At 50.9% G+C, this 72,089-nt stretch overlaps 2 long non-coding RNA genes across 2 annotated transcripts; both read right to left on the bottom strand.

Annotated features, from left to right (window-relative positions):
* Positions 1–41,713: 41,713 nt before the first annotated feature.
* Positions 41,714–43,273, bottom strand: LOC310891930. The gene is made up of 2 exons (XR_014577786.1): positions 42,139–43,273; positions 41,714–42,024 (listed from the first exon to the last, which is right to left on the bottom strand). It is a non-coding gene; the product is annotated as an uncharacterized lncRNA (long non-coding RNA).
* Positions 43,274–62,612: 19,339 nt separating this feature from the next.
* LOC310891925 lies at positions 62,613–64,805 on the bottom strand. Its single transcript, XR_014577783.1, has 2 exons — positions 63,036–64,805; positions 62,613–62,921 (listed from the first exon to the last, which is right to left on the bottom strand). It is a non-coding gene; the product is annotated as an uncharacterized lncRNA (long non-coding RNA).
* Positions 64,806–72,089: the final 7,284 nt, after the last annotated feature.

Raw genomic sequence — 72,089 nt, 5'->3', positions numbered from 1 at the left:
CAGCCCTAACCCGATAAAATTTACCACACTAAACCCCTGAAGACTGTTCTGGGGGGTCCACATTCAATTCTGGAATTTCACACTTCCATTTAAGTCTTCTTCCCCCCCAATATGGGGGTTCGCCCACCCAATTTTGGGGGTTCCTCCCCTAATTGGGGGGGACACAACCAATTTTGGGGGGGACACAACCAATTTTGGGGGGGACACAACCAATTTTAGAGTCCCCCACCCTCCTTTTTTGGGTTTCCCCCAATATTAAGAGCTCTTCCGCTCAATTTTGGGGGACCCCACAATTTTGACGTTCCTTCCCCTAACTTTGGGCTTCAACCCTTCAATTTTGGGTGGGCTCCTCCCCTCTTATTTTGGCCTTCCGCCCTAATATTAGGCCTAACCCCTAAGAACCTTGACCCCTAAGCCTATGGCAACCACGGATCTAACCCTAACCCCTACCCCAACAAACCCTAGAAACCCTAACCCTAAAAACCCTTGCAGCCCTAACCCGATAAAATTTACCACACTAAACCCCTGAAGACTGTTCTGGGGGGTCCACATCCAATTCTGGAATTTCACACTTCCATTTAAGTCTTCTTCCCCCCAATTTGGGGGTTCACCCACCCAATTTTGGGGGTTCCTCCCCTAATTTGGGGGGGACACAACCGATTTTAGAGTCCCCCACCCTCCTTTTTTGGGTTCCCCCCTAATATTAAAAGTTCTTCCGCCCAATTTTGGGGGACCCCACAATTTTGACGTTCCTTCCCCTAACTTGGGGCTTCAACCCTTCAATTTTGGGGGGGACTCCCACCCTCTTATTTTGGCCTTCCGCCCTAATATTAGGCCTAACCCCTAAGAACCTTGACCCCTAACGCTATGGCAACCACGGATCTAACCCTAACCCCTACCCCAACAAACCCTAGAAACCCTAACCCTAAAAACCCTTACAGCCCTAACCCGATAAAATTTACCACACTAAACCCCCGAAGACTGTTCTGGGGGGTCCACATTCAATTCTGGAATTTCACACTTCCATTTAAGTGTTCTGCCCCCCCAATATGGGGTTTCGCCCACCCAATTTTGGGGGTTCCTCCCCTAATTGGGGGGACACAACCAATTTTGGGGGGGACACAACCAATTTGGGGGGGACACAACCAATTTGGGGGGGTCCCCCCAATTTTAGAGTCCCCCACCCTCCTTTTTTGGGTTTCCCCCAATATTAAGAGCTCTTCCGCCCAATTTTTGGGGACCCCACAATTTTGACGTTTCTTCCCCTAAATTGGGGCTTCGACCCTTCAATTTTCGGGGGGGCTCCCCCCTTAGTTTGGCCTTCCACCCTAATATTGGGCCTTACCCCTAAGAACCCTGACCCCTAACACTACGGCTCCCACGGATCTAACCCTAACCCCTACCCCAAAAAACCCTAGAAACCCTAACCCTAAAAACCCTTACAGTCCTAACCCGATAAAATTTACCACACTAGACCTACGCCTAAAAGCCCTAACCCTAAAAATTAAGACCCTCTAAACCCTAACCCAAAACGTAAAGATTCTCAAAGCCCTAACGCTGGAGACCCTAACCTTAAAAAAAAAAAAAATAAGACCTTAAAACCCTAACCCTAAATACCTGACCATAACTAAAACCCTAAGACCCTAACCCTAAAAACCCTATCAACACTAAAACCACAAAATACTTTAAAACCTTAACACAGTAACCCCCAAACCCTAACCCTTATAACTCCAACCCTAACAACCTTAAAATCCTAACCCTAAACCCTGGAAACCCTAACCCTGAAACCCAACCCTAGTGCCTTAGCCCTGAAACCTTAAAACCCTAACACCTTATTAGAAACACTCTGTAACCAATACCATAGGCTCAGGCAAGTATCTCAGTGAGGTAGCATTTTTATTCACGATTGCAATGGCAGGCGTCCCACAAGCCACCTACTAGTTCCATAACACAGTTTATATAATTTTTTTTTTCCTCTCGGTGACCAGGACCCTCCCCAGTTTCCCCATTGACTGGGTAATCCATGTTCACAATCTATCCAGTGCTTCACAGAAAATACACAGCTGCTGGCCTGTTACTAGTCAATTTTATTTTTTTCTTGACTGTTTTCCTCTTTGAGGTGGTAATGTTTCTTACACCGTGATTTCCACCCAATTGCTCTAAGGATTCTGGTTGTCTGCATTTTACAAGGTTGTCTGTTAAGCTTTCTTATCACTGCAAGCATATATCAATACCACCTTCCTTCCCTCTAAACGATGTAACTCTGTGCAAAAACATTTTTATTCCCACAACCTTGATCCCCTTACCCTAAAATCCTTATTCTCTTTAACCCTAACAACTCTAACCACAACCCTAACCCTTCATATCAACCCCCCGACGCTAATGACACTGACTAATGATCCAAACCCCAAACCCCAGGCAACCAACAAAGAAACAGACACAAAGCTGAAAACTACAAAAAAGGCAAAACCCTGGATACAGACCCCAAATCACAAACACGCTACCAAAATGCTACAGAAAAGCCCCAGACGCAGGCCCCAAGCACTACAGCTAGGCCCCAGAAGCTCTAGACACATCCCAAAGCCAAAATGCGATCCCCAAACACTACAGAAAAGCCCCCAAACACCAGACACAGGCTGCAGAAGTCTACAAGCAGGCCCCAGCCACACCCGGATGCAGACCCCAACTGTCCACAAGCAGCTCCCAACCCACCCCCCCCATGAACTGGACCCCCCACCACCACCACCCAGATGCATGCCCCAGGCCCCAGGCCTCAGCCCCAGCCCCCACACCCCAGACTCAGGCCCCAAAGGTGTACAACCAGCTCCCAACTGCCCCCCTCAAAGGGAGGCCCCAAAGCCTGCCAGAGGACCCTAGAGCGTACAAGCAGCTCCCAACACCCCCGGCACAGGCCCCAACCCCCCCCCAGACACAGGCCCCAAAGGTGTACAAGCAACTCCCCATCCTCCCCAGAGGCACGCCCCAAAGGTGTACAAACAGCCCCAACCCCCCAAGACCCAGACCCCTACAGCGTAGAAGCAGCTCCCAACCCCATGCCCCCAAGGCACATGCCCCAACCCCTCCCCCAAGGCAGGCGCTAACAGTGTACAAGCAGCTCCCACCCCCCCCCAGACGCAGGCCCCAAAGGTGTACAAGCAGGCCCCTACAGTATACAAGCAGCTCACAACCACCCCCCCAAAGGCAGGCCCCAACCCCCTCCAGATGCAAGCCCGAAAGGTTAAAACCAACTCCAACCCCCCAACCCCCCCCGCCCCGCGCAGACGCAGGCCCCAAAGGTGTACAAGCAGTTCCCAACCCCTCCAAGGCAGGCCCCAAAAGTGTACAGGCAGGCCCCTACAGTGTAGAAACGCTCCAACCCCCCCCGCTTCCACCTCGAGGGAGGCCCTCCCCCCCCAGTATACACGAAGCTCCCAACCCCCTCTCAGAGGAATGCCTAAAAAAGTATACAAGCAGCTCCTAACACCCCCCCCCCCCCCCCAAAAGAGGCAGTCCCCAAAGGTGTACAAGCAGGCCCTCAAATCCCTTAGGTGTACAAGCAGGCCCTTCAAATCCCTTAGCCCCTGCGCCAGCTTTATTGGCGAGCAGCGAGGCTGGGGGGGGAGGGGGGCAAGACAGCCTTAAATAAAATACAAATATAAAAAGTGTTATAAATGGCTGTTATAAATCCAAATAGGATTACAATCAAAGTTTACAATTTATTAAACGAATAGAGGCAAGCAAGCAGCGCTGGGTGCGCCGGGAGTCTCTGCTCCCCCAGGACGCACGCCTGTTACGTAAGGCGGCTGGTTTTGATGCTCCCAGGCTAATACATATTCATTACTACTTCGAGAAGAGGCAGGGTTATTAGAATTGGTTTCCGGAATCCGAAACCCCTCCCAGGGGCGCCTGCGTACCAGTCTCTGGTGGTCTCTCGGGGCTTGCTCGGGCTGAATGCTGGTTGTCTTCCTCTCAGGCTTTTGTCCTTCAATTGTCCTTCAGCTCCCCCTTCCTCCTCGTTTGGGAGCCTCTGCGCCGGATTTCAGAAACTCTAGCAACATCCCCTGCAGTAGTCAGCACTTTTCCCTAAAAACCCCTTTGTTCTCTTATCACCTAGACCCGGGCCTCGATGTTAACCCTTCAAATCCCTTAGTGACACGAATTGCTGGACCATTCCTTACAAAAGGAAGGATAAAATATGTAGAGGAGCAATGGCACACGCGAAAGCCCAGTGCCGCGGGCAGAGGCAGCGAAGGTTGACGGCAGAACAGTGCTCGGTTTGAACACGGAGAGGGAAAGCGAGGGGAAGGTGGCCGAAGCCGGCCGCAGTCTCTGAGCTCTCCTCCTCCTGATTGTTTTCTCTCAAAGCCATTTCTGTGTGTGTGCGGGCACCCGGAGCCGGCAGAAGTCCCCGTGAAGTCCTTCGGCAGGACGGAGGGCTGCGTGGGCTCCAGTGAGAGAGGGAGTTAGGAGAATCTTATCAAGTAGAGATAGAGCGCTGACAGCGTTAAACTAGGATGCTACTTAGCGTCTTTGCTAACTATGGTGCATTGTGCCAATTAACTAAAGCAAGAAGCCTTGGGCCCCTTACCAAGGTCAGTCTCCTAATAAGAGAGTGAGCCTGTCTTAAGAAACTGGGAGAAACTGGTCCTGCAGATGGACAAGAGCCAAGGAGCAACTGAGTCTGTGCAAAGACAAGAGGTCAACTAGCGGTGACGAGGAAGAGTCATCAATCTTCATGCCCACGACCTCCCGTGCTGCCCAGCGCTGAATAAACATACCTACTTTACAATCTCACTGATTGTGGAGTCCCTTTTCCGCAAGTCACTAGCAGCGGTTTCTTCCGCAGAGGTTTTCCCAGAGCCGCTTCAAAGCTTCCCTCGCGGAGCTGGGGCGTCGCAGGGGGTCGTCAAAGCACGCACACACACACACACACACACACACACACACACAGGCGTTGTTGTCCAAACAGAAAGTATTTACAACAAATTCGACAAGCGGTTTTCCTCTGCCAGCAGCAAATGCCTGAGGGCCCCTACAGCTTCACAAATCATAGCACAAAGAGCCTAAAGTTCCTCTAAAATTTAGGGAAATGATTCAAAATAGATCTGCTAGGGGAAAACGATCACTGGCGGCAGGGTACACAATACATGCGAGTCTCAGCTCTCCTCCGCAGGGTCAGTGCCCACGCCCAAGTGCGACGCTGATGGCACCCGAACATTTGCTGTAGCAGGCAGCAGAGCCAGCAGCTCAGGGGAGCAATTTTAAAAACCAGGAGGCACTTAAACCAACCCTTAATTGACCCAGTTACTGCAGGAGAGTCCCGACTACTCGCCCTGGAGTCCTACTGTCACCAGCAAAAAGCACCAACCAAAGCTTGGGGGAACTTTGGTACAGCACAAGAGAAGGGAGTGGGGGTAGCGTAGCCGTATCGCAGAGCTGCTGCTTTTCACACCATTTTATCATCCCTGATAATTGAAAGTAAGGCCGGGTGGGCTGACCCCACCACCACCACTCCTGGCAGCATGTTTGGTCCACAACGCTAGAATAATTATTTTGCTCCCTCCCGCCCTTACAGCTTCATCATCTGAAAAGATTACAGTCAAAACAATGGCATACACAAATAAAAGTCAAGAGTTGACATAGTAACTCCGGGATTTGGGTATCAACTGTCCGAGAAATCAGAACACCCAGGCTTCACAATGTGCCCAACATCGAGCTGTGCCAAGGGGGGGCGGAAGGAAGAAGCTTTCCGTTTAAGCCTTCAGAGCATCGCTCCATCACTACGTCAATTCACAGCCACCACAGCGTGCCGATGGACATCTTTCTGTGCCAAAAGAAACAAGTGTTTTGTCCTCTTGATATCAAAGGTAGCCACCTCTACTTACGGAACCATGCACAAGACCTTAACTCTGACCAGCAGGGAAACTTAGGACAACTGAGTGCAGATCCTGCCAATTTCTACCAGTTCCAACTGTGCTTTAAGTCTCATTGCAAAGCCTCAGTTAGAAAAAGGATCACCTCAGGGTATCCAACAAGAAGAAGAGTTGGTTTTTTTTTTTGTTTTTTTTTTTGTTTTTTTTTTTTAATATACCATAGGACTATGCAGTTCAATCATCAATCATCTTGGAAAGCTCAAGGAGGAGGTCATCCTCATCCTTCCCTGGGTCCAAGTCGAGCTCGGCTTCCAGTATGCCGTCTGAGAGTTCCCAAAGTAGCATCTCTAAATCCTCGTCTACAGATACGGGCGCGTTGCCTGTGGAACTCAGCCGGCGTGTCCTTGCTTCTTCTAGCTGGGAAGAAGCTGAAGTCGAGCTTGAGAACTCCATTGGCTCCACGGATTCTGCCTGGCTTCCAAGATGTGCTTCAGGTCTTGGCAGAGCAAGGAAGAGAACAATCAGTATATGCCATTTCTTAACGGGAAATCCCTTTTCTGCAAACCGGCTCTTAAAACCGTAGCCAACCCCTCCTGCACTTCAATCTTACCCAGGGATTGTTATTCAATTAACCCAGGGCTACATTTAGAGCCCAATATATTAGCAGGTACATTTTTCAGTTTGGGGGTTTCTCTGTGAAGCCAGAGCACCCGGAGTCTAGCAAAGATGGGAAACCAACATGGCCTCCCGGAAGCCCAGTGTCCGAGAACTACATCTCCCAGCATGCTCTGGGAAAACAATATGGACTCCCGGAAACCCGGTGGCCAAGAACTACATTTCCCAGCACTCCCCAGAAAATTGAGCCTCGCACCTTGCCGTAGGACGCCATTTTTTGCTCTGTTACATTACCGGTTTCGTGTTTATGGAGGGTTTTCCCGCCGTTTTGGGGGGTTTCCCCTCAATTTCGGGTTTTCAGCTCTCCATTTCAGAGTTCTTCCCCGCAATTTTGGGGTTCCTTCCCCTAATTTGGTGCTTCGCCCCCCCCCACACTTTTGGGGTTCCCCCTCCATTTTGGGGATTCCCCCCAATTCCAAGCCCCCCACAATTTTGGAGGCCCCCACCATCCTTTCTTGGCCTGCCACCCTAATATTAAGGTTCTTTCCCCCAATGTTGGGGTTCTCACCACATGTTTGAGGTTCCTTCCCTTAATTTGGGGCTTAGCTCCCCGGGATCTGGGGCTTTAACCCCAATTTTGGGGGTCCCCCCCAAGTTTGGGGATTCCTCCCCAGGTCTGGGGGGGGTCCACATTCAATTCTGGAATTTCACACTTCCATTTAAGTCTTCTTCCCCCCAATTTGGGGGTTCACCCACCCAATTTTGGGGGTTCCTCCCCTAATGTGGGGGGACCCGACCAATTTTGGGGGTCCCCCCCAATTGTAGAGTCCCCCACCCTCCTTTTTTGGGTTCCCCCCTAATATTAAAGAGTTCTTCCGCCCAATTTTGGGGGACCCCACAATTTGGCCGTTCCTTCCCCTAACTTTGGGCTTCAACCCTTCGATTTTGGGGGGGGCTCCCCCCCTCTTATTTTGGCCTTCCGCCCTAATATTAGGCCTAACCCCTAAGAACCTTGACCCCTAAGCCTATGGCAACCACGGATCTAACCCTAACCCCTACCCCAACAAACCCTAGAAACCCTAACCCTAAAAACCCTTGCAGCCCTAACCCGATAAAATTTACCACACTAAACCCCTGAAGACTGTTCTGGGGGGTCCACATTCAATTCTGGAATTTCACACTTCCATTTAAGTGTCCTTCCCCCCCAATATGGGGGTTCGCCCACCCAATTTTGGGGGTTCCTCCCCTAATTGGGGGGGACACAACCAATTTTGGGGGGGACACAACCAATTTTGGGGGGGACACAACCAATTTTAGAGTCCCCCACCCTCCTTTTTTGGGTTTCCCCCAATATTAAGAGCTCTTCCGCTCAATTTTAGGGGACCCCACAATTTTGACGTTCCTTCCCCTAACTTTGGGCTTCAACCCTTCAATTTTGGGTGGGCTCCTCCCCTCTTATTTTGGCCTTCCGCCCTAATATTGGGCCTAACCCCTAAGAACCTTGACCCCTAAGCCTATGGCAACCACGGATCTAACCCTAACCCCTACCCCAACAAACCCTAGAAACCCTAACCCTAAAAACCCTTACAGTCCTAACCCAATAAAATTTACCACACTAAACCCCTGAAGACTGTTCTGGGGGGTCCACATCCAATTCTGGAATTTCACACTTCCACTTAAGTCTTCTTCCCCCCAATTTGGGGGTTCGCCCACCCAATTTTGGGGGTTCCTCCCCTAATTTGGGGGGGACACAACCGATTTGGGGGGGGACACAACCAATTTGGGGGGGTCCCCCCAATTTTAGAGTCCCCCACCCTCCTTTTTTGGGTTTCCCCCAATATTAAGAGCTCTTCCGCCCAATTTTGGGGGACCCCACAATTTTGACGTTTCTTCCCCTAAATTGGGGCTTCGACCCTTCAATTTTCGGGGGGGCTCCCCCCTTAGTTTGGCCTTCCACCCTAATATTGGGCCTTACCCCTAAGAACCCTGACCCCTAACACTACGGCTCCCACGGATCTAACCCTAACCCCTACCCCAAAAAACCCTAGAAACCCTAACCCTAAAAACCCTTACAGTCCTAACCCGATAAAATTTACCACACTAGACCTACGCCTAAAAGCCCTAACCCTAAAAATTAAGACCCTCTAAACCCTAACCCAAAACGTAAAGATTCTCAAAGCCCTAACGCTGGAGACCCTAACCTTAAAAAAAAAAAAATAAGACCTTAAAACCCTAACCCTAAATACCTGACCATAACTAAAACCCTAAGACCCTAACCCTAAAAACCCTAGCAACACTAAAACCACAAAATACTTTAAAACCTTAACACAGTAACCCCCAAACCCTAACCCTTATAACTCCAACCCTAACAACCTTAAAATCCTAACCCTAAACCCTGGAAACCCTAACCCTGAAACCCAACCCTAGTGCCTTAGCCCTGAAACCTTAAAACCCTAACACCTTATTAGAAACACTCTGTAACCAATACCATAGGCTCAGGCAAGTATCTCAGTGAGGTAGCATTTTTATTCACGATTGCAATGGCAGGCGTCCCACAAGCCACCTACTAGTTCCATAACACAGTTTATATAATTTTTTTTTTCCTCTCGGTGACCAGGACCCTCCCCAGTTTCCCCATTGACTGGGTAATCCATGTTCACAATCTATCCAGTGCTTCACAGAAAATACACAGCTGCTGGCCTGTTACTAGTCAATTTTATTTTTTTCTTGACTGTTTTCCTCTTTGAGGTGGTAATGTTTCTTACACCGTGATTTCCACCCAATTGCTCTAAGGATTCTGGTTGTCTGCATTTTACAAGGTTGTCTGTTAAGCTTTCTTATCACTGCAAGCATATATCAATACCACCTTCCTTCCCTCTAAACGATGTAACTCTGTGCAAAAACATTTTTATTCCCACAACCTTGATCCCCTTACCCTAAAATCCTTATTCTCTTTAACCCTAACAACTCTAACCACAACCCTAACCCTTCATATCAACCCCCCGACGCTAATGACACTGACTAATGATCCAAACCCCAAACCCCAGGCAACCAACAAAGAAACAGACACAAAGCTGAAAACTACAAAAAAGGCAAAACCCTGGATACAGACCCCAAATCACAAACACGCTACCAAAATGCTACAGAAAAGCCCCAGACGCAGGCCCCAAGCACTACAGCTAGGCCCCAGAAGCTCTAGACACATCCCAAAGCCAAAATGCGATCCCCAAACACTACAGAAAAGCCCCCAAACACCAGACACAGGCTGCAGAAGTCTACAAGCAGGCCCCAGCCACACCCGGATGCAGACCCCAACTGTCCACAAGCAGCTCCCAACCCACCCCCCCCATGAACTGGACCCCCCACCACCACCACCCAGATGCATGCCCCAGGCCCCAGGCCTCAGCCCCAGCCCCCACACCCCAGACTCAGGCCCCAAAGGTGTACAACCAGCTCCCAACTGCCCCCCTCAAAGGGAGGCCCCAAAGCCTGCCAGAGGACCCTAGAGCGTACAAGCAGCTCCCAACCCCCCCGGCACAGGCCCCAACCCCCCCCCGGACACAGGCCCCAAAGGTGTACAAGCAACTCCCCATCCTCCCCAGAGGCACGCCCCAAAGGTGTACAAACAGCCCCAACCCCCCAAGACCCAGACCCCTACAGCGTAGAAGCAGCTCCCAACCCCATGCCCCCAAGGCACATGCCCCAACCCCTCCCACAAGGCAGGCCCTAACAGTGTACAAGCAGCTCCCACCCCCCCCCAGACGCAGGCCCCAAAGGTGTACAAGCAGGCCCCTACAGTATACAAGCAGCTCACAACCACCCCCCCAAAGGCAGGCCCCAACCCCCTCCAGATGCAAGCCCGAAAGGTTAAAACCAACTCCAACCCCCCAACCCCCCCCGCCCCGCGCAGACGCAGGCCCCAAAGGTGTACAAGCAGTTCCCAACCCCTCCAAGGCAGGCCCCAAAAGTGTACAGGCAGGCCCCTACAGTGTAGAAACGCTCCAACCCCCCCCGCTTCCACCTCGAGGGAGGCCCTCCCCCCCCAGTATACACGAAGCTCCCAACCCCCTCTCAGAGGAATGCCTAAAAAAGTATACAAGCAGCTCCTAACACCCCCCCCCCCCCCCCCCCAAAAGAGGCAGTCCCCAAAGGTGTACAAGCAGGCCCTCAAATCCCTTAGGTGTACAAGCAGGCCCTTCAAATCCCTTAGCCCCTGCGCCAGCTTTATTGGCGAGCAGCGAGGCTGGGGGGGGAGGGGGGCAAGACAGCCTTAAATAAAATACAAATATAAAAAGTGTTATAAATGGCTGTTATAAATCCAAATAGGATTACAATCAAAGTTTACAATTTATTAAACGAATAGAGGCAAGCAAGCAGCGCTGGGTGCGCCGGGAGTCTCTGCTCCCCCAGGACGCACGCCTGTTACGTAAGGCGGCTGGTTTTGATGCTCCCAGGCTAATACATATTCATTACTACTTCGAGAAGAGGCAGGGTTATTAGAATTGGTTTCCGGAATCCGAAACCCCTCCCAGGGGCGCCTGCGTACCAGTCTCTGGTGGTCTCTCGGGGCTTGCTCGGGCTGAATGCTGGTTGTCTTCCTCTCAGGCTTTTGTCCTTCAATTGTCCTTCAGCTCCCCCTTCCTCCTCGTTTGGGAGCCTCTGCGCCGGATTTCAGAAACTCTAGCAACATCCCCTGCAGTAGTCAGCACTTTTCCCTAAAAACCCCTTTGTTCTCTTATCACCTAGACCCGGGCCTCGACGTTAACCCTTCAAATCCCTTAGTGACACGAATTGCTGGACCATTCCTTACAAAAGGAAGGATAAAATATGTAGAGGAGCAATGGCACACGCGAAAGCCCAGCGCCGCGGGCAGAGGCAGCGAAGGTTGACGGCAGAACAGTGCTCGGTTTGAACACGGAGAGGGAAAGCGAGGGGAAGGTGGCCGAAGCCGGCCGCAGTCTCTGAGCTCTCCTCCTCCTGATTGTTTTCTCTCAAAGCCATTTCTGTGTGTGTGCGGGCACCCGGAGCCGGCAGAAGTCCCCGTGAAGTCCTTCGGCAGGACGGAGGGCTGCGTGGGCTCCAGTGAGAGAGGGAGTTAGGAGAATCTTATCAAGTAGAGATAGAGCGCTGACGGCGTTAAACTAGGATGCTACTTAGCGTCTTTGCTAACTATGGTGCATTGTGCCAATTAACTAAAGCAAGAAGCCTTGGGCCCCTTACCAAGGTCAGTCTCCTAATAAGAGAGTGAGCCTGTCTTAAGAAACTGGGAGAAACTGGTCCTGCAGATGGACAAGAGCCAAGGAGCAACTGAGTCTGTGCAAAGACAAGAGGTCAACTAGCGGTGACGAGGAAGAGTCATCAATCTTCATGCCCACGACCTCCCGTGCTGCCCAGCGCTGAATAAACATACCTACTTTACAATCTCACTGATTGTGGAGTCCCTTTTCCGCAAGTCACTAGCAGCGGTTTCTTCCGCAGAGGTTTTCCCAGAGCCGCTTCAAAGCTTCCCTCGCGGAGCTGGGGCGTCGCAGGGGGTCGTCAAAGCACGCACACACACACACACACACACACACACACACACAGGCGTTGTTGTCCAAACAGAAAGTATTTACAACAAATTCGACAAGCGGTTTTCCTCTGCCAGCAGCAAATGCCTGAGGGCCCCTACAGCTTCACAAATCATAGCACAAAGAGCCTAAAGTTCCTCTAAAATTTAGGGAAATGATTCAAAATAGATCTGCTAGGGGAAAACGATCACTGGCGGCAGGGTACACAATACACGCGAGTCTCAGCTCTCCTCCGCAGGGTCAGTGCCCACGCCCAAGTGCGACGCTGATGGCACCCGAACATTTGCTGTAGCAGGCAGCAGAGCCAGCAGCTCAGGGGAGCAATTTTAAAAACCAGGAGGCACTTAAACCAACCCTTAATTGACCCAGTTACTGCAGGAGAGTCCCGACTACTCGCCCTGGAGTCCTACTGTCACCAGCAAAAAGCACCAACCAAAGCTTGGGGGAACTTTGGTACAGCACAAGAGAAGGGAGTGGGGGTAGCGTAGCCGTATCGCAGAGCTGCTGCTTTTCACACCATTTTATCATCCCTGATAATTGAAAGTAAGGCCGGGTGGGCTGACCCCACCACCACCACTCCTGGCAGCATGTTTGGTCCACAACGCTAGAATAATTATTTTGCTCCCTCCCGCCCTTACAGCTTCATCATCTGAAAAGATTACAGTCAAAACAATGGCATACACAAATAAAAGTCAAGAGTTGACATAGTAACTCCGGGATTTGGGTATCAACTGTCCGAGAAATCAGAACACCCAGGCTTCACAATGTGCCCAACATCGAGCTGTGCCAAGGGGGGGCGGAAGGAAGAAGCTTTCCGTTTAAGCCTTCAGAGCATCGCTCCATCACTACGTCAATTCACAGCCACCACAGCGTGCCGATGGACATCTTTCTGTGCCAAAAGAAACAAGTGTTTTGTCCTCTTGATATCAAAGGTAGCCACCTCTACTTACGGAACCATGCACAAGACCTTAACTCTGACCAGCAGGGAAACTTAGGACAACTGAGTGCAGATCCTGCCAATTTCTACCAGTTCCAACTGTGCTTTAAGTCTCATTGCAAAGCCTCAGTTAGAAAAAGGATCACCTCAGGGTATCCAACAAGAAGAAGAGTTGTTTTCTTTTTTTTTTTGTTTTTTTTTGTTTTTTTTTTTTTTTTAATATACCATAGGACTATGCAGTTCAATCATCAATCATCTTGGAAAGCTCAAGGAGGAGGTCATCCTCATCCTTCCCTGGGTCCAAGTCGAGCTCGGCTTCCAGTATGCTGTCTGAGAGTTCCCAAAGTAGCATCTCTAAATCCTCGTCTACAGATACGGGCGCGTTGCCTGTGGAACTCAGCCGGCGTGTCCTTGCTTCTTCTAGCTGGGAAGAAGCTGAAGTCGAGCTTGAGAACTCCATTGGCTCCACGGATTCTGCCTGGCTTCCAAGATGTGCTTCAGGTCTTGGCAGAGCAAGGAAGAGAACAATCAGTATATGCCATTTCTTAACGGGAAATCCCTTTTCTGCAAACCGGCTCTTAAAACCGTAGCCAACCCCTCCTGCACTTCAATCTTACCCAGGGATTGTTATTCAATTAACCCAGGGCTACATTTAGAGCCCAATATATTAGCAGGTACATTTTTCAGTTTGGGGGTTTCTCTGTGAAGCCAGAGCACCCGGAGTCCAGCAAAGATGGGAAACCAACATGGCCTCCCGGAAGCCCAGTGTCCGAGAACTACATCTCCCGGCATGCTCTGGGAAAACAATATGGACTCCCGGAAACCCGGTGGCCAAGAACTACATTTCCCAGCACTCCCCAGAAAATTGAGCCTCGCACCTTGCCGTAGGACGCCATTTTTTGCTCTGTTACATTACCGGTTTCGTGTTTATGGAGGGTTTTCCCGCCGTTTTGGGGGGTTTCCCCTCAATTTCGGGTTTTCAGCTCTCCATTTCAGAGTTCTTCCCCGCAATTTTGGGGTTCCTTCCCCTAATTTGGTGCTTCGCCCCCCCCCCACTTTTGGGGTTCCCCCTCCATTTTGGGGATTCCCCCCAATTCCAAGCCCCCCACAATTTTGGAGGCCCCCACCATCCTTTCTTGGCCTGCCACCCTAATATTAAGGTTCTTTCCCCCAATGTTGGGGTTCTCACCACATGTTTGAGGTTCCTTCCCTTAATTTGGGGCTTAGCTCCCCGGGATCTGGGGCTTTAACCCCAATTTTGGGGGTCCCCCCCAAGTTTGGGGATTCCTCCCCAGGTCTGGGGGGGGTCCACATTCAATTCTGGAATTTCACACTTCCATTTAAGTCTTCTTCCCCCCAATTTGGGGGTTCACCCACCCAATTTTGGGGGTTCCTCCCCTAATGTGGGGGGACCCGACCAATTTTGGGGGTCCCCCCCAATTGTAGAGTCCCCCACCCTCCTTTTTTGGGTTCCCCCCTGATATTAAAGAGTTCTTCCGCCCAATTTTGGGGGACCCCACAATTTGGCCGTTCCTTCCCCTAACTTTGGGCTTCAACCCTTCGATTTTGGGGGGGGCTCCCCCCCTCTTATTTTGGCCTTCCGCCCTAATATTAGGCCTAACCCCTAAGAACCTTGACCCCTAAGCCTATGGCAACCACGGATCTAACCCTAACCCCTACCCCAACAAACCCTAGAAACCCTAACCCTAAAAACCCTTACAGCCCTAACCCGATAAAATTTACCACACTAAACCCCTGAAGACTGTTCTGGGGGGTCCACATTCAATTCTGGAATTTCACACTTCCATTTAAGTGTTCTTCCCCCCCAATATGGGGGTTCGCCCACCCAATTTTGGGGGTTCCTCCCCTAATGTGGGGGGACCCGACCAATTTTGGGGGGGACACAACCAATTTTAGAGTCCCCCACCCTCCTTTTTTGGGTTTCCCCCAATATTAAGAGCTCTTCCGCTCAATTTTGGGGGACCCCACAATTTTGACGTTCCTTCCCCTAACTTTGGGCTTCAACCCTTCGATTTTGGGTGGGCTCCTCCCCTCTTATTTTGGCCTTCCGCCCTAATATTAGGCCTAACCCCTAAGAACCTTGACCCCTAACCCTATGGCAACCACAGATCTAACCCTAACCCCTACCCCAACAAACCCTAGAAACCCTAACCCTAAAAACCCTTACAGCCCTAACCCGATAAAATTTACCACACTAAACCCCTGAAGACTGTTCTGGGGGGTCCACATTCAATTCTGGAATTTCACACTTCCATTTAAGTGTTCTGCCGCCCCAATATGGGGGTTCGCCCACCCAATTTTGGGGGTTCCTCCCCTAATTTGGGGGGGACACAACCAATTTTGGGGGGGACACAACCAATTTGGGGGGGGACACAACCAATTTGGGGGGGTCCCCCCAATTTTAGAGTCCCCCACCCTCCTTTTTTGGGTTTCCCCCAATATTAAGAGCTCTTCCGCCCAATTTTGGGGGACCCCACAATTTTGACGTTTCTTCCCCTAAATTGGGGCTTCGACCCTTCAATTTTCGGGGGGGCTCCCCCCTTAGTTTGGCCTTCCACCCTAATATTGGGCCTTACCCCTAAGAACCCTGACCCCTAACACTACGGCTCCCACGGATCTAACCCTAACCCCTACCCCAAAAAACCCTAGAAACCCTAACCCTAAAAACCCTTACAGTCCTAACCCGATAAAATTTACCACACTAGACCTACGCCTAAAAGCCCTAACCCTAAAAATTAAGACCCTCTAAACCCTAACCCAAAACGTAAAGATTCTCAAAGCCCTAACGCTGGAGACCCTAACCTTAAAAAAAAAAAATAAGACCTTAAAACCCTAACCCTAAATACCTGACCATAACTAAAACCCTAAGACCCTAACCCTAAAAACCCTAGCAACACTAAAACCACAAAATACTTTAAAACCTTAACACACTAACCCCCAAACCCTAACCCTTATAACTCCAACCCTAACAACCTTAAAATCCTAACCCTAAACCCTAACCCTGAAACCCAACCCTAGTGCCTTAGCCCTGAAACCTTAAAACCCTAACACCTTATTAGAAACACTCTGTAACCAATACCATAGGCTCAGGCAAGTATCTCAGTGAGGTAGCATTTTTATTCACGATTGCAATGGCAGGCGTCCCACAAGCCACCTACTAGTTCCATAACACAGTTTATATAATTTTTTTTTTCCTCTCGGTGACCAGGACCCTCCCCAGTTTCCCCATTGACTGGGTAATCCATGTTCACAATCTATCCAGTGCTTCACAGAAAATACACAGCTGCTGGCCTGTTACTAGTCAATTTTATTTTTTTCTTGACTGTTTTCCTCTTTGAGGTGGTAATGTTTCTTACACCGTGATTTCCACCCAATTGCTCTAAGGATTCTGGTTGTCTGCATTTTACAAGGTTGTCTGTTAAGCTTTCTTATCACTGCAAGCATATATCAATACCACCTTCCTTCCCTCTAAACGATGTAACTCTGTGCAAAAACATTTTTATTCCCACAACCTTGATCCCCTTACCCTAAAATCCTTATTCTCTTTAACCCTAACAACTCTAACCACAACCCTAACCCTTCATATCAACCCCCCGACGCTAATGACACTGACTAATGATCCAAACCCCAAACCCCAGGCAACCAACAAAGAAACAGACACAAAGCTGAAAACTACAAAAAAGGCAAAACCCTGGATACAGACCCCAAATCACAAACACGCTACCAAAATGCTACAGAAAAGCCCCAGACGCAGGCCCCAAGCACTACAGCTAGGCCCCAGAAGCTCTAGACACATCCCAAAGCCAAAATGCGATCCCCAAACACTACAGAAAAGCCCCCAAACACCAGACACAGGCTGCAGAAGTCTACAAGCAGGCCCCAGCCACACCCGGATGCAGACCCCAACTGTCCACAAGCAGCTCCCAACCTACCCCCCCCATGAACTGGACCCCCCACCACCACCACCCAGATGCATGCCCCAGGCCCCAGGCCTCAGCCCCAGCCCCCACACCCCAGACTCAGGCCCCAAAGGTGTACAACCAGCTCCCAACTGCCCCCCTCAAAGGGAGGCCCCAAAGCCTGCCAGAGGACCCTAGAGCGTACAAGCAGCTCCCAACCCCCCCGGCACAGGCCCCAACCCCCCCCCGGACACAGGCCCCAAAGGTGTACAAGCAACTCCCCATCCTCCCCAGAGGCACGCCCCAAAGGTGTACAAACAGCCCCAACCCCCCAAGACCCAGACCCCTACAGCGTAGAAGCAGCTCCCAACCCCATGCCCCCAAGGCACATGCCCCAACCCCTCCCCCAAGGCAGGCCCTAACAGTGTACAAGCAGCTCCCACCCCCCCCAGACGCAGGCCCCAAAGGTGTACAAGCAGGCCCCTACAGTATACAAGCAGCTCACAACCACCCCCCCAAAGGCAGGCCCCAACCCCCTCCAGATGCAAGCCCGAAAGGTTAAAACCAGCTCCAACCCCCCAACCCCCCCCGCCCCACGCAGACGCAGGCCCCAAAGGTGTACAAGCAGTTCCCAACCCCTCCAAGGCAGGCCCCAAAAGTGTACAGGCAGGCCCCTACAGTGTAGAAACGCTCCAACCCCCCCCGCTTCCACCTCGAGGGAGGCCCTCCCCCCCCAGTATACACGAAGCTCCCAACCCCCTCTCAGAGGAATGCCTAAAAAAGTATACAAGCAGCTCCTAACACCCCCCCCCCCCCCCCCAAAAGAGGCAGTCCCCAAAGGTGTACAAGCAGGCCCTCAAATCCCTTAGGTGTACAAGCAGGCCCTTCAAATCCCTTAGCCCCTGCGCCAGCTTTATTGGCGAGCAGCGAGGCTGGGGGGGGAGGGGGGCAAGACAGCCTTAAATAAAATACAAATATGAAAAGTGTTATAAATGGCTGTTATAAATCCAAATAGGATTACAATCAAAGTTTACAATTTATTAAACGAATAGAGGCAAGCAAGCAGCGCTGGGTGCGCCGGGAGTCTCTGCTCCCCCAGGACGCACGCCTGTTACGTAAGGCGGCTGGTTTTGATGCTCCCAGGCTAATACATATTCATTACTACTTCGAGAAGAGGCAGGGTTATTAGAATTGGTTTCCGGAATCCGAAACCCCTCCCAGGGGCGCCTGCGTACCAGTCTCTGGTGGTCTCTCGGGGCTTGCTCGGGCTGAATGCTGGTTGTTCCTCTCAGGCTTTTGTCCTTCAATTGTCCTTCAGCTCCCCCTTCCTCCTCGTTTGGGAGCCTCTGCGCCGGATTTCAGAAACTCTAGCAACATCCCCTGCAGTAGTCAGCACTTTTCCCTAAAAACCCCTTTGTTCTCTTATCACCTAGACCCGGGCCTCGATGTTAACCCTTCAAATCCCTTAGTGACACGAATTGCTGGACCATTCCTTACAAAAGGAAGGATAAAATATGTAGAGGAGCAATGGCACACGCGAAAGCCCAGCGCCGCGGGCAGAGGCAGCGAAGGTTGACGGCAGAACAGTGCTCGGTTTGAACACGGAGAGGGAAAGCGAGGGGAAGGTGGCCGAAGCCGGCCGCAGTCTCTGAGCTCTCCTCCTCCTGATTGTTTTCTCTCAAAGCCATTTCTGTGTGTGTGCGGGCACCCGGAGCCGGCAGAAGTCCCCGTGAAGTCCTTCGGCAGGACGGAGGGCTGCGTGGGCTCCAGTGAGAGAGGGAGTTAGGAGAATCTTATCAAGTAGAGATAGAGCGCTGACGGCGTTAAACTAGGATGCTACTTAGCGTCTTTGCTAACTATGGTGCATTGTGCCAATTAACTAAAGCAAGAAGCCTTGGGCCCCTTACCAAGGTCAGTCTCCTAATAAGAGAGTGAGCCTGTCTTAAGAAACTGGGAGAAACTGGTCCTGCAGATGGACAAGAGCCAAGGAGCAACTGAGTCTGTGCAAAGACAAGAGGTCAACTAGCGGTGACGAGGAAGAGTCATCAATCTTCATGCCCACGACCTCCCGTGCTGCCCAGCGCTGAATAAACATACCTACTTTACAATCTCACTGATTGTGGAGTCCCTTTTCCGCAAGTCACTAGCAGCGGTTTCTTCTGCAGAGGTTTTCCCAGAGCCGCTTCAAAGCTTCCCTCGCGGAGCTGGGGCGTCGCAGGGGGTCGTCAAAGCACGCGCGCACACACACACACACACACACACACACACACACACACAGGCGTTGTTGTCCAAACAGAAAGTATTTACAACAAATTCGACAAGCGGTTTTCCTCTGCCAGCAGCAAATGCCTGAGGGCCCCTACAGCTTCATAAATCATAGCACAAAGAGCCTAAAGTTCCTCTAAAATTTAGGGAAATGATTCAAAATAGATCTGCTAGGGGAAAACGATCACTGGCGGCAGGGTACACAATACACGCGAGTCTCAGCTCTCCTCCGCAGGGTCAGTGCCCACGCCCAAGTGCGACGCTGATGGCACCCGAACATTTGCTGTAGCAGGCAGCAGAGCCAGCAGCTCAGGGGAGCAATTTTAAAAACCAGGAGGCACTTAAACCAACCCTTAATTGACCCAGTTACTGCAGGAGAGTCCCGACTACTCGCCCTGGAGTCCTACTGTCACCAGCAAAAAGCACCAACCAAAGCTTGGGGGAACTTTGGTACAGCACAAGAGAAGGGAGTGGGGGTAGCGTAGCCGTATCGCAGAGCTGCTGCTTTTCACACCATTTTATCATCCCTGATAATTGAAAGTAAGGCCGGGTGGGCTGACCCCACCACCACCACTCCTGGCAGCATGTTTGGTCCACAACGCTAGAATAATTATTTTGCTCCCTCCCGTCCCTACAGCTTCATCATCTGAAAAGATTACAGTCAAAACAATGGCATACACAAATAAAAGTCAAGAGTTGACATAGTAACTCCGGGATTTGGGTATCAACTGTCCGAGAAATCAGAACACCCAGGCTTCACAATGTGCCCAACATCGAGCTGTGCCAAGGGGGGGCGGAAGGAAGAAGCTTTCCGTTTAAGCCTTCAGAGCATCGCTCCATCACTACGTCAATTCACAGCCACCACAGCGTGCCGATGGACATCTTTCTGTGCCAAAAGAAACAAGTGTTTTGTCCTCTTGATATCAAAGGTAGCCACCTATACTTACGGAACTATGCACAAGACCTTAACTCTGACCAGCAGGAAAACTTAGGATAACTGAGTGCAGATCCTGCCAATTTCTACCAGTTCCAACTGTGCTTTAAGTCTCATTGCAAAGCCTCAGTTAGAAAAAGGATCACCTCAGGGTATCCAACAAGAAGAAGAGTTGGTTTTTTTTTTTGTTTTTTTTTTTTGTTTTTTTGTTTTTTTTTTTTAATATACCATAGGACTATGCAGTTCAATCATCAATCATCTTGGAAAGCTCAAGGAGGAGGTCATCCTCATCCTTCCCTGGGTCCAAGTCGAGCTCGGCTTCCAGTATGCCGTCTGAGAGTTCCCAAAGTAGCATCTCTAAATCCTCGTCTACAGATACGGGCGCGTTGCCTGTGGAACTCAGCCGGCGTGTCCTTGCTTCTTCTAGCTGGGAAGAAGCTGAAGTCGAGCTTGAGAACTCCATTGGCTCCACGGATTCTGCCTGGCTTCCAAGATGTGCTTCAGGTCTTGGCAGAGCAAGGAAGAGAACAATCAGTATATGCCATTTCTTAACGGGAAATCCCTTTTCTGCAAACCGGCTCTTAAAACCGTAGCCAACCCCTCCTGCACTTCAATCTTACCCAGGGATTGTTATTCAATTAACCCAGGGCTACATTTAGAGCCCAATATATTAGCAGGTACATTTTTCAGTTTGGGGGTTTCTCTGTGAAGCCAGAGCACCCGGAGTCTAGCAAAGATGGGAAACCAACATGGCCTCCCGGAAGCCCAGTGTCCGAGAACTACATCTCCCGGCATGCTCTGGGAAAACAATATGGACTCCCGGAAACCCGGTGGCCAAGAACTACATTTCCCAGCACTCCCCAGAAAATTGAGCCTCGCACCTTGCCGTAGGACGCCATTTTTTGCTCTGTTACATTACCGGTTTCGTGTTTATGGAGGGTTTTCCCGCCGTTTTGGGGGCTTTCCCCTCAATTTCGGGTTTTCAGCTCTCCATTTCAGAGTTCTTCCCCGCAATTTTGGGGTTCCTTCCCCTAATTTGGTGCTTCGCCCCCCCCCCCCCCACTTTTGGGGTTCCCCCTCCATTTTGGGGATTCCCCCCAATTCCAAGCCCCCCACAATTTTGGAGGCCCCCACCATCCTTTCTTGGCCTGCCACCCTAATATTAAGGTTCTTTCCCCCAATGTTGGGGTTCTCACCACATGTTTGAGGTTCCTTCCCTTAATTTGGGGCTTAGCTCCCCGGGATCTGGGGCTTTAACCCCAATTTTGGGGGTCCCCCCCAAGTTTGGGGATTCCTCCCCAGGTCTGGGGGGGGTCCACATTCAATTCTGGAATTTCACACTTCCATTTAAGTCTTCTTCCCCCCAATTTGGGGGTTCACCCACCCAATTTTGGGGGTTCCTCCCCTAATGTGGGGGGACCCGACCAATTTTGGGGGTCCCCCCCAATTGTAGAGTCCCCCACCCTCCTTTTTTGGGTTCCCCCCTAATATTAAAGAGTTCTTCCGCCCAATTTTGGGGGACCCCACAATTTGGCCGTTCCTTCCCCTAACTTTGGGCTTCAACCCTTCGATTTTGGGGGGGGCTCCCCCCCTCTTATTTTGGCCTTCCGCCCTAATATTAGGCCTAACCCCTAAGAACCTTGACCCCTAAGCCTATGGCAACCACGGATCTAACCCTAACCCCTACCCCAACAAACCCTAGAAACCCTAACCCTAAAAACCCTTGCAGCCCTAACCCGATAAAATTTACCACACTAAACCCCTGAAGACTGTTCTGGGGGGTCCACATTCAATTCTGGAATTTCACACTTCCATTTAAGTCTTCTTCCCCCCCAATATGGGGGTTCGCCCACCCAATTTTGGGGGTTCCTCCCCTAATTGGGGGGGACACAACCAATTTTGGGGGGGACACAACCAATTTTGGGGGGGACACAACCAATTTTAGAGTCCCCCACCCTCCTTTTTTGGGTTTCCCCCAATATTAAGAGCTCTTCCGCTCAATTTTGGGGGACCCCACAATTTTGACGTTCCTTCCCCTAACTTTGGGCTTCAACCCTTCAATTTTGGGTGGGCTCCTCCCATCTTATTTTGGCCTTCCGCCCTAATATTGGGCCTAACCCCTAAGAACCTTGACCCCTAACGCTATGGCAACCACGGATCTAACCCTAACCCCTACCCCAACAAACCCTAGAAACCCTAACCCTAAAAACCCTTACAGCCCTAACCCGATAAAATTTACCACACTAAACCCCTGAAGACTGTTCTGGGGGGTCCACATTCAATTCTGGAATTTCACACTTCCATTTAAGTGTTCTGCCCCCCAATTTGGGGGTTCGCCCAACCAATTTTGGGGGTTCCTCCCCTAATTGGGGGGGACACAACCAATTTTGGGGGGGACACAACCAATTTGGGGGGGGACACAACCAATTTGGGGGGGTCCCCCCAATTTTAGAGTCCCCCACCCTCCTTTTTTGGGTTTCCCCCAATATTAAGAGCTCTTCCGCCCAATTTTGGGGGACCCCACAATTTTGACGTTTCTTCCCCTAAATTGGGGCTTCGACCCTTCAATTTTGGGGGGGCTCCCCCCTTAGTTTGGCCTTCCACCCTAATATTGGGCCTTACCCCTAAGAACCCTGACCCCTAACACTACGGCTCCCACGGATCTAACCCTAACCCCTACCCCAAAAAACCCTAGAAACCCTAACCCTAAAAACCCTTACAGTCCTAACCCGATAAAATTTACCACACTAGACCTACGCCTAAAAGCCCTAACCCTAAAAATTAAGACCCTCTAAACCCTAACCCAAAATGTAAAGATTCTCAAAGCCCTAACGCTGGAGACCCTAACCTTAAAAAAAAAAAATTAAGACCTTAAAACCCTAACCCTAAATACCTGACCATAACTAAAACCCTAAGACCCTAACCCTAAAAACCCTAGCAACACTAAAACCACAAAATACTTTAAAACCTTAACACAGTAACCCCCAAACCCTAACCCTTATAACTCCAACCCTAACAACCTTAAAATCCTAACCCTAAACCCTGGAAACCCTAACCCTGAAACCCAACCCTAGTGCCTTAGCCCTGAAACCTTAAAACCCTAACACCTTATTAGAAACACTCTGTAACCAATACCATAGGCTCAGGCAAGTATCTCAGTGAGGTAGCATTTTTATTCACGATTGCAATGGCAGGCGTCCCACAAGCCACCTACTAGTTCCATAACACAGTTTATATAATTTTTTTTTTCCTCTCGGTGACCAGGACCCTCCCCAGTTTCCCCATTGACTGGGTAATCCATGTTCACAATCTATCCAGTGCTTCACAGAAAATACACAGCTGCTGGCCTGTTACTAGTCAATTTTATTTTTTTCTTGACTGTTTTCCTCTTTGAGGTGGTAATGTTTCTTACACCGTGATTTCCACCCAATTGCTCTAAGGATTCTGGTTGTCTGCATTTTACAAGGTTGTCTGTTAAGCTTTCTTATCACTGCAAGCATATATCAATACCACCTTCCTTCCCTCTAAACGATGTAACTCTGTGCAAAAACATTTTTATTCCCACAACCTTGATCCCCTTACCCTAAAATCCTTATTCTCTTTAACCCTAACAACTCTAACCACAACCCTAACCCTTCATATCAACCCCCCGACGCTAATGACACTGACTAATGATCCAAACCCCAAACCCCAGGCAACCAACAAAGAAACAGACACAAAGCTGAAAACTACAAAAAAGGCAAAACCCTGGATACAGACCCCAAATCACAAACACGCTACCAAAATGCTACAGAAAAGCCCCAGACGCAGGCCCCAAGCACTACAGCTAGGCCCCAGAAGCTCTAGACACATCCCAAAGCCAAAATGCGATCCCCAAACACTACAGAAAAGCCCCCAAACACCAGACACAGGCTGCAGAAGTCTACAAGCAGGCCCCAGCCACACCCGGATGCAGACCCCAACTGTCCACAAGCAGCTCCCAACCCACCCCCCCCATGAACTGGACCCCCCACCACCACCACCCAGATGCATGCCCCAGGCCCCAGGCCTCAGCCCCAGCCCCCACACCCCAGACTCAGGCCCCAAAGGTGTACAACCAGCTCCCAACTGCCCCCCTCAAAGGGAGGCCCCAAAGCCTGCCAGAGGACCCTAGAGCGTACAAGCAGCTCCCAACCCCCCCGGCACAGGCCCCAACCCCCCCCCGGACACAGGCCCCAAAGGTGTACAAGCAACTCCCCATCCTCCCCAGAGGCACGCCCCAAAGGTGTACAAACAGCCCCAACCCCCCAAGACCCAGACCCCTACAGCGTAGAAGCAGCTCCCAACCCCATGCCCCCAAGGCACATGCCCCAACCCCTCCCCCAAGGCAGGCCCTAACAGTGTACAAGCAGCTCCCACCCCCCCCCCAGACGCAGGCCCCAAAGGTGTACAAGCAGGCCCCTACAGTATACAAGCAGCTCACAACCACCCCCCCAAAGGCAGGCCCCAACCCCCTCCAGATGCAAGCCCGAAAGGTTAAAACCAGCTCCAACCCCCCAACCCCCCCCGCCCCACGCAGACGCAGGCCCCAAAGGTGTACAAGCAGTTCCCAACCCCTCCAAGGCAGGCCCCAAAAGTGTACAGGCAGGCCCCTACAGTGTAGAAACGCTCCAACCCCCCCCGCTTCCACCTCGAGGGAGGCCCTCCCCCCCCAGTATACACGAAGCTCCCAACCCCCTCTCAGAGGAATGCCTAAAAAAGTATACAAGCAGCTCCTAACACCCCCCCCCCCCCCCAAAAGAGGCAGTCCCCAAAGGTGTACAAGCAGGCCCTCAAATCCCTTAGGTGTACAAGCAGGCCCTTCAAATCCCTTAGCCCCTGCGCCAGCTTTATTGGCGAGCAGCGAGGCTGGGGGGGGAGGGGGGCAAGACAGCCTTAAATAAAATACAAATATGAAAAGTGTTATAAATGGCTGTTATAAATCCAAATAGGATTACAATCAAAGTTTACAATTTATTAAACGAATAGAGGCAAGCAAGCAGCGCTGGGTGCGCCGGGAGTCTCTGCTCCCCCAGGACGCACGCCTGTTACGTAAGGCGGCTGGTTTTGATGCTCCCAGGCTAATACATATTCATTACTACTTCGAGAAGAGGCAGGGTTATTAGAATTGGTTTCCGGAATCCGAAACCCCTCCCAGGGGCGCCTGCGTACCAGTCTCTGGTGGTCTCTCGGGGCTTGCTCGGGCTGAATGCTGGTTGTTCCTCTCAGGCTTTTGTCCTTCAATTGTCCTTCAGCTCCCCCTTCCTCCTCGTTTGGGAGCCTCTGCGCCGGATTTCAGAAACTCTAGCAACATCCCCTGCAGTAGTCAGCACTTTTCCCTAAAAACCCCTTTGTTCTCTTATCACCTAGACCCGGGCCTCGATGGTAACCCTTCAAATCCCTTAGTGACACGAATTGCTGGACCATTCCTTACAAAAGGAAGGATAAAATATGTAGAGGAGCAATGGCACACGCGAAAGCCCAGCGCCGCGGGCAGAGGCAGCGAAGGTTGACGGCAGAACAGTGCTCGGTTTGAACACGGAGAGGGAAAGCGAGGGGAAGGTGGCCGAAGCCGGCCGCAGTCTCTGAGCTCTCCTCCTCCTGATTGTTTTCTCTCAAAGCCATTTCTGTGTGTGTGCGGGCACCCGGAGCCGGCAGAAGTCCCCGTGAAGTCCTTCGGCAGGACGGAGGGCTGCGTGGGCTCCAGTGAGAGAGGGAGTTAGGAGAATCTTATCAAGTAGAGATAGAGCGCTGACGGCGTTAAACTAGGATGCTACTTAGCGTCTTTGCTAACTATGGTGCATTGTGCCAATTAACTAAAGCAAGAAGCCTTGGGCCCCTTACCAAGGTCAGTCTCCTAATAAGAGAGTGAGCCTGTCTTAAGAAACTGGGAGAAACTGGTCCTGCAGATGGACAAGAGCCAAGGAGCAACTGAGTCTGTGCAAAGACAAGAGGTCAACTAGCGGTGACGAGGAAGAGTCATCAATCTTCATGCCCACGACCTCCCGTGCTGCCCAGCGCTGAATAAACATACCTACTTTACAATCTCACTGATTGTGGAGTCCCTTTTCCGCAAGTCACTAGCAGCGGTTTCTTCCGCAGAGGTTTTCCCAGAGCCGCTTCAAAGCTTCCCTCGCGGAGCTGGGGCGTCGCAGGGGGTCGTCAAAGCACGCGCACACACACACACACACACACACACACACACACACACACACACAGGCGTTGTTGTCCAAACAGAAAGTATTTACAACAAATTCGACAAGCGGTTTTCCTCTGCCAGCAGCAAATGCCTGAGGGCCCCTACAGCTTCACAAATCATAGCACAAAGAGCCTAAAGTTCCTCTAAAATTTAGGGAAATGATTCAAAATAGATCTGCTAGGGGAAAACGATCACTGGCGGCAGGGTACACAATACACGCGAGTCTCAGCTCTCCTCCGCAGGGTCAGTGCCCACGCCCAAGTGCGACGCTGATGGCACCCGAACATTTGCTGTAGCAGGCAGCAGAGCCAGCAGCTCAGGGGAGCAATTTTAAAAACCAGGAGGCACTTAAACCAACCCTTAATTGACCCAGTTACTGCAGGAGAGTCCCGACTACTCGCCCTGGAGTCCTACTGTCACCAGCAAAAAGCACCAACCAAAGCTTGGGGGAACTTTGGTACAGCACAAGAGAAGGGAGTGGGGGTAGCGTAGCCGTATCGCAGAGCTGCTGCTTTTCACACCATTTTATCATCCCTGATAATTGAAAGTAAGGCCGGGTGGGCTGACCCCACCACCACCACTCCTGGCAGCATGTTTGGTCCACAACGCTAGAATAATTATTTTGCTCCCTCCCGTCCCTACAGCTTCATCATCTGAAAAGATTACAGTCAAAACAATGGCATACACAAATAAAAGTCAAGAGTTGACATAGTAACTCCGGGATTTGGGTATCAACTGTCCGAGAAATCAGAACACCCAGGCTTCACAATGTGCCCAACATCGAGCTGTGCCAAGGGGGGGCGGAAGGAAGAAGCTTTCCGTTTAAGCCTTCAGAGCATCGCTCCATCACTACGTCAATTCACAGCCACCACAGCGTGCCGATGGACATCTTTCTGTGCCAAAAGAAACAAGTGTTTTGTCCTCTTGATATCAAAGGTAGCCACCTATACTTACGGAACTATGCACAAGACCTTAACTCTGACCAGCAGGAAAACTTAGGATAACTGAGTGCAGATCCTGCCAATTTCTACCAGTTCCAACTGTGCTTTAAGTCTCATTGCAAAGCCTCAGTTAGAAAAAGGATCACCTCAGGGTATCCAACAAGAAGAAGAGTTGTTTTTTTTTTTTTTTTTTTTTTTTTTTTTTTTTTTTTAATATACCATAGGACTATGCAGTTCAATCATCAATCATCTTGGAAAGCTCAAGGAGGAGGTCATCCTCATCCTTCCCTGGGTCCAAGTCGAGCTCGGCTTCCAGTATGCCGTCTGAGAGTTCCCAAAGTAGCATCTCTAAATCCTCGTCTACAGATACGGGCGCGTTGCCTGTGGAACTCAGCCGGCGTGTCCTTGCTTCTTCTAGCTGGGAAGAAGCTGAAGTCGAGCTTGAGAACTCCATTGGCTCCACGGATTCTGCCTGGCTTCCAAGATGTGCTTCAGGTCTTGGCAGAGCAAGGAAGAGAACAATCAGTATATGCCATTTCTTAACGGGAAATCCCTTTTCTGCAAACCGGCTCTTAAAACCGTAGCCAACCCCTCCTGCACTTCAATCTTACCCAGGGATTGTTATTCAATTAACCCAGGGCTACATTTAGAGCCCAATATATTAGCAGGTACATTTTTCAGTTTGGGGGTTTCTCTGTGAAGCCAGAGCACCCGGAGTCTAGCAAAGATGGGAAACCAACATGGCCTCCCGGAAGCCCAGTGTCCGAGAACTACATCTCCCGGCATGCTCTGGGAAAACAATATGGACTCCCGGAAACCCGGTGGCCAAGAACTACATTTCCCAGCACTCCCCAGAAAATTGAGCCTCGCACCTTGCCGTAGGACGCCATTTTTTGCTCTGTTACATTACCGGTTTCGTGTTTATGGAGGGTTTTCCCGCCGTTTTGGGGGGTTTCCCCTCAATTTCGGGTTTTCAGCTCTCCATTTCAGAGTTCTTCCCCGCAATTTTGGGGTTCCTTCCCCTAATTTGGTGCTTCGCCCCCCCCCCCCACTTTTGGGGTTCCCCCTCCATTTTGGGGATTCCCCCCAATTCCAAGCCCCCCACAATTTTGGAGGCCCCCACCATCCTTTCTTGGCCTGCCACCCTAATATTAAGGTTCTTTCCCCCAATGTTGGGGTTCTCACCACATGTTTGAGGTTCCTTCCCTTAATTTGGGGCTTAGCTCCCCGGGATCTGGGGCTTTAACCCCAATTTTGGGGGTCCCCCCCAAGTTTGGGGATTCCTCCCCAGGTCTGGGGGGGGTCCACATTCAATTCTGGAATTTCACACTTCCATTTAAGTCTTCTTCCCCCCAATTTGGGGGTTCACCCACCCAATTTTGGGGGTTCCTCCCCTAATTTGGGGGGACCCGACCAATTTTGGGGGTCCCCCCCAATTGTAGAGTCCCCCACCCTCCTTTTTTGGGTTCCCCCCTAATATTAAAGAGTTCTTCCGCCCAATTTTGGGGGACCCCACAATTTGGCCGTTCCTTCCCCTAACTTTGGGCTTCAACCCTTCGATTTTGGGGGGGGCTCCCCCCCTCTTATTTTGGCCTTCCGCCCTAATATTAGGCCTAACCCCTAAGAACCTTGACCCCTAAGCCTATGGCAACCACGGATCTAACCCTAACCCCTACCCCAACAAACCCTAGAAACCCTAACCCTAAAAACCCTTGCAGCCCTAACCCGATAAAATTTACCACACTAAACCCCTGAAGACTGTTCTGGGGGGTCCACATTCAATTCTGGAATTTCACACTTCCATTTAAGTGTTCTTCCCCCCCAATATGGGGGTTCGCCCACCCAATTTTGGGGGTTCCTCCCCTAATTGGGGGGGACACAACCAATTTTGGGGGGACACAACCAATTTTGGGGGGGACACAACCAATTTTAGAGTCCCCCACCCTCCTTTTTTGGGTTTCCCCCAATATTAAGAGCTCTTCCGCTCAATTTTGGGGGACCCCACAATTTTGACGTTCCTTCCCCTAACTTTGGGCTTCAACCCTTCAATTTTGGGTGGGCTCCTCCCCTCTTATTTTGGCCTTCCGCCCTAATATTGGGCCTAACCCCTAAGAACCTTGACCCCTAACGCTATGGCAACCACGGATCTAACCCTAACCCCTACCCCAACAAACCCTAGAAACCCTAACCCTAAAACCCTTACAGCCCTAACCCGATAAAATTTACCACACTAAACCCCTGAAGACTGTTCTGGGGGGTCCACATTCAATTCTGGAATTTCACACTTCCATTTAAGTGTTCTGCCCCCCCAATATGGGGGTTCGCCCACCCAATTTTGGGGGTTCCTCCCCTAATTGGGGGGGACACAACCAATTTTGGGGGGGACACAACTAATTTGGGGGGGGACACAACCAATTTGGGGGGGTCCCCCCAATTTTAGAGTCCCCCACCCTCCTTTTTTGGGTTTCCCCCAATATTAAGAGCTCTTCCGCCCAATTTTGGGGGACCCCACAATTTTGACGTTTCTTCCCCTAAATTGGGGCTTCGACCCTTCAATTTTGGGGGGGGCTCCCCCCTTAGTTTGGCCTTCCACCCTAATATTGGGCCTTACCCCTAAGAACCCTGACCCCTAACACTACGGCTCCCACGGATCTAACCCTAACCCCTACCCCAAAAAACCCTAGAAACCCTAACCCTAAAAACCCTTACAGTCCTAACCCGATAAAATTTACCACACTAGACCTACGCCTAAAAGCCCTAACCCTAAAAATTAAGACCCTCTAAACCCTAACCCAAAACGTAAAGATTCTCAAAGCCCTAACGCTGGAGACCCTAACCTTAAAAAAAAAAAATAAGACCTTAAAACCCTAACCCTAAATACCTGACCATAACTAAAACCCTAAGACCCTAACCCTAAAAACCCTATCAACACTAAAACCACAAAATACTTTAAAACCTTAACACACTAACCCCCAAACCCTAGCCCTTATAACTCCAACCCTAACAACCTTAAAATCCTAACCCTAAACCCTAACCCTGAAACCCAACCCTAGTGCCTTAGCCCTGAAACCTTAAAACCCTAACACCTTATTAGAAACACTCTGTAACCAATACCATAGGCTCAGGCAAGTATCTCAGTGAGGTAGCATTTTTATTCACGATTGCAATGGCAGGCGTCCCACAAGCCACCTACTAGTTCCATAACACAGTTTATATAATTTTTTTTTTCCTCTCGGTGACCAGGACCCTCCCCAGTTTCCCCATTGACTGGGTAATCCATGTTCACAATCTATCCAGTGCTTCACAGAAAATACACAGCTGCTGGCCTGTTACTAGTCAATTTTATTTTTTTCTTGACTGTTTTCCTCTTTGAGGTGGTAATGTTTCTTACACCGTGATTTCCACCCAATTGCTCTAAGGATTCTGGTTGTCTGCATTTTACAAGGTTGTCTGTTAAGCTTTCTTATCACTGCAAGCATATATCAATACCACCTTCCTTCCCTCTAAACGATGTAACTCTGTGCAAAAACATTTTTATTCCCACAACCTTGATCCCCTTACCCTAAAATCCTTATTCTCTTTAACCCTAACAACTCTAACCACAACCCTAACCCTTCATATCAACCCCCCGACGCTAATGACACTGACTAATGATCCAAACCCCAAACCCCAGGCAACCAACAAAGAAACAGACACAAAGCTGAAAACTACAAAAAAGGCAAAACCCTGGATACAGACCCCAAATCACAAACACGCTACCAAAATGCTACAGAAAAGCCCCAGACGCAGGCCCCAAGCACTACAGCTAGGCCCCAGAAGCTCTAGACACATCCCAAAGCCAAAATGCGATCCCCAAACACTACAGAAAAGCCCCCAAACACCAGACACAGGCTGCAGAAGTCTACAAGCAGGCCCCAGCCACACCCGGATGCAGACCCCAACTGTCCACAAGCAGCTCCCAACCCACCCCCCCCATGAACTGGACCCCCCACCACCACCACCCAGATGCATGCCCCAGGCCCCAGGCCTCAGCCCCAGCCCCCACACCCCAGACTCAGGCCCCAAAGGTGTACAACCAGCTCCCAACTGCCCCCCTCAAAGGGAGGCCCCAAAGCCTGCCAGAGGACCCTAGAGCGTACAAGCAGCTCCCAACCCCCCCGGCACAGGCCCCAACCCCCCCCCGGACACAGGCCCCAAAGGTGTACAAGCAACTCCCCATCCTCCCCAGAGGCACGCCCCAAAGGTGTACAAACAGCCCCAACCCCCCAAGACCCAGACCCCTACAGCGTAGAAGCAGCTCCCAACCCCATGCCCCCAAGGCACATGCCTCAACCCCTCCCCCAAGGCAGGCCCTAACAGTGTACAAGCAGCTCCCACCCCCCCCCAGACGCAGGCCCCAAAGGTGTACAAGCAGGCCCCTACAGTATACAAGCAGCTCACAACCACCCCCCCAAAGGCAGGCCCCAACCCCCTCCAGATGCAAGCCCGAAAGGTTAAAACCAACTCCAACCCCCCAACCCCCCCCGCCCCGCGCAGACGCAGGCCCCAAAGGTGTACAAGCAGTTCCCAACCCCTCCAAGGCAGGCCCCAAAAGTGTACAGGCAGGCCCCTACAGTGTAGAAACGCTCCAACCCCCCCCGCTTCCACCTCGAGGGAGGCCCTCCCCCCCCAGTATACACGAAGCTCCCAACCCCCTCTCAGAGGAATGCCTAAAAAAGTATACAAGCAGCTCCTAACACCCCCCCACCCCCCCCCCCCAAAAAAGAGGCAGTCCCCAAAGGTGTACAAGCAGGCCCTCAAATCCCTTAGGTGTACAAGCAGGCCCTTCAAATCCCTTAGCCCCTGCGCCAGCTTTATTGGCGAGCAGCGAGGCTGGGGGGGGAGGGGGGCAAGACAGCCTTAAATAAAATACAAATATAAAAAGTGTTATAAATGGCTGTTATAAATCCAAATAGGATTACAATCAAAGTTTACAATTTATTAAACGAATAGAGGCAAGCAAGCAGCGCTGGGTGCGCCGGGAGTCTCTGCTCCTCCAGGACGCACGCCTGTTACGTAAGGCGGCTGGTTTTGATGCTCCCAGGCTAATACATATTCATTACTACTTCGAGAAGAGGCAGGGTTATTAGAATTGGTTTCCGGAATCCGAAACCCCTCCCAGGGGCGCCTGCGTACCAGTCTCTGGTGGTCTCTCGGGGCTTGCTCGGGCTGAATGCTGGTTGTCTTCCTCTCAGGCTTTTGTCCTTCAATTGTCCTTCAGCTCCCCCTTCCTCCTCGTTTGGGAGCCTCTGCGCCGGATTTCAGAAACTCTAGCAACATCCCCTGCAGTAGTCAGCACTTTTCCCTAAAAACCCCTTTGTTCTCTTATCACCTAGACCCGGGCCTCGATGGTAACCCTTCAAATCCCTTAGTGACACGAATTGCTGGACCATTCCTTACAAAAGGAAGGATAAAATATGTAGAGGAGCAATGGCACACGCGAAAGCCCAGCGCCGCGGGCAGAGGCAGCGAAGGTTGACGGCAGAACAGTGCTCGGTTTGAACACGGAGAGGGAAAGCGAGGGGAAGGTGGCCGAAGCCGGCCGCAGTCTCTGAGCTCTCCTCCTCCTGATTGTTTTCTCTCAAAGCCATTTCTGTGTGTGTGCGGGCACCCGGAGCCGGCAGAAGTCCCCGTGAAGTCCTTCGGCAGGACGGAGGGCTGCGTGGGCTCCAGTGAGAGAGGGAGTTAGGAGAATCTTATCAAGTAGAGATAGAGCGCTGACGGCGTTAAACTAGGATGCTACTTAGCGTCTTTGCTAACTATGGTGCATTGTGCCAATTAACTAAAGCAAGAAGCCTTGGGCCCCTTACCAAGGTCAGTCTCCTAATAAGAGAGTGAGCCTGTCTTAAGAAACTGGGAGAAACTGGTCCTGCAGATGGACAAGAGCCAAGGAGCAACTGAGTCTGTGCAAAGACAAGAGGTCAACTAGCGGTGACGAGGAAGAGTCATCAATCTTCATGCCCACGACCTCCCGTGCTGCCCAGCGCTGAATAAACATACCTACTTTACAATCTCACTGATTGTGGAGTCCCTTTTCCGCAAGTCACTAGCAGCGGTTTCTTCCGCAGAGGTTTTCCCAGAGCCGCTTCAAAGCTTCCCTCGCGGAGCTGGGGCTTCGCAAGGGGTCGTCAAAGCACGCGCGCACACACACACACACACACACACACACACACACACACAGGCGTTGTTGTCCAAACAGAAAGTATTTACAACAAATTCGACAAGCGGTTTTCCTCTGCCAGCAGCAAATGCCTGAGGGCCCCTACAGCTTCACAAATCATAGCACAAAGAGCCTAAAGTTCCTCTAAAATTTAGGGAAATGATTCAAAATAGATCTGCTAGGGGAAAACGATCACTGGCGGCAGGGTACACAATACACGCGAGTCTCAGCTCTCCTCCGCAGGGTCAGTGCCCACGCCCAAGTGCGACGCTGATGGCACCCGAACATTTGCTGTAGCAGGCAGCAGAGCCAGCAGCTCAGGGGAGCAATTTTAAAAACCAGGAGGCACTTAAACCAACCCTTAATTGACCCAGTTACTGCAGGAGAGTCCCGACTACTCGCCCTGGAGTCCTACTGTCACCAGCAAAAAGCACCAACCAAAGCTTGGGGGAACTTTGGTACAGCACAAGAGAAGGGAGTGGGGGTAGCGTAGCCGTATCGCAGAGCTGCTGCTTTTCACACCATTTTATCATCCCTGATAATTGAAAGTAAGGCCGGGTGGGCTGACCCCACCACCACCACTCCTGGCAGCATGTTTGGTCCACAACGCTAGAATAATTATTTTGCTCCCTCCCGTCCCTACAGCTTCATCATCTGAAAAGATTACAGTCAAAACAATGGCATACACAAATAAAAGTCAAGAGTTGACATAGTAACTCCGGGATTTGGGTATCAACTGTCCGAGAAATCAGAACACCCAGGCTTCACAATGTGCCCAACATCGAGCTGTGCCAAGGGGGGGCGGAAGGAAGAAGCTTTCCGTTTAAGCCTTCAGAGCATCGCTCCATCACTACGTCAATTCACAGCCACCACAGCGTGCCGATGGACATCTTTCTGTGCCAAAAGAAACAAGTGTTTTGTCCTCTTGATATCAAAGGTAGCCACCTATACTTACGGAACTATGCACAAGACCTTAACTCTGACCAGCAGGGAAACTTAGGACAACTGAGTGCAGATCCTGCCAATTTCTACCAGTTCCAACTGTGCTTTAAGTCTCATTGCAAAGCCTCAGTTAGAAAAAGGATCACCTCAGGGTATCCAACAAGAAGAAGAGTTGGTTTTTTTTTTTTTTTTTTTTTTTTTTTTTTTTTTTTTTTTTTAATATACCATAGGACTATGCAGTTCAATCATCAATCATCTTGGAAAGCTCAAGGAGGAGGTCATCCTCATCCTTCCCTGGGTCCAAGTCGAGCTCGGCTTCCAGTATGCCGTCTGAGAGTTCCCAAAGTAGCATCTCTAAATCCTCGTCTACAGATACGGGCGCGTTGCCTGTGGAACTCAGCCGGCGTGTCCTTGCTTCTTCTAGCTGGGAAGAAGCTGAAGTCGAGCTTGAGAACTCCATTGGCTCCACGGATTCTGCCTGGCTTCCAAGATGTGCTTCAGGTCTTGGCAGAGCAAGGAAGAGAACAATCAGTATATGCCATTTCTTAACGGGAAATCCCTTTTCTGCAAACCGGCTCTTAAAACCGTAGCCAACCCCTCCTGCACTTCAATCTTACCCAGGGATTGTTATTCAATTAACCCAGGGCTACATTTAGAGCCCAATATATTAGCAGGTACATTTTTCAGTTTGGGGGTTTCTCTGTGAAGCCAGAGCACCCGGAGTCTAGCAAAGATGGGAAACCAACATGGCCTCCCGGAAGCCCAGTGTCCGAGAACTACATCTCCCGGCATGCTCTTGGGAAAACAATATGGACTCCCGGAAACCCGGTGGCCAAGAACTACATTTCCCAGCACTCCCCAGAAAATTGAGCCTCGCACCTTGCCGTAGGACGCCATTTTTTGCTCTGTTACATTACCGGTTTCGTGTTTATGGAGGGTTTTCCCGCCGTTTTGGGGGGTTTCCCCTCAATTTCGGGTTTTCAGCTCTCCATTTCAGAGTTCTTCCCCGCAATTTTGGGGTTCCTTCCCCTAATTTGGTGCTTCGCCCCCCCCCCCCCACTTTTGGGGTTCCCCCTCCATTTTGGGGATTCCCCCCAATTCCAAGCCCCCCACAATTTTGGAGGCCCCCACCATCCTTTCTTGGCCTGCCACCCTAATATTAAGGTTCTTTCCCCCAGTGTTGGGGTTCTCACCACATGTTTGAGGTTCCTTCCCTTAATTTGGGGCTTAGCTCCCCGGGATCTGGGGCTTTAACCCCAATTTTGGGGGTCCCCCCCAAGTTTGGGGATTCCTCCCCAGGTCTGGGGGGGGTCCACATTCAATTCTGGAATTTCACACTTCCATTTAAGTCTTCTTCCCCCCAATTTGGGGGTTCACCCACCCAATTTTGGGGGTTCCTCCCCTAATGTGGGGGGACCCGACCAATTTTGGGGGTCCCCCCCAATTGTAGAGTCCCCCACCCTCCTTTTTTGGGTTCCCCCCTAATATTAAAGAGTTCTTCCGCCCAATTTTGGGGGACCCCACAATTTGGCCGTTCCTTCCCCTAACTTTGGGCTTCAACCCTTCGATTTTGGGGGGGGCTCCCCCCCTCTTATTTTGGCCTTCCGCCCTAATATTAGGCCTAACCCCTAAGAACCTTGACCCCTAAGCCTATGGCAACCACGGATCTAACCCTAACCCCTACCCCAACAAACCCTAGAAACCCTAACCCTAAAAACCCTTGCAGCCCTAACCCGATAAAATTTACCACACTAAACCCCTGAAGACTGTTCTGGGGGGTCCACATTCAATTCTGGAATTTCACACTTCCATTTAAGTCTTCTTCCCCCCCAATATGGGGGTTCGCCCACCCAATTTTGGGGGTTCCTCCCCTAATTGGGGGGGACACAACCAATTTTGGGGGGGACACAACCAATTTTGGGGGGGACACAACCAATTTTAGAGTCCCCCACCCTCCTTTTTTGGGTTTCCCCCAATATTAAGAGCTCTTCCGCTCAATTTTGGGGGACCCCACAATTTTGACGTTCCTTCCCCTAACTTTGGGCTTCAACCCTTCAATTTTGGGTGGGCTCCTCCCATCTTATTTTGGCCTTCCGCCCTAATATTGGGCCTAACCCCTAAGAACCTTGACCCCTAACGCTATGGCAACCACGGATCTAACCCTAACCCCTACCCCAAAAAACCCTAGAAACCCTAACCCTAAAAACCCTTACAGCCCTAACCCGATAAAATTTACCACACTAAACCCCTGAAGACTGTTCTGGGGGGTCCACATTCAATTCTGGAATTTCACACTTCCATTTAAGTGTTCTGCCCCCCAATTTGGGGGTTCGCCCAACCAATTTTGGGGGTTCCTCCCCTAATTGGGGGGGACACAACCAATTTTGGGGGGGACACAACCAATTTGGGGGGGTCCCCCCAATTTTAGAGTCCCCCACCCTCCTTTTTTGGGTTTCCCCCAATATTAAGAGCTCTTCCGCCCAATTTTGGGGGACCCCACAATTTTGACGTTTCTTCCCCTAAATTGGGGCTTCGACCCTTCAATTTTGGGGGGGGCTCCCCCCTTAGTTTGGCCTTCCACCCTAATATTGGGCCTTACCCCTAAGAACCCTGACCCCTAACACTACGGCTCCCACGGATCTAACCCTAACCCCTACCCCAAAAAACCCTAGAAACCCTAACCCTAAAAACCCTTACAGTCCTAACCCGATAAAATTTACCACACTAGACCTACGCCTAAAAGCCCTAACCCTAAAAATTAAGACCCTCTAAACCCTAACCCAAAATGTAAAGATTCTCAAAGCCCTAACGCTGGAGACCCTAACCTTAAAAAAAAAAAAATAAGACCTTAAAACCCTAACCCTAAATACCTGACCATAACTAAAACCCTAAGACCCTAACCCTAAAAACCCTAGCAACACTAAAACCACAAAATACTTTAAAACCTTAACACAGTAACCCCCAAACCCTAACCCTTATAACTCCAACCCTAACAACCTTAAAATCCTAACCCTAAACCCTGGAAACCCTAACCCTGAAACCCAACCCTAGTGCCTTAGCCCTGAAAACTTAAAACCCTAACACCTTATTAGAAACACTCTGTAACCAATACCATAGGCTCAGGCAAGTATCTCAGTGAGGTAGCATTTTTATTCACGATTGCAATGGCAGGCGTCCCACAAGCCACCTACTAGTTCCATAACACAGTTTATATAATTTTTTTTTTCCTCTCGGTGACCAGGACCCTCCCCAGTTTCCCCATTGACTGGGTAATCCATGTTCACAATCTATCCAGTGCTTCACAGAAAATACACAGCTGCTGGCCTGTTACTAGTCAATTTTATTTTTTTCTTGACTGTTTTCCTCTTTGAGGTGGTAATGTTTCTTACACCGTGATTTCCACCCAATTGCTCTAAGGATTCTGGTTGTCTGCATTTTACAAGGTTGTCTGTTAAGCTTTCTTATCACTGCAAGCATATATCAATACCACCTTCCTTCCCTCTAAACGATGTAACTCTGTGCAAAAACATTTTTATTCCCACAACCTTGATCCCCTTACCCTAAAATCCTTATTCTCTTTAACCCTAACAACTCTAACCACAACCCTAACCCTTCATATCAACCCCCCGACGCTAATGACACTGACTAATGATCCAAACCCCAAACCCCAGGCAACCAACAAAGAAACAGACACAAAGCTGAAAACTACAAAAAAGGCAAAACCCTGGATACAGACCCCAAATCACAAACACGCTACCAAAATGCTACAGAAAAGCCCCAGACGCAGGCCCCAAGCACTACAGCTAGGCCCCAGAAGCTCTAGACACATCCCAAAGCCAAAATGCGATCCCCAAACACTACAGAAAAGCCCCCAAACACCAGACACAGGCTGCAGAAGTCTACAAGCAGGCCCCAGCCACACCCGGATGCAGACCCCAACTGTCCACAAGCAGCTCCCAACCCACCCCCCCCATGAACTGGACCCCCCACCACCACCACCCAGATGCATGCCCCAGGCCCCAGGCCTCAGCCCCAGCCCCCACACCCCAGACTCAGGCCCCAAAGGTGTACAACCAGCTCCCAACTGCCCCCCTCAAAGGGAGGCCCCAAAGCCTGCCAGAGGACCCTAGAGCGTACAAGCAGCTCCCAACCCCCCCGGCACAGGCCCCAACCCCCCCCCGGACACAGGCCCCAAAGGTGTACAAGCAACTCCCCATCCTCCCCAGAGGCACGCCCCAAAGGTGTACAAACAGCCCCAACCCCCCAAGACCCAGACCCCTACAGCGTAGAAGCAGCTCCCAACCCCATGCCCCCAAGGCACATGCCCCATCCTCTCCCCCAAGGCAGGCCCTAACAGTGTACAAGCAGCTCCCACCCCCCCTCAGACGCAGGCCCCAAAGGTGTACAAGCAGGCCCCTACAGTATACAAGCAGCTCACAACCACCCCCCCAAAGGCAGGCCCCAACCCCCTCCAGATGCAAGCCCGAAAGGTTAAAACCAACTCCAACCCCCCAACCCCCCCCCGCCCCGCGCAGACGCAGGCCCCAAAGGTGTACAAGCAGTTCCCAACCCCTCCAAGGCAGGTCCCAAAAGTGTACAGGCAGGCCCCTACAGTGTAGAAACGCTCCAACCCCCCCCGCTTCCACCTCGAGGGAGGCCCTCCCCCCCCAGTATACACGAAGCTCCCAACCCCCTCTCAGAGGAATGCCTAAAAAAGTATACAAGCAGCTCCTAACACCCCCCCCCCCCCCCCCCCCAAAAAGAGGCAGTCCCCAAAGGTGTACAAGCAGGCCCTCAAATCCCTTAGGTGTACAAGCAGGCCCTTCAAATCCCTTAGCCCCTGCGCCAGCTTTATTGGCGAGCAGCGAGCCTGGGGGGGGAGGGGGGCAAGACAGCCTTAAATAAAATACAAATATAAAAAGTGTTATAAATGGCTGTTATAAATCCAAATAGGATTACAATCAAAGTTTACAATTTATTAAACGAATAGAGGCAAGCAAGCAGCGCTGGGTGCGCCGGGAGTCTCTGCTCCCCCAGGACGCACACCTGTTACGTAAGGCGGCTGGTTTTGATGCTCCCAGGCTAATACATATTCATTACTACTTCGAGAAGAGGCAGGGTTATTAGAATTGGTTTCCGGAATCCGAAACCCCTCCCAGGGGCGCCTGCGTACCAGTCTCTGGTGGTCTCTCGGGGCTTGCTCGGGCTGAATGCTGGTTGTCTTCCTCTCAGGCTTTTGTCCTTCAATTGTCCTTCAGCTCCCCCTTCCTCCTCGTTTGGGAGCCTCTGCGCCGGATTTCAGAAACTCTAGCAACATCCCCTGCAGTAGTCAGCACTTTTCCCTAAAAACCCCTTTGTTCTCTTATCACCTAGACCCGGGCCTCGATGGTAACCCTTCAAATCCCTTAGTGACACGAATTGCTGGACCATTCCTTACAAAAGGAAGGATAAAATATGTAGAGGAGCAATGGCACACGCGAAAGCCCAGCGCCGCGGGCAGAGGCAGCGAAGGTTGACGGCAGAACAGTGCTCGGTTTGAACACGGAGAGGGAAAGCGAGGGGAAGGTGGCCGAAGCCGGCCGCAGTCTCTGAGCTCTCCTCCTCCTGATTGTTTTCTCTCAAAGCCATTTCTGTGTGTGTGCGGGCACCCGGAGCCGGCAGAAGTCCCCGTGAAGTCCTTCGGCAGGACGGAGGGCTGCGTGGGCTCCAGTGAGAGAGGGAGTTAGGAGAATCTTATCAAGTAGAGATAGAGCGCTGACAGCGTTAAACTAGGATGCTACTTAGCGTCTTTGCTAACTATGGTGCATTGTGCCAATTAACTAAAGCAAGAAGCCTTGGGCCCCTTACCAAGGTCAGTCTCCTAATAAGAGAGTGAGCCTGTCTTAAGAAACTGGGAGAAACTGGTCCTGCAGATGGACAAGAGCCAAGGAGCAACTGAGTCTGTGCAAAGACAAGAGGTCAACTAGCGGTGACGAGGAAGAGTCATCAATCTTCATGCCCACGACCTCCCGTGCTGCCCAGCGCTGAATAAACATACCTACTTTACAATCTCACTGATTGTGGAGTCCCTTTTCCGCAAGTCACTAGCAGCGGTTTCTTCCGCAGAGGTTTTCCCAGAGCCGCTTCAAAGCTTCCCTCGCGGAGCTGGGGCGTCGCAGGGGGTCGTCAAAGCACGCACACACACACACACACACACACACACACACACAGGCGTTGTTGTCCAAACAGAAAGTATTTACAACAAATTCGACAAGCGGTTTTCCTCTGCCAGCAGCAAATGCCTGAGGGCCCCTACAGCTTCACAAATCATAGCACAAAGAGCCTAAAGTTCCTCTAAAATTTAGGGAAATGATTCAAAATAGATCTGCTAGGGGAAAACGATCACTGGCGGCAGGGTACACAATACACGCGAGTCTCAGCTCTCCTCCGCAGGGTCAGTGCCCACGCCCAAGTGCGACGCTGATGGCACCCGAACATTTGCTGTAGCAGGCAGCAGAGCCAGCAGCTCAGGGGAGCAATTTTAAAAACCAGGAGGCACTTAAACCAACCCTTAATTGACCCAGTTACTGCAGGAGAGTCCCGACTACTCGCCCTGGAGTCCTACTGTCACCAGCAAAAAGCACCAACCAAAGCTTGGGGGAACTTTGGTACAGCACAAGAGAAGGGAGTGGGGGTAGCGTAGCCGTATCGCAGAGCTGCTGCTTTTCACACCATTTTATCATCCCTGATAATTGAAAGTAAGGCCGGGTGGGCTGACCCCACCACCACCACTCCTGGCAGCATGTTTGGTCCACAACGCTAGAATAATTATTTTGCTCCCTCCCGCCCTTACAGCTTCATCATCTGAAAAGATTACAGTCAAAACAATGGCATACACAAATAAAAGTCAAGAGTTGACATAGTAACTCCGGGATTTGGGTATCAACTGTCCGAGAAATCAGAACACCCAGGCTTCACAATGTGCCCAACATCGAGCTGTGCCAAGGGGGGGCGGAAGGAAGAAGCTTTCCGTTTAAGCCTTCAGAGCATCGCTCCATCACTACGTCAATTCACAGCCACCACAGCGTGCCGATGGACATCTTTCTGTGCCAAAAGAAACAAGTGTTTTGTCCTCTTGATATCAAAGGTAGCCACCTCTACTTACGGAACCATGCACAAGACCTTAACTCTGACCAGCAGGGAAACTTAGGACAACTGAGTGCAGATCCTGCCAATTTCTACCAGTTCCAACTGTGCTTTAAGTCTCATTGCAAAGCCTCAGTTAGAAAAAGGATCACCTCAGGGTATCCAACAAGAAGAAGAGTTGTTTTCTTTTTTTTTTTTTTTTTTAATATACCATAGGACTATGCAGTTCAATCATCAATCATCTTGGAAAGCTCAAGGAGGAGGTCATCCTCATCCTTCCCTGGGTCCAAGTCGAGCTCGGCTTCCAGTGTGCCGTCTGAGAGTTCCCAAAGTAGCATCTCTAAATCCTCGTCTACAGATACGGGCGCGTTGCCTGTGGAACTCAGCCGGCGTGTCCTTGCTTCTTCTAGCTGGGAAGAAGCTGAAGTCGAGCTTGAGAACTCCATTGGCTCCACGGATTCTGCCTGGCTTCCAAGATGTGCTTCAGGTCTTGGCAGAGCAAGGAAGAGAACAATCAGTATATGCCATTTCTTAACGGGAAATCCCTTTTCTGCAAACCGGCTCTTAAAACCGTAGCCAACCCCTCCTGCACTTCAATCTTACCCAGGGGTTGTTATTCAATTAACCCAGGGCTACATTTAGAGCCCAATATATTAGCAGGTACATTTTTCAGTTTGGGGGTTTCTCTGTGAAGCCAGAGCACCCGGAGTTTAGCAAAGATGGGAAACCAACATGGCCTCCCGGAAGCCCAGTGTCCGAGAACTACATCTCCCGGCATGCTCTGGGAAAACAATATGGACTCCCGGAAACCCGGTGGCCAAGAACTACATTTCCCAGCACTCCCCAGAAAATTGAGCCTCGCACCTTGCCGTAGGACGCCATTTTTTGCTCTGTTACATTACCGGTTTCGTGTTTATGGAGGGTTTTCCCGCCGTTTTGGGGGGTTTCCCCTCAATTTCGGGTTTTCAGCTCTCCATTTCAGAGTTCTTCCCCGCAATTTTGGGGTTCCTTCCCCTAATTTGGTGCTTCGCCCCCCCCCCCCACTTTTGGGGTTCCCCCTCCATTTTGGGGATTCCCCCCAATTCCAAGCCCCCCACAATTTTGGAGGCCCCCACCATCCTTTCTTGGCCTGCCACCCTAATATTAAGGTTCTTTCCCCCAATGTTGGGGTTCTCACCACATGTTTGAGGTTCCTTCCCTTAATTTGGGGCTTAGCTCCCCGGGATCTGGGGCTTTAACCCCAATTTTGGGGGTCCCCCCCAAGTTTGGGGATTCCTCCCCAGGTCTGGGGGGGGTCCACATTCAATTCTGGAATTTCACACTTCCATTTAAGTCTTCTTCCCCCCAATTTGGGGGTTCACCCACCCAATTTTGGGGGTTCCTCCCCTAATGTGGGGGGACCCGACCAATTTTGGGGGTCCCCCCCAATTGTAGAGTCCCCCACCCTCCTTTTTTGGGTTCCCCCCTAATATTAAAGAGTTCTTCCGCCCAATTTTGGGGGACCCCACAATTTGGCCGTTCCTTCCCCTAACTTTGGGCTTCAACCCTTCGATTTTGGGGGGGGCTCCCCCCCTCTTATTTTGGCCTTCCGCCCTAATATTAGGCCTAACCCCTAAGAACCTTGACCCCTAAGCCTATGGCAACCACGGATCTAACCCTAACCCCTACCCCAACAAACCCTAGAAACCCTAACCCTAAAAACCCTTACAGCCCTAACCCGATAAAATTTACCACACTAAACCCCTGAAGACTGTTCTGGGGGGTCCACATTCAATTCTGGAATTTCACACTTCCATTTAAGTGTTCTTCCCCCCCAATATGGGGGTTCGCCCACCCAATTTTGGGGGTTCCTCCCCTAATTGGGGGGGACACAAGCAATTTTGGGGGGGACACAACCAATTTTGGGGGGGACACAACCAATTTTAGAGTCCCCCACCCTCCTTTTTTGGGTTTCCCCCAATATTAAGAGCTCTTCCGCTCAATTTTGGGGGACCCCACAATTTTGACGTTCCTTCCCCTAACTTTGGGCTTCAACCCTTCAATTTTGGGTGGGCTCCTCCCCTCTTATTTTGGCCTTCCGCCCTAATATTAGGCCTAACCCCTAAGAACCTTGACCCCTAAGCCTATGGCAACCACGGATCTAACCCTAACCCCTACCCCAACAAACCCTAGAAACCCTAACCCTAAAAACCCTTACAGCCCTAACCCGATAAAATTTACCACACTAAACCCCTGAAGACTGTTCTGGGGGGTCCACATTCAATTCTGGAATTTCACACTTCCATTTAAGTCTTCTTCCCCCCAATTTGGGGGTTCGCCCACCCAATTTTGGGGGTTCCTCCCCTAATTGGGGGGGACACAACCAATTTTAGGGGGGACACAACCAATTTGGGGGGGGACACAACCAATTTGGGGGGGTCCCCCCAATTTTAGAGTCCCCCACCCTCCTTTTTTGGGTTTCCCCCAATATTAAGAGCTCTTCCGCCCAATTTTGGGGGACCCCACAATTTTGACGTTTCTTCCCCTAAATTGGGGCTTCGACCCTTCAATTTTGGGGGGGGCTCCCCCCTTAGTTTGGCCTTCCACCCTAATATTGGGCCTTACCCCTAAGAACCCTGACCCCTAACACTACGGCTCCCACGGATCTAACCCTAACCCCTACCCCAAAAAACCCTAGAAACCCTAACCCTAAAAACCCTTACAGTCCTAACCCGATAAAATTTACCACACTAGACCTACGCCTAAAAGCCCTAACCCTAAAAATTAAGACCCTCTAAACCCTAACCCAAAACGTAAAGATTCTCAAAGCCCTAACGCTGGAGACCCTAACCTTAAAAAAAAAAAATAAGACCTTAAAACCCTAACCCTAAATACCTGACCATAACTAAAACCCTAAGACCCTAACCCTAAAAACCCTAGCAACACTAAAACCACAAAATACTTTAAAACCTTAACACAGTAACCCCCAAACCCTAACCCTTATAACTCCAACCCTAACAACCTTAAAATCCTAACCCTAAACCCTGGAAACCCTAACCCTGAAACCCAACCCTAGTGCCTTAGCCCTGAAACCTTAAAACCCTAACACCTTATTAGAAACACTCTGTAACCAATACCATAGGCTCAGGCAAGTATCTCAGTGAGGTAGCATTTTTATTCACGATTGCAATGGCAGGCGTCCCACAAGCCACCTACTAGTTCCATAACACAGTTTATATAATTTTTTTTTTCCTCTCGGTGACCAGGACCCTCCCCAGTTTCCCCATTGACTGGGTAATCCATGTTCACAATCTATCCAGTGCTTCACAGAAAATACACAGCTGCTGGCCTGTTACTAGTCAATTTTATTTTTTTCTTGACTGTTTTCCTCTTTGAGGTGGTAATGTTTCTTACACCGTGATTTCCACCCAATTGCTCTAAGGATTCTGGTTGTCTGCATTTTACAAGGTTGTCTGTTAAGCTTTCTTATCACTGCAAGCATATATCAATACCACCTTCCTTCCCTCTAAACGATGTAACTCTGTGCAAAAACATTTTTATTCCCACAACCTTGATCCCCTTACCCTAAAATCCTTATTCTCTTTAACCCTAACAACTCTAACCACAACCCTAACCCTTCATATCAACCCCCCGACGCTAATGACACTGACTAATGATCCAAACCCCAAACCCCAGGCAACCAACAAAGAAACAGACACAAAGCTGAAAACTACAAAAAAGGCAAAACCCTGGATACAGACCCCAAATCACAAACACGCTACCAAAATGCTACAGAAAAGCCCCAGACGCAGGCCCCAAGCACTACAGCTAGGCCCCAGAAGCTCTAGACACATCCCAAAGCCAAAATGCGATCCCCAAACACTACAGAAAAGCCCCCAAACACCAGACACAGGCTGCAGAAGTCTACAAGCAGGCCCCAGCCACACCCGGATGCAGACCCCAACTGTCCACAAGCAGCTCCCAACCCACCCCCCCCATGAACTGGACCCCCCACCACCACCACCCAGATGCATGCCCCAGGCCCCAGGCCTCAGCCCCAGCCCCCACACCCCAGACTCAGGCCCCAAAGGTGTACAACCAGCTCCCAACTGCCCCCCTCAAAGGGAGGCCCCAAAGCCTGCCAGAGGACCCTAGAGCGTACAAGCAGCTCCCAACCCCCCCGGCACAGGCCCCAACCCCCCCCCGGACACAGGCCCCAAAGGTGTACAAGCAACTCCCCATCCTCCCCAGAGGCACGCCCCAAAGGTGTACAAACAGCCCCAACCCCCCAAGACCCAGACCCCTACAGCGTAGAAGCAGCTCCCAACCCCATGCCCCCAAGGCACATGCCCCATCCTCTCCCCCAAGGCAGGCCCTAACAGTGTACAAGCAGCTCCCACCCCCCCTCAGACGCAGGCCCCAAAGGTGTACAAGCAGGCCCCTACAGTATACAAGCAGCTCACAACCACCCCCCCCAAAGGCAGGCCCCAACCCCCTCCAGATGCAAGCCCGAAAGGTTAAAACCAACTCCAACCCCCCAACCCCCCCCGCCCCGCGCAGACGCAGGCCCCAAAGGTGTACAAGCAGTTCCCAACCCCTCCAAGGCAGGCCCCAAAAGTGTACAGGCAGGCCCCTACAGTGTAGAAACGCTCCAACCCCCCCCGCTTCCACCTCGAGGGAGGCCCTCCCCCCCCAGTATACACGAAGCTCCCAACCCCCTCTCAGAGGAATGCCTAAAAAAGTATACAAGCAGCTCCTAACACCCCCCCCCCCCCCCGCCTCCCCAAAAAGAGGCAGTCCCCAAAGGTGTACAAGCAGGCCCTCAAATCCCTTAGGTGTACAAGCAGGCCCTTCAAATCCCTTAGCCCCTGCGCCAGCTTTATTGGCGAGCAGCGAGGCTGGGGGGGGAGGGGGGCAAGACAGCCTTAAATAAAATACAAATATAAAAAGTGTTATAAATGGCTGTTATAAATCCAAATAGGATTACAATCAAAGTTTACAATTTATTAAACGAATAGAGGCAAGCAAGCAGCGCTGGGTGCGCCGGGAGTCTCTGCTCCCCCAGGACGCACGCCTGTTACGTAAGGCGGCTGGTTTTGATGCTCCCAGGCTAATACATATTCATTACTACTTCGAGAAGAGGCAGGGTTATTAGAATTGGTTTCCGGAATCCGAAACCCCTCCCAGGGGCGCCTGCGTACCAGTCTCTGGTGGTCTCTCGGGGCTTGCTCGGGCTGAATGCTGGTTGTCTTCCTCTCAGGCTTTTGTCCTTCAATTGTCCTTCAGCTCCCCCTTCCTCCTCGTTTGGGAGCCTCTGCGCCGGATTTCAGAAACTCTAGCAACATCCCCTGCAGTAGTCAGCACTTTTCCCTAAAAACCCCTTTGTTCTCTTATCACCTAGACCCGGGCCTCGATGGTAACCCTTCAAATCCCTTAGTGACACGAATTGCTGGACCATTCCTTACAAAAGGAAGGATAAAATATGTAGAGGAGCAATGGCACACGCGAAAGCCCAGCGCCGCGGGCAGAGGCAGCGAAGGTTGACGGCAGAACAGTGCTCGGTTTGAACACGGAGAGGGAAAGCGAGGGGAAGGTGGCCGAAGCCGGCCGCAGTCTCTGAGCTCTCCTCCTCCTGATTGTTTTCTCTCAAAGCCATTTCTGTGTGTGTGCGGGCACCCGGAGCCGGCAGAAGTCCCCGTGAAGTCCTTCGGCAGGACGGAGGGCTGCGTGGGCTCCAGTGAGAGAGGGAGTTAGGAGAATCTTATCAAGTAGAGATAGAGCGCTGACAGCGTTAAACTAGGATGCTACTTAGCGTCTTTGCTAACTATGGTGCATTGTGCCAATTAACTAAAGCAAGAAGCCTTGGGCCCCTTACCAAGGTCAGTCTCCTAATAAGAGAGTGAGCCTGTCTTAAGAAACTGGGAGAAACTGGTCCTGCAGATGGACAAGAGCCAAGGAGCAACTGAGTCTGTGCAAAGACAAGAGGTCAACTAGCGGTGACGAGGAAGAGTCATCAATCTTCATGCCCACGACCTCCCGTGCTGCCCAGCGCTGAATAAACATACCTACTTTACAATCTCACTGATTGTGGAGTCCCTTTTCCGCAAGTCACTAGCAGCGGTTTCTTCCGCAGAGGTTTTCCCAGAGCCGCTTCAAAGCTTCCCTCGCGGAGCTGGGGCGTCGCAGGGGGTCGTCAAAGCACGCACACACACACACACACACACACACACACACACAGGCGTTGTTGTCCAAACAGAAAGTATTTACAACAAATTCGACAAGCGGTTTTCCTCTGCCAGCAGCAAATGCCTGAGGGCCCCTACAGCTTCACAAATCATAGCACAAAGAGCCTAAAGTTCCTCTAAAATTTAGGGAAATGATTCAAAATAGATCTGCTAGGGGAAAACGATCACTGGCGGCAGGGTACACAATACACGCGAGTCTCAGCTCTCCTCCGCAGGGTCAGTGCCCACGCCCAAGTGCGACGCTGATGGCACCCGAACATTTGCTGTAGCAGGCAGCAGAGCCAGCAGCTCAGGGGAGCAATTTTAAAAACCAGGAGGCACTTAAACCAACCCTTAATTGACCCAGTTACTGCAGGAGAGTCCCGACTACTCGCCCTGGAGTCCTACTGTCACCAGCAAAAAGCACCAACCAAAGCTTGGGGGAACTTTGGTACAGCACAAGAGAAGGGAGTGGGGGTAGCGTAGCCGTATCGCAGAGCTGCTGCTTTTCACACCATTTTATCATCCCTGATAATTGAAAGTAAGGCCGGGTGGGCTGACCCCACCACCACCACTCCTGGCAGCATGTTTGGTCCACAACGCTAGAATAATTATTTTGCTCCCTCCCGCCCTTACAGCTTCATCATCTGAAAAGATTACAGTCAAAACAATGGCATACACAAATAAAAGTCAAGAGTTGACATAGTAACTCCGGGATTTGGGTATCAACTGTCCGAGAAATCAGAACACCCAGGCTTCACAATGTGCCCAACATCGAGCTGTGCCAAGGGGGGGCGGAAGGAAGAAGCTTTCCGTTTAAGCCTTCAGAGCATCGCTCCATCACTACGTCAATTCACAGCCACCACAGCGTGCCGATGGACATCTTTCTGTGCCAAAAGAAACAAGTGTTTTGTCCTCTTGATATCAAAGGTAGCCACCTCTACTTACGGAACCATGCACAAGACCTTAACTCTGACCAGCAGGGAAACTTAGGACAACTGAGTGCAGATCCTGCCAATTTCTACCAGTTCCAACTGTGCTTTAAGTCTCATTGCAAAGCCTCAGTTAGAAAAAGGATCACCTCAGGGTATCCAACAAGAAGAAGAGTTGTTTTCTTTTTTTTTTTTTTTTTTAATATACCATAGGACTATGCAGTTCAATCATCAATCATCTTGGAAAGCTCAAGGAGGAGGTCATCCTCATCCTTCCCTGGGTCCAAGTCGAGCTCGGCTTCCAGTGTGCCGTCTGAGAGTTCCCAAAGTAGCATCTCTAAATCCTCGTCTACAGATACGGGCGCGTTGCCTGTGGAACTCAGCCGGCGTGTCCTTGCTTCTTCTAGCTGGGAAGAAGCTGAAGTCGAGCTTGAGAACTCCATTGGCTCCACGGATTCTGCCTGGCTTCCAAGATGTGCTTCAGGTCTTGGCAGAGCAAGGAAGAGAACAATCAGTATATGCCATTTCTTAACGGGAAATCCCTTTTCTGCAAACCGGCTCTTAAAACCGTAGCCAACCCCTCCTGCACTTCAATCTTACCCAGGGGTTGTTATTCAATTAACCCAGGGCTACATTTAGAGCCCAATATATTAGCAGGTACATTTTTCAGTTTGGGGGTTTCTCTGTGAAGCCAGAGCACCCGGAGTTTAGCAAAGATGGGAAACCAACATAGCCTCCCGGAAGCCCAGTGTCCGAGAACTACATCTCCCGGCATGCTCTGGGAAAACAATATGGACTCCCGGAAACCCGGTGGCCAAGAACTACATTTCCCAGCACTCCCCAGAAAATTGAGCCTCGCACCTTGCCGTAGGACGCCATTTTTTGCTCTGTTACATTACCGGTTTCGTGTTTATGGAGGGTTTTCCCGCCGTTTTGGGGGGTTTCCCCTCAATTTCGGGTTTTCAGCTCTCCATTTCAGAGTTCTTCCCCGCAATTTTGGGGTTCCTTCCCCTAATTTGGTGCTTCGCCCCCCCCCCCCACTTTTGGGGTTCCCCCTCCATTTTGGGGATTCCCCCCAATTCCAAGCCCCCCACAATTTTGGAGGCCCCCACCATCCTTTCTTGGCCTGCCACCCTAATATTAAGGTTCTTTCCCCCAATGTTGGGGTTCTCACCACATGTTTGAGGTTCCTTCCCTTAATTTGGGGCTTAGCTCCCCGGGATCTGGGGCTTTAACCCCAATTTTGGGGGTCCCCCCCAAGTTTGGGGATTCCTCCCCAGGTCTGGGGGGGGTCCACATTCAATTCTGGAATTTCACACTTCCATTTAAGTCTTCTTCCCCCCAATTTGGGGGTTCACCCACCCAATTTTGGGGGTTCCTCCCCTAATGTGGGGGGACCCGACCAATTTTGGGGGTCCCCCCCAATTGTAGAGTCCCCCACCCTCCTTTTTTGGGTTCCCCCCTAATATTAAAGAGTTCTTCCGCCCAATTTTGGGGGACCCCACAATTTGGCCGTTCCTTCCCCTAACTTTGGGCTTCAACCCTTCGATTTTGGGGGGGGCTCCCCCCCTCTTATTTTGGCCTTCCGCCCTAATATTAGGCCTAACCCCTAAGAACCTTGACCCCTAAGCCTATGGCAACCACGGATCTAACCCTAACCCCTACCCCAACAAACCCTAGAAACCCTAACCCTAAAAACCCTTACAGCCCTAACCCGATAAAATTTACCACACTAAACCCCTGAAGACTGTTCTGGGGGGTCCACATTCAATTCTGGAATTTCACACTTCCATTTAAGTGTTCTTCCCCCCCAATATGGGGGTTCGCCCACCCAATTTTGGGGGTTCCTCCCCTAATTGGGGGGGACACAACCAATTTTGGGGGGGACACAACCAATTTTGGGGGGGACACAACCAATTTTAGAGTCCCCCACCCTCCTTTTTTGGGTTTCCCCCAATATTAAGAGCTCTTCCGCTCAATTTTGGGGGACCCCACAATTTTGACGTTCCTTCCCCTAACTTTGGGCTTCAACCCTTCAATTTTGGGTGGGCTCCTCCCCTCTTATTTTGGCCTTCCGCCCTAATATTAGGCCTAACCCCTAAGAACCTTGACCCCTAAGCCTATGGCAACCACGGATCTAACCCTAACCCCTACCCCAACAAACCCTAGAAACCCTAACCCTAAAAACCCTTACAGCCCTAACCCGATAAAATTTACCACACTAAACCCCTGAAGACTGCTCTGGGGGGTCCACATTCAATTCTGGAATTTCACACTTCCATTTAAGTCTTCTTCCCCCCAATTTGGGGGTTCGCCCAACCAATTTTGGGGGTTCCTCCCCTAATTGGGGGGGACACAACCAATTTTGGGGGGGACACAACCAATTTGGGGGGGGACACAACCAATTTGGGGGGGTCCCCCCAATTTTAGAGTCCCCCACCCTCCTTTTTTGGGTTTCCCCCAATATTAAGAGCTCTTCCGCCCAATTTTGGGGGACCCCACAATTTTGACGTTTCTTCCCCTAAATTGGGGCTTCGACCCTTCAATTTTGGGGGGGGCTCCCCCCTTAGTTTGGCCTTCCACCCTAATATTGGGCCTTACCCCTAAGAACCCTGACCCCTAACACTACGGCTCCCACGGATCTAACCCTAACCCCTACCCCAAAAAACCCTAGAAACCCTAACCCTAAAAACCCTTACAGTCCTAACCCGATAAAATTTACCACACTAGACCTACGCCTAAAAGCCCTAACCCTAAAAATTAAGACCCTCTAAACCCTAACCCAAAACGTAAAGATTCTCAAAGCCCTAACGCTGGAGACCCTAACCTTAAAAAAAAAAAAAATAAGACCTTAAAACCCTAACCCTAAATACCTGACCATAACTAAAACCCTAAGACCCTAACCCTAAAAACCCTATCAACACTAAAACCACAAAATACTTTAAAACCTTAACACACTAACCCCCAAACCCTAACCCTTATAACTCCAACCCTAACAACCTTAAAATCCTAACCCTAAACCCTGGAAACCCTAACCCTGAAACCCAACCCTAGTGCCTTAGCCCTGAAACCTTAAAACCCTAACACCTTATTAGAAACACTCTGTAACCAATACCATAGGCTCAGGCAAGTATCTCAGTGAGGTAGCATTTTTATTCACGATTGCAATGGCAGGCGTCCCACAAGCCACCTACTAGTTCCATAACACAGTTTATATAATTTTTTTTTTCCTCTCGGTGACCAGGACCCTCCCCAGTTTCCCCATTGACTGGGTAATCCATGTTCACAATCTATCCAGTGCTTCACAGAAAATACACAGCTGCTGGCCTGTTACTAGTCAATTTTATTTTTTTCTTGACTGTTTTCCTCTTTGAGGTGGTAATGTTTCTTACACCGTGATTTCCACCCAATTGCTCTAAGGATTCTGGTTGTCTGCATTTTACAAGGTTGTCTGTTAAGCTTTCTTATCACTGCAAGCATATATCAATACCACCTTCCTTCCCTCTAAACGATGTAACTCTGTGCAAAAACATTTTTATTCCCACAACCTTGATCCCCTTACCCTAAAATCCTTATTCTCTTTAACCCTAACAACTCTAACCACAACCCTAACCCTTCATATCAACCCCCCGACGCTAATGACACTGACTAATGATCCAAACCCCAAACCCCAGGCAACCAACAAAGAAACAGACACAAAGCTGAAAACTACAAAAAAGGCAAAACCCTGGATACAGACCCCAAATCACAAACACGCTACCAAAATGCTACAGAAAAGCCCCAGACGCAGGCCCCAAGCACTACAGCTAGGCCCCAGAAGCTCTAGACACATCCCAAAGCCAAAATGCGATCCCCAAACACTACAGAAAAGCCCCCAAACACCAGACACAGGCTGCAGAAGTCTACAAGCAGGCCCCAGCCACACCCGGATGCAGACCCCAACTGTCCACAAGCAGCTCCCAACCCACCCCCCCCATGAACTGGACCCCCCACCACCACCACCCAGATGCATGCCCCAGGCCCCAGGCCTCAGCCCCAGCCCCCACACCCCAGACTCAGGCCCCAAAGGTGTACAACCAGCTCCCAACTGCCCCCCTCAAAGGGAGGCCCCAAAGCCTGCCAGAGGACCCTAGAGCGTACAAGCAGCTCCCAACCCCCCCGGCACAGGCCCCAACCCCCCCCCGGACACAGGCCCCAAAGGTGTACAAGCAACTCCCCATCCTCCCCAGAGGCACGCCCCAAAGGTGTACAAACAGCCCCAACCCCCCAAGACCCAGACCCCTACAGCTTAGAAGCAGCTCCCAACCCCATGCCCCCAAGGCACATGCCCCAACCCCTCCCCCAAGGCAGGCGCTAACAGTGTACAAGCAGCTCCCACCCCCCCCCAGACGCAGGCCCCAAAGGTGTACAAGCAGGCCCCTACAGTATACAAGCAGCTCACAACCACCCCCCCAAAGGCAGGCCCCAACCCCCTCCAGATGCAAGCCCGAAAGGTTAAAACCAACTCCAACCCCCCAACCCCCCCCGCCCCGCGCAGACGCAGGCCCCAAAGGTGTACAAGCAGTTCCCAACCCCTCCAAGGCAGGCCCCAGAAGTGTACAGGCAGGCCCCTACAGTGTAGAAACGCTCCAACCCCCCCCGCTTCCACCTCGAGGGAGGCCCTCCCCCCCCAGTATACACGAAGCTCCCAACCCCCTCTCAGAGGAATGCCTAAAAAAGTATACAAGCAGCTCCTAACACCCCCCCCCCCCGCCCCCCCAAAAAGAGGCAGTCCCCAAAGGTGTACAAGCAGGCCCTCAAATCCCTTAGGTGTACAAGCAGGCCCTTCAAATCCCTTAGCCCCTGCGCCAGCTTTATTGGCGAGCAGCGAGGCTGGGGGGGGAGGGGGGCAAGACAGCCTTAAATAAAATACAAATATAAAAAGTGTTATAAATGGCTGTTATAAATCCAAATAGGATTACAATCAAAGTTTACAATTTATTAAATGAATAGAGGCAAGCAAGCAGCGCTGGGTGCGCCGGGAGTCTCTGCTCCCCCAGGACGCACGCCTGTTACGTAAGGCGGCTGGTTTTGATGCTCCCAGGCTAATACATATTCATTACTACTTCGAGAAGAGGCAGGGTTATTAGAATTGGTTTCCGGAATCCGAAACCCCTCCCAGGGGCGCCTGCGTACCAGTCTCTGGTGGTCTCTCGGGGCTTGCTCGGGCTGAATGCTGGTTGTCTTCCTCTCAGGCTTTTGTCCTTCAATTGTCCTTCAGCTCCCCCTTCCTCCTCGTTTGGGAGCCTCTGCGCCGGATTTCAGAAACTCTAGCAACATCCCCTGCAGTAGTCAGCACTTTTCCCTAAAAACCCCTTTGTTCTCTTATCACCTAGACCCGGGCCTCGATGTTAACCCTTCAAATCCCTTAGTGACACGAATTGCTGGACCATTCCTTACAAAAGGAAGGATAAAATATGTAGAGGAGCAATGGCACACGCGAAAGCCCAGCGCCGCGGGCAGAGGCAGCGAAGGTTGACGGCAGAACAGTGCTCGGTTTGAACACGGAGAGGGAAAGCGAGGGGAAGGTGGCCGAAGCCGGCCGCAGTCTCTGAGCTCTCCTCCTCCTGATTGTTTTCTCTCAAAGCCATTTCTGTGTGTGTGCGGGCACCCGGAGCCGGCAGAAGTCCCCGTGAAGTCCTTCGGCAGGACGGAGGGCTGCGTGGGCTCCAGTGAGAGAGGGAGTTAGGAGAATCTTATCAAGTAGAGATAGAGCGCTGACAGCGTTAAACTAGGATGCTACTTAGCGTCTTTGCTAACTATGGTGCTTTGTGCCAATTAACTAAAGCAAGAAGCCTTGGGCCCCTTACCAAGGTCAGTCTCCTAATAAGAGAGTGAGCCTGTCTTAAGAAACTGGGAGAAACTGGTCCTGCAGATGGACAAGAGCCAAGGAGCAACTGAGTCTGTGCAAAGACAAGAGGTCAACTAGCGGTGACGAGGAAGAGTCATCAATCTTCATGCCCACGACCTCCCGTGCTGCCCAGCGCTGAATAAACATACCTACTTTACAATCTCACTGATTGTGGAGTCCCTTTTCCGCAAGTCACTAGCAGCGGTTTCTTCCGCAGAGGTTTTCCCAGAGCCGCTTCAAAGCTTCCCTCGCGGAGCTGGGGCGTCGCAGGGGGTCGTCAAAGCACGCACACACACACACACACACACACACACACAGGCGTTGTTGTCCAAACAGAAAGTATTTACAACAAATTCGACAAGCGGTTTTCCTCTGCCAGCAGCAAATGCCTGAGGGCCCCTACAGCTTCACAAATCATAGCACAAAGAGCCTAAAGTTCCTCTAAAATTTAGGGAAATGATTCAAAATAGATCTGCTAGGGGAAAACGATCACTGGCGGCAGGGTACACAATACACGCGAGTCTCAGCTCTCCTCCGCAGGGTCAGTGCCCACGCCCAAGTGCGACGCTGATGGCACCCGAACATTTGCTGTAGCAGGCAGCAGAGCCAGCAGCTCAGGGGAGCAATTTTAAAAACCAGGAGGCACTTAAACCAACCCTTAATTGACCCAGTTACTGCAGGAGAGTCCCGACTACTCGCCCTGGAGTCCTACTGTCACCAGCAAAAAGCACCAACCAAAGCTTGGGGGAACTTTGGTACAGCACAAGAGAAGGGAGTGGGGGTAGCGTAGCCGTATCGCAGAGCTGCTGCTTTTCACACCATTTTATCATCCCTGATAATTGAAAGTAAGGCCGGGTGGGCTGACCCCACCACCACCACTCCTGGCAGCATGTTTGGTCCACAACGCTAGAATAATTATTTTGCTCCCGCCCGCCCTTACAGCTTCATCATCTGAAAAGATTACAGTCAAAACAATGGCATACACAAATAAAAGTCAAGAGTTGACATAGTAACTCCGGGATTTGGGTATCAACTGTCCGAGAAATCAGAACACCCAGGCTTCACAATGTGCCCAACATCGAGCTGTGCCAAGGGGGGGCGGAAGGAAGAAGCTTTCCGTTTAAGCCTTCAGAGCATCGCTCCATCACTACGTCAATTCACAGCCACCACAGCGTGCCGATGGACATCTTTCTGTGCCAAAAGAAACAAGTGTTTTGTCCTCTTGATATCAAAGGTAGCCACCTCTACTTACGGAACCATGCACAAGACCTTAACTCTGACCAGCAGGGAAACTTAGGACAACTGAGTGCAGATCCTGCCAATTTCTACCAGTTCCAACTGTGCTTTAAGTCTCATTGCAAAGCCTCAGTTAGAAAAAGGATCACCTCAGGGTATCCAACAAGAAGAAGAGTTGTTTTCTTTTTTTTTTTTTTTTTTAATATACCATAGGACTATGCAGTTCAATCATCAATCATCTTGGAAAGCTCAAGGAGGAGGTCATCCTCATCCTTCCCTGGGTCCAAGTCGAGCTCGGCTTCCAGTGTGCCGTCTGAGAGTTCCCAAAGTAGCATCTCTAAATCCTCGTCTACAGATACGGGCGCGTTGCCTGTGGAACTCAGCCGGCGTGTCCTTGCTTCTTCTAGCTGGGAAGAAGCTGAAGTCGAGCTTGAGAACTCCATTGGCTCCACGGATTCTGCCTGGCTTCCAAGATGTGCTTCAGGTCTTGGCAGAGCAAGGAAGAGAACAATCAGTATATGCCATTTCTTAACGGGAAATCCCTTTTCTGCAAACCGGCTCTTAAAACCGTAGCCAACCCCTCCTGCACTTCAATCTTACCCAGGGGTTGTTATTCAATTAACCCAGGGCTACATTTAGAGCCCAATATATTAGCAGGTACATTTTTCAGTTTGGGGGTTTCTCTGTGAAGCCAGAGCACCCGGAGTTTAGCAAAGATGGGAAACCAACATGGCCTCCCGGAAGCCCAGTGTCCGAGAACTACATCTCCCGGCATGCTCTGGGAAAACAATATGGACTCCCGGAAACCCGGTGGCCAAGAACTACATTTCCCAGCACTCCCCAGAAAATTGAGCCTCGCACCTTGCCGTAGGACGCCATTTTTTGCTCTGTTACATTACCGGTTTCGTGTTTATGGAGGGTTTTCCCGCCGTTTTGGGGGGTTTCCCCTCAATTTCGGGTTTTCAGCTCTCCATTTCAGAGTTCTTCCCCGCAATTTTGGGGTTCCTTCCCCTAATTTGGTGCTTCGCCCCCCCCCCCACTTTTGGGGTTCCCCCTCCATTTTGGGGATTCCCCCCAATTCCAAGCCCCCCACAATTTTGGAGGCCCCCACCATCCTTTCTTGGCCTGCCACCCTAATATTAAGGTTCTTTCCCCCAATGTTGGGGTTCTCACCACATGTTTGAGGTTCCTTCCCTTAATTTGGGGCTTAGCTCCCCGGGATCTGGGGCTTTAACCCCAATTTTGGGGGTCCCCCCCAAGTTTGGGGATTCCTCCCCAGGTCTGGGGGGGGTCCACATTCAATTCTGGAATTTCACACTTCCATTTAAGTCTTCTTCCCCCCAATTTGGGGGTTCACCCACCCAATTTTGGGGGTTCCTCCCCTAATGTGGGGGGACCCGACCAATTTTGGGGGTCCCCCCCAATTGTAGAGTCCCCCACCCTCCTTTTTTGGGTTCCCCCCTAATATTAAAGAGTTCTTCCGCCCAATTTTGGGGGACCCCACAATTTGGCCGTTCCTTCCCCTAACTTTGGGCTTCAACCCTTCGATTTTGGGGGGGGCTCCCCCCCTCTTATTTTGGCCTTCCGCCCTAATATTAGGCCTAACCCCTAAGAACCTTGACCCCTAAGCCTATGGCAACCACGGATCTAACCCTAACCCCTACCCCAACAAACCCTAGAAACCCTAACCCTAAAAACCCTTACAGCCCTAACCCGATAAAATTTACCACACTAAACCCCTGAAGACTGTTCTGGGGGGTCCACATTCAATTCTGGAATTTCACACTTCCATTTAAGTCTTCTTCCCCCCAATTTGGGGGTTCGCCCACCCAATTTTGGGGGTTCCTCCCCTAATTGGGGGGGACACAACCAATTTTAGGGGGGACACAACCAATTTTGGGGGGGACACAACCAATTTGGGGGGGTCCCCCCAATTTTAGAGTCCCCCACCCTCCTTTTTTGGGTTTCCCCCAATATTAAGAGCTCTTCCGCCCAATTTTGGGGGACCCCACAATTTTGACGTTTCTTCCCCTAAATTGGGGCTTCGACCCTTCAATTTTGGGGGGGGCTCCCCCCTTAGTTTGGCCTTCCACCCTAATATTGGGCCTTACCCCTAAGAACCCTGACCCCTAACACTACGGCTCCCACGGATCTAACCCTAACCCCTACCCCAAAAAACCCTAGAAACCCTAACCCTAAAAACCCTTACAGTCCTAACCCGATAAAATTTACCACACTAGACCTACGCCTAAAAGCCCTAACCCTAAAAATTAAGACCCTCTAAACCCTAACCCAAAACGTAAAGATTCTCAAAGCCCTAACGCTGGAGACCCTAACCTTAAAAAAAAAAAATAAGACCTTAAAACCCTAACCCTAAATACCTGACCATAACTAAAACCCTAAGACCCTAACCCTAAAAACCCTAGCAACACTAAAACCACAAAATACTTTAAAACCTTAACACAGTAACCCCCAAACCCTAACCCTTATAACTCCAACCCTAACAACCTTAAAATCCTAACCCTAAACCCTGGAAACCCTAACCCTGAAACCCAACCCTAGTGCCTTAGCCCTGAAACCTTAAAACCCTAACACCTTATTAGAAACACTCTGTAACCAATACCATAGGCTCAGGCAAGTATCTCAGTGAGGTAGCATTTTTATTCACGATTGCAATGGCAGGCGTCCCACAAGCCACCTACTAGTTCCATAACACAGTTTATATAATTTTTTTTTTCCTCTCGGTGACCAGGACCCTCCCCAGTTTCCCCATTGACTGGGTAATCCATGTTCACAATCTATCCAGTGCTTCACAGAAAATACACAGCTGCTGGCCTGTTACTAGTCAATTTTATTTTTTTCTTGACTGTTTTCCTCTTTGAGGTGGTAATGTTTCTTACACCGTGATTTCCACCCAATTGCTCTAAGGATTCTGGTTGTCTGCATTTTACAAGGTTGTCTGTTAAGCTTTCTTATCACTGCAAGCATATATCAATACCACCTTCCTTCCCTCTAAACGATGTAACTCTGTGCAAAAACATTTTTATTCCCACAACCTTGATCCCCTTACCCTAAAATCCTTATTCTCTTTAACCCTAACAACTCTAACCACAACCCTAACCCTTCATATCAACCCCCCGACGCTAATGACACTGACTAATGATCCAAACCCCAAACCCCAGGCAACCAACAAAGAAACAGACACAAAGCTGAAAACTACAAAAAAGGCAAAACCCTGGATACAGACCCCAAATCACAAACACGCTACCAAAATGCTACAGAAAAGCCCCAGACGCAGGCCCCAAGCACTACAGCTAGGCCCCAGAAGCTCTAGACACATCCCAAAGCCAAAATGCGATCCCCAAACACTACAGAAAAGCCCCCAAACACCAGACACAGGCTGCAGAAGTCTACAAGCAGGCCCCAGCCACACCCGGATGCAGACCCCAACTGTCCACAAGCAGCTCCCAACCCACCCCCCCCATGAACTGGACCCCCCACCACCACCACCCAGATGCATGCCCCAGGCCCCAGGCCTCAGCCCCAGCCCCCACACCCCAGACTCAGGCCCCAAAGGTGTACAACCAGCTCCCAACTGCCCCCCTCAAAGGGAGGCCCCAAAGCCTGCCAGAGGACCCTAGAGCGTACAAGCAGCTCCCAACCCCCCCGGCACAGGCCCCAACCCCCCCCCGGACACAGGCCCCAAAGGTGTACAAGCAACTCCCCATCCTCCCCAGAGGCACGCCCCAAAGGTGTACAAACAGCCCCAACCCCCCAAGACCCAGACCCCTACAGCGTAGAAGCAGCTCCCAACCCCATGCCCCCAAGGCACATGCCCCATCCTCTCCCCCAAGGCAGGCCCTAACAGTGTACAAGCAGCTCCCACCCCCCCCCAGACGCAGGCCCCAAAGGTGTACAAGCAGGCCCCTACAGTATACAAGCAGCTCACAACCACCCCCCCAAAGGCAGGCCCCAACCCCCTCCAGATGCAAGCCCGAAAGGTTAAAACCAACTCCAACCCCCCAACCCCCCCCCGCCCCGCGCAGACGCAGGCCCCAAAGGTGTACAAGCAGTTCCCAACCCCTCCAAGGCAGGTCCCAAAAGTGTACAGGCAGGCCCCTACAGTGTAGAAACGCTCCAACCCCCCCCGCTTCCACCTCGAGGGAGGCCCTCCCCCCCCAGTATACACGAAGCTCCCAACCCCCTCTCAGAGGAATGCCTAAAAAAGTATACAAGCAGCTCCTAACACCCCCCCCCCCCCCCCCCCAAAAAGAGGCAGTCCCCAAAGGTGTACAAGCAGGCCCTCAAATCCCTTAGGTGTACAAGCAGGCCCTTCAAATCCCTTAGCCCCTGCGCCAGCTTTATTGGCGAGCAGCGAGCCTGGGGGGGGAGGGGGGCAAGACAGCCTTAAATAAAATACAAATATAAAAAGTGTTATAAATGGCTGTTATAAATCCAAATAGGATTACAATCAAAGTTTACAATTTATTAAACGAATAGAGGCAAGCAAGCAGCGCTGGGTGCGCCGGGAGTCTCTGCTCCCCCAGGACGCACACCTGTTACGTAAGGCGGCTGGTTTTGATGCTCCCAGGCTAATACATATTCATTACTACTTCGAGAAGAGGCAGGGTTATTAGAATTGGTTTCCGGAATCCGAAACCCCTCCCAGGGGCGCCTGCGTACCAGTCTCTGGTGGTCTCTCGGGGCTTGCTCGGGCTGAATGCTGGTTGTCTTCCTCTCAGGCTTTTGTCCTTCAATTGTCCTTCAGCTCCCCCTTCCTCCTCGTTTGGGAGCCTCTGCGCCGGATTTCAGAAACTCTAGCAACATCCCCTGCAGTAGTCAGCACTTTTCCCTAAAAACCCCTTTGTTCTCTTATCACCTAGACCCGGGCCTCGATGGTAACCCTTCAAATCCCTTAGTGACACGAATTGCTGGACCATTCCTTACAAAAGGAAGGATAAAATATGTAGAGGAGCAATGGCACACGCGAAAGCCCAGCGCCGCGGGCAGAGGCAGCGAAGGTTGACGGCAGAACAGTGCTCGGTTTGAACACGGAGAGGGAAAGCGAGGGGAAGGTGGCCGAAGCCGGCCGCAGTCTCTGAGCTCTCCTCCTCCTGATTGTTTTCTCTCAAAGCCATTTCTGTGTGTGTGCGGGCACCCGGAGCCGGCAGAAGTCCCCGTGAAGTCCTTCGGCAGGACGGAGGGCTGCGTGGGCTCCAGTGAGAGAGGGAGTTAGGAGAATCTTATCAAGTAGAGATAGAGCGCTGACAGCGTTAAACTAGGATGCTACTTAGCGTCTTTGCTAACTATGGTGCATTGTGCCAATTAACTAAAGCAAGAAGCCTTGGGCCCCTTACCAAGGTCAGTCTCCTAATAAGAGAGTGAGCCTGTCTTAAGAAACTGGGAGAAACTGGTCCTGCAGATGGACAAGAGCCAAGGAGCAACTGAGTCTGTGCAAAGACAAGAGGTCAACTAGCGGTGACGAGGAAGAGTCATCAATCTTCATGCCCACGACCTCCCGTGCTGCCCAGCGCTGAATAAACATACCTACTTTACAATCTCACTGATTGTGGAGTCCCTTTTCCGCAAGTCACTAGCAGCGGTTTCTTCCGCAGAGGTTTTCCCAGAGCCGCTTCAAAGCTTCCCTCGCGGAGCTGGGGCGTCGCAGGGGGTCGTCAAAGCACGCACACACACACACACACACACACACACACACACAGGCGTTGTTGTCCAAACAGAAAGTATTTACAACAAATTCGACAAGCGGTTTTCCTCTGCCAGCAGCAAATGCCTGAGGGCCCCTACAGCTTCACAAATCATAGCACAAAGAGCCTAAAGTTCCTCTAAAATTTAGGGAAATGATTCAAAATAGATCTGCTAGGGGAAAACGATCACTGGCGGCAGGGTACACAATACACGCGAGTCTCAGCTCTCCTCCGCAGGGTCAGTGCCCACGCCCAAGTGCGACGCTGATGGCACCCGAACATTTGCTGTAGCAGGCAGCAGAGCCAGCAGCTCAGGGGAGCAATTTTAAAAACCAGGAGGCACTTAAACCAACCCTTAATTGACCCAGTTACTGCAGGAGAGTCCCGACTACTCGCCCTGGAGTCCTACTGTCACCAGCAAAAAGCACCAACCAAAGCTTGGGGGAACTTTGGTACAGCACAAGAGAAGGGAGTGGGGGTAGCGTAGCCGTATCGCAGAGCTGCTGCTTTTCACACCATTTTATCATCCCTGATAATTGAAAGTAAGGCCGGGTGGGCTGACCCCACCACCACCACTCCTGGCAGCATGTTTGGTCCACAACGCTAGAATAATTATTTTGCTCCCGCCCGCCCTTACAGCTTCATCATCTGAAAAGATTACAGTCAAAACAATGGCATACACAAATAAAAGTCAAGAGTTGACATAGTAACTCCGGGATTTGGGTATCAACTGTCCGAGAAATCAGAACACCCAGGCTTCACAATGTGCCCAACATCGAGCTGTGCCAAGGGGGGGCGGAAGGAAGAAGCTTTCCGTTTAAGCCTTCAGAGCATCGCTCCATCACTACGTCAATTCACAGCCACCACAGCGTGCCGATGGACATCTTTCTGTGCCAAAAGAAACAAGTGTTTTGTCCTCTTGATATCAAAGGTAGCCACCTATACTTACGGAACTATGCACAAGACCTTAACTCTGACCAGCAGGGAAACTTAGGACAACTGAGTGCAGATCCTGCCAATTTCTACCAGTTCCAACTGTGCTTTAAGTCTCATTGCAAAGCCTCAGTTAGAAAAAGGATCACCTCAGGGTATCCAACAAGAAGAAGAGTTGTTTTCTTTTTTTTTTTTTTTTTTTAATATACCATAGGACTATGCAGTTCAATCATCAATCATCTTGGAAAGCTCAAGGAGGAGGTCATCCTCATCCTTCCCTGGGTCCAAGTCGAGCTCGGCTTCCAGTATGCCGTCTGAGAGTTCCCAAAGTAGCATCTCTAAATCCTCGTCTACAGATACGGGCGCGTTGCCTGTGGAACTCAGCCGGCGTGTCCTTGCTTCTTCTAGCTGGGAAGAAGCTGAAGTCGAGCTTGAGAACTCCATTGGCTCCACGGATTCTGCCTGGCTTCCAAGATGTGCTTCAGGTCTTGGCAGAGCAAGGAAGAGAACAATCAGTATATGCCATTTCTTAACGGGAAATCCCTTTTCTGCAAACCGGCTCTTAAAACCGTAGCCAACCCCTCCTGCACTTCAATCTTACCCAGGGGTTGTTATTCAATTAACCCAGGGCTACATTTAGAGCCCAATATATTAGCAGGTACATTTTTCAGTTTGGGGGTTTCTCTGTGAAGCCAGAGCACCCGGAGTCTAGCAAAGATGGGAAACCAACATGGCCTCCCGGAAGCCCAGTGTCCGAGAACTACATCTCCCGGCATGCTCTGGGAAAACAATATGGACTCCCGGAAACCCGGTGGCCAAGAACTACATTTCCCAGCACTCCCCAGAAAATTGAGCCTCGCACCTTGCCGTAGGACGCCATTTTTTGCTCTGTTACATTACCGGTTTCGTGTTTATGGAGGGTTTTCCCGCCGTTTTGGGGGGTTTCCCCTCAATTTCGGGTTTTCAGCTCTCCATTTCAGAGTTCTTCCCCGCAATTTTGGGGTTCCTTCCCCTAATTTGGTGCTTCGCCCCCCCCCCCACTTTTGGGGTTCCCCCTCCATTTTGGGGATTCCCCCCAATTCCAAGCCCCCCACAATTTTGGAGGCCCCCACCATCCTTTCTTGGCCTGCCACCCTAATATTAAGGTTCTTTCCCCCAATGTTGGGGTTCTCACCACATGTTTGAGGTTCCTTCCCTTAATTTGGGGCTTAGCTCCCCGGGATCTGGGGCTTTAACCCCAATTTTGGGGGTCCCCCCCAAGTTTGGGGATTCCTCCCCAGGTCTGGGGGGGGTCCACATTCAATTCTGGAATTTCACACTTCCATTTAAGTCTTCTTCCCCCCAATTTGGGGGTTCACCCACCCAATTTTGGGGGTTCCTCCCCTAATTTGGGGGGACCCGACCAATTCTGGGGGTCCCCCCCAATTGTAGAGTCCCCCACCCTCCTTTTTTGGGTTCCCCCCTAATATTAAAGAGTTCTTCCGCCCAATTTTGGGGGACCCCACAATTTGGCCGTTCCTTCCCCTAACTTTGGGCTTCAACCCTTCGATTTTGGGGGGGGCTCCCCCCCTCTTATTTTGGCCTTCCGCCCTAATATTAGGCCTAACCCCTAAGAACCTTGACCCCTAAGCCTATGGCAACCACGGATCTAACCCTAACCCCTACCCCAACAAACCCTAGAAACCCTAACCCTAAAAACCCTTGCAGCCCTAACCCGATAAAATTTACCACACTAAACCCCTGAAGACTGTTCTGGGGGGTCCACATTCAATTCTGGAATTTCACACTTCCATTTAAGTGTTCTTCCCCCCCAATATGGGGGTTCGCCCACCCAATTTTGGGGGTTCCTCCCCTAATTGGGGGGGACACAACCAATTTTGGGGGGGACACAACCAATTTTGGGGGGGACACAACCAATTTTAGAGTCCCCCACCCTCCTTTTTTGGGTTTCCCCCAATATTAAGAGTTCTTCCGCTCAATTTTGGGGGACCCCACAATTTTGACGTTCCTTCCCCTAACTTTGGGCTTCAACCCTTCAATTTTGGGTGGGCTCCTCCCCTCTTATTTTGGCCTTCCGCCCTAATATTAGGCCTAACCCCTAAGAACCTTGACCCCTAAGCCTATGGCAACCACGGCTCTAACCCTAACCCCTACCCCAACAAACCCTAGAAACCCTAACCCTAAAAACCCTTACAGCCCTAACCCGATAAAATTTACCACACTAAACCCCTGAAGACTGTTCTGGGGGGTCCACATCCAATTCTGGAATTTCACACTTCCATTTAAGTCTTCTTCCCCCCAATTTGGGGGTTCGCCCACCCAATTTTGGGGGTTCCTCCCCTAATTTGGGGGGGACACAACCGATTTTAGAGTCCCCCACCATCCTTGTATGGTTCCCTCCTAATATTAAAGAGTTCTTCCGCCCAATTTTGGGGGACCCCACAATTTTGACGTTCCTTCCCCTAACTTGGGGCTTCAACCCTTCAATTTTGGGGGGGGCTCCCACCCTCTTATTTTGGCCTTCCGCCCTAATATTAGGCCTAACCCCTAAGAACCTTGACCCCTAACGCTATGGCAACCACGGATCTAACCCTAACCCCTACCCCAACAAACCCTAGAAACCCTAACCCTAAAAACCCTTGCAGCCCTAACCCGATAAAATTTACCACACTAAACCCCTGAAGACTGTTCTGGGGGGTCCACATTCAATTCTGGAATTTCACACTTCCATTTAAGTGTTCTGCCCCCCCAATATGGGGGTTCGCCCACCCAATTTTGGGGGTTCCTCCCCTAATTGGGGGGACACAACCAATTTTGGGGGGGACACAACCAATTTGCGGGGGGACACAACCAATTTGGGGGGGTCCCCCCAATTTTAGAGTCCCCCACCCTCCTTTTTTGGGTTTCCCCCAATATTAAGAGCTCTTCCGCCCAATTTTGGGGGACCCCACAATTTTGACGTTTCTTCCCCTAAATTGGGGCTTCGACCCTTCAATTTTGGGGGGGGCTCCCCCCTTAGTTTGGCCTTCCACCCTAATATTGGGCCTTACCCCTAAGAACCCTGACCCCTAACACTACGGCTCCCACGGATCTAACCCTAACCCCTACCCCAAAAAACCCTAGAAACCCTAACCCTAAAAACCCTTACAGTCCTAACCCGATAAAATTTACCACACTAGACCTACGCCTAAAAGCCCTAACCCTAAAAATTAAGACCCTCTAAACCCTAACCCAAAACGTAAAGATTCTCAAAGCCCTAACGCTGGAGACCCTAACCTTAAAAAAAAAAAAATAAGACCTTAAAACCCTAACCCTAAATACCTGACCATAACTAAAACCCTAAGACCCTAACCCTAAAAACCCTAGCAACACTAAAACCACAAAATACTTTAAAACCTTAACACACTAACCCCCAAACCCTAACCCTTATAACTCCAACCCTAACAACCTTAAAATCCTAACCCTAAACCCTGGAAACCCTAACCCTGAAATCCAACCCTAGTGCCTTAGCCCTGAAACCTTAAAACCCTAACACCTTATTAGAAACACTCTGTAACCAATACCATAGGCTCAGGCAAGTATCTCAGTGAGGTAGCATTTTTATTCACGATTGCAATGGCAGGCGTCCCACAAGCCACCTACTAGTTCCATAACACAGTTTATATAATTTTTTTTTTCCTCTCGGTGACCAGGACCCTCCCCAGTTTCCCATTGACTGGGTAATCCATGTTCACAATCTATCCAGTGCTTCACAGAAAATACACAGCTGCTGGCCTGTTACTAGTCAATTTTATTTTTTTCTTGACTGTTTTCCTCTTTGAGGTGGTAATGTTTCTTACACCGTGATTTCCACCCAATTGCTCTAAGGATTCTGGTTGTCTGCATTTTACAAGGTTGTCTGTTAAGCTTTCTTATCACTGCAAGCATATATCAATACCACCTTCCTTCCCTCTAAACGATGTAACTCTGTGCAAAAACATTTTTATTCCCACAACCTTGATCCCCTTACCCTAAAATCCTTATTCTCTTTAACCCTAACAACTCTAACCACAACCCTAACCCTTCATATCAACCCCCCGACGCTAATGACACTGACTAATGATCCAAACCCCAAACCCCAGGCAACCAACAAAGAAACAGACACAAAGCTGAAAACTACAAAAAAGGCAAAACCCTGGATACAGACCCCAAATCACAAACACGCTACCAAAATGCTACAGAAAAGCCCCAGACGCAGGCCCCAAGCACTACAGCTAGGCCCCAGAAGCTCTAGACACATCCCAAAGCCAAAATGCGATCCCCAAACACTACAGAAAAGCCCCCAAACACCAGACACAGGCTGCAGAAGTCTACAAGCAGGCCCCAGCCACACCCGGATGCAGACCCCAACTGTCCACAAGCAGCTCCCAACCCACCCCCCCCATGAACTGGACCCCCCACCACCACCACCCAGATGCATGCCCCAGGCCCCAGGCCTCAGCCCCAGCCCCCACACCCCAGACTCAGGCCCCAAAGGTGTACAACCAGCTCCCAACTGCCCCCCTCAAAGGGAGGCCCCAAAGCCTGCCAGAGGACCCTAGAGCGTACAAGCAGCTCCCAACCCCCCCGGCACAGGCCCCAACCCCCCCCCAGACACAGGCCCCAAAGGTGTACAAGCAACTCCCCATCCTCCCCAGAGGCACGCCCCAAAGGTGTACAAACAGCCCCAACCCCCCAAGACCCAGACCCCTACAGCGTAGAAGCAGCTCCCAACCCCATGCCCCCAAGGCACATGCCTCAACCCCTCCCCCAAGGCAGGCCCTAACAGTGTACAAGCAGCTCCCACCCCCCCCCAGACGCAGGCCCCAAAGGTGTACAAGCAGGCCCCTACAGTATACAAGCAGCTCACAACCACCCCCCCAAAGGCAGGCCCCAACCCCCTCCAGATGCAAGCCCGAAAGGTTAAAACCAGCTCCAACCCCCCAACCCCCCCCCGCCCCGCGCAGACGCAGGCCCCAAAGGTGTACAAGCAGTTCCCAACCCCTCCAAGGCAGGCCCCAAAAGTGTACAGGCAGGCCCCTACAGTGTAGAAACGCTCCAACCCCCCCCGCTTCCACCTCGAGGGAGGCCCTCCCCCCCCAGTATACACGAAGCTCCCAACCCCCTCTCAGAGGAATGCCTAAAAAAGTATACAAGCAGCTCCTAACACCCCCCCCCCCCCCCAAAAAGAGGCAGTCCCCAAAGGTGTACAAGCAGGCCCTCAAATCCCTTAGGTGTACAAGCAGGCCCTTCAAATCCCTTAGCCCCTGCGCCAGCTTTATTGGCGAGCAGCGAGGCTGGGGGGGGAGGGGGGCAAGACAGCCTTAAATAAAATACAAATATAAAAAGTGTTATAAATGGCTGTTATAAATCCAAATAGGATTACAATCAAAGTTTACAATTTATTAAACGAATAGAGGCAAGCAAGCAGCGCTGGGTGCGCCGGGAGTCTCTGCTCCCCCAGGACGCACGCCTGTTACGTAAGGCGGCTGGTTTTGATGCTCCCAGGCTAATACATATTCATTACTACTTCGAGAAGAGGCAGGGTTATTAGAATTGGTTTCCGGAATCCGAAACCCCTCCCAGGGGCGCCTGCGTACCAGTCTCTGGTGGTCTCTCGGGGCTTGCTCGGGCTGAATGCTGGTTGTCTTCCTCTCAGGCTTTTGTCCTTCAATTGTCCTTCAGCTCCCCCTTCCTCCTCATTTGGGAGCCTCTGCGCCGGATTTCAGAAACTCTAGCAACATCCCCTGCAGTAGTCAGCACTTTTCCCTAAAAACCCCTTTGTTCTCTTATCACCTAGACCCGGGCCTCGATGGTAACCCTTCAAATCCCTTAGTGACACGAATTGCTGGACCATTCCTTACAAAAGGAAGGATAAAATATGTAGAGGAGCAATGGCACACGCGAAAGCCCAGCGCCGCGGGCAGAGGCAGCGAAGGTTGACGGCAGAACAGTGCTCGGTTTGAACACGGAGAGGGAAAGCGAGGGGAAGGTGGCCGAAGCCGGCCGCAGTCTCTGAGCTCTCCTCCTCCTGATTGTTTTCTCTCAAAGCCATTTCTGTGTGTGTGCGGGCACCCGGAGCCGGCAGAAGTCCCCGTGAAGTCCTTCGGCAGGACGGAGGGCTGCGTGGGCTCCAGTGAGAGAGGGAGTTAGGAGAATCTTATCAAGTAGAGATAGAGCGCTGACAGCGTTAAACTAGGATGCTACTTAGCGTCTTTGCTAACTATGGTGCTTTGTGCCAATTAACTAAAGCAAGAAGCCTTGGGCCCCTTACCAAGGTCAGTCTCCTAATAAGAGAGTGAGCCTGTCTTAAGAAACTGGGAGAAACTGGTCCTGCAGATGGACAAGAGCCAAGGAGCAACTGAGTCTGTGCAAAGACAAGAGGTCAACTAGCGGTGACGAGGAAGAGTCATCAATCTTCATGCCCACGACCTCCCGTGCTGCCCAGCGCTGAATAAACATACCTACTTTACAATCTCACTGATTGTGGAGTCCCTTTTCCGCAAGTCACTAGCAGCGGTTTCTTCCACAGAGGTTTTCCCAGAGCCGCTTCAAAGCTTCCCTCGCGGAGCTGGGGCGTCGCAGGGGGTCGTCAAAGCACGCACGCGTGCACACACACACACACACACACACACACACAGGCGTTGTTGTCCAAACAGAAAGTATTTACAACAAATTCGACAAGCGGTTTTCCTCTGCCAGCAGCAAATGCCTGAGGGCCCCTACAGCTTCACAAATCATAGCACAAAGAGCCTAAAGTTCCTCTAAAATTTAGGGAAATGATTCAAAATAGATCTGCTAGGGGAAAACGATCACTGGCGGCAGGGTACACAATACACGCGAGTCTCAGCTCTCCTCCGCAGGGTCAGTGCCCACGCCCAAGTGCGACGCTGATGGCACCCGAACATTTGCTGTAGCAGGCAGCAGAGCCAGCAGCTCAGGGGAGCAATTTTAAAAACCAGGAGGCACTTAAACCAACCCTTAATTGACCCAGTTACTGCAGGAGAGTCCCGACTACTCGCCCTGGAGTCCTACTGTCACCAGCAAAAAGCACCAACCAAAGCTTGGGGGAACTTTGGTACAGCACAAGAGAAGGGAGTGGGGGTAGCGTAGCCGTATCGCAGAGCTGCTGCTTTTCACACCATTTTATCATCCCTGATAATTGAAAGTAAGGCCGGGTGGGCTGACCCCACCACCACCACTCCTGGCAGCATGTTTGGTCCACAACGCTAGAATAATTATTTTGCTCCCGCCCGCCCTTACAGCTTCATCATCTGAAAAGATTACAGTCAAAACAATGGCATACACAAATAAAAGTCAAGAGTTGACATAGTAACTCCGGGATTTGGGTATCAACTGTCCGAGAAATCAGAACACCCAGGCTTCACAATGTGCCCAACATCGAGCTGTGCCAAGGGGGGGCGGAAGGAAGAAGCTTTCCGTTTAAGCCTTCAGAGCATCGCTCCATCACTACGTCAATTCACAGCCACCACAGCGTGCCGATGGACATCTTTCTGTGCCAAAAGAAACAAGTGTTTTGTCCTCTTGATATCAAAGGTAGCCACCTATACTTACGGAACCATGCACAAGACCTTAACTCTGACCAGCAGGAAAACTTAGGACAACTGAGTGCAGATCCTGCCAATTTCTACCAGATCCAACTGTGCTTTAAGTCTCATTGCAAAGCCTCAGTTAGAAAAAGGATCACCTCAGGGTATCCAACAAGAAGAAGAGTTGGTTTTTTTTTTTTGTTTTTTTTTTTGTTTTTTTTTTTTTTTTAATATACCATAGGACTATGCAGTTCAATCATCAATCATCTTGGAAAGCTCAAGGAGGAGGTCATCCTCATCCTTCCCTGGGTCCAAGTCGAGCTCGGCTTCCAGTATGCCGTCTGAGAGTTCCCAAAGTAGCATCTCTAAATCCTCGTCTACAGATACGGGCGCGTTGCCTGTGGAACTCAGCCGGCGTGTCCTTGCTTCTTCTAGCTGGGAAGAAGCTGAAGTCGAGCTTGAGAACTCCATTGGCTCCACGGATTCTGCCTGGCTTCCAAGATGTGCTTCAGGTCTTGGCAGAGCAAGGAAGAGAACAATCAGTATATGCCATTTCTTAACGGGAAATCCCTTTTCTGCAAACCGGCTCTTAAAACCGTAGCCAACCCCTCCTGCACTTCAATCTTACCCAGGGGTTGTTATTCAATTAACCCAGGGCTACATTTAGAGCCCAATATATTAGCAGGTACATTTTTCAGTTTGGGGGTTTCTCTGTGAAGCCAGAGCACCCGGAGTCTAGCAAAGATGGGAAACCAACATGGCCTCCCGGAAGCCCAGTGTCCGAGAACTACATCTCCCGGCATGCTCTGGGAAAACAATATGGACTCCCGGAAACCCGGTGGCCAAGAACTACATTTCCCAGCACTCCCCAGAAAATTGAGCCTCGCACCTTGCCGTAGGACGCCATTTTTTGCTCTGTTACATTACCGGTTTCGTGTTTATGGAGGGTTTTCCCGCCGTTTTGGGGGGTTTCCCCTCAATTTCGGGTTTTCAGCTCTCCATTTCAGAGTTCTTCCCCGCAATTTTGGGGTTCCTTCCCCTAATTTGGTGCTTCGCCCCCCCCCCCACTTTTGGGGTTCCCCCTCCATTTTGGGGATTCCCCCAAATTCCAAGCCCCCCACAATTTTGGAGGCCCCCACCATCCTTTCTTGGCCTGCCACCCTAATATTAAGGTTCTTTCCCCCAATGTTGGGGTTCTCACCACATGTTTGAGGTGCCTTCCCTTAATTTGGGGCTTAGCTCCCCGGGATCTGGGGCTTTAACCCCAATTTTGGGGGTCCCCCCCAAGTTTGGGGATTCCTCCCCAGGTCTGGGGGGGGTCCACATTCAATTCTGGAATTTCACACTTCCATTTAAGTCTTCTTCCCCCCAATTTGGGGGTTCACCCACCCAATTTTGGGGGTTCCTCCCCTAATTTGGGGGGACCCGACCAATTCTGGGGGTCCCCCCCAATTGTAGAGTCCCCCACCCTCCTTTTTTGGGTTCCCCCCTAATATTAAAGAGTTCTTCCGCCCAATTTTGGGGGACCCCACAATTTAGCCGTTCCTTCCCCTAACTTTGGGCTTCAACCCTTCAATTTTGGGGGGGGCTCCCCCCCTCTTATTTTGGCCTTCCGCCCTAATATTAGGCCTAACCCCTAAGAACCTTGACCCCTAAGCCTATGGCAACCACGGATCTAACCCTAACCCCTACCCCAACAAACCCTAGAAACCCTAACCCTAAAAACCCTTGCAGCCCTAACCCGATAAAATTTACCACACTAAACCCCTGAAGACTGTTCTGGGGGGTCCACATTCAATTCTGGAATTTCACACTTCCATTTAAGTCTTCTTCCCCCCCAATATGGGGGTTCGCCCACCCAATTTTGGGGGTTCCTCCCCTAATTGGGGGGGACACAACCAATTTTGGGGGGGACACAACCAATTTTGGGGGGGACACAACCAATTTTAGAGTCCCCCACCCTCCTTTTTTGGGTTTCCCCCAATATTAAGAGCTCTTCCGCTCAATTTTGGGGGACCCCACAATTTTGACGTTCCTTCTCCTAACTTTGGGCTTCAACCCTTCAATTTTGGGTGGGCTCCTCCCCT

The sequence above is a fragment of the Anser anser genome (assembly GCF_964211835.1).
Source record: "Anser anser genome assembly, contig: HAP1_SCAFFOLD_40, whole genome shotgun sequence".
Lineage (NCBI taxonomy): Eukaryota > Metazoa > Chordata > Aves > Anseriformes > Anatidae > Anser > Anser anser.
This window is presented reverse-complemented; position numbering and strand designations above follow the sequence as displayed.